We start from the raw sequence: 72,089 nt of genomic DNA, 5'->3' as shown, positions 1-72,089 counted from the left end.
TTCTCCCAAGTTTAAAAATGTATAGCCTAAACTAAAAACAAGAGGTGAAATGTTCCAGCGGCCACCAAGGGAATTTAGCCACAGTAATAAGCAGTAATCAAAACTGTCTGGCCTGGGAGCATAAATGGTACACTACTTTGGAAGACAGTTTGGCAGTTTCTTACAAAATTAAACATACTTTCACCATATGATCCAGCAATCACGCTCCTTGATATTTACCCAAAGGAGCTGAAAACTTATGTCCGCATGAAAATCTGCACATGGATGTTTATAGCAGCTTTATTCATAGTTGCCAAAACTTGGAAGCAAGCAAGATGTCCTTCAGTAGGTGAATGGATAAATAAACTGTGATCCATTCAGACAATGGAATAGTATTTGTGCTTAAAAGAAAAAAAAAAAAAAGCTATCAAGCCATGAAAAGATATGAAGGAAACTTAAACGCATATTACTAAGTGAAAGAAGCCAGTGTGAAGTGGCTACATACTGCATGATTCCAACTATATGACATTCTGGAAAAGGCAAAATTATGGAGGCAGTAAATAAATCAGTGGTTTCCAGGGGTTGGGGAGAGTGAGAGAGAAAGAAGAATAAATGGAGCACAGGGTATTTTTAGGGCAGTGAAAATACTCTGTACGATACTATAGTGATAGATACATGTCATTATACATTTGTCCAAACCCACAGAATGTATAAAACCAAGAGTGAACCCTAAGGTAAACTGTGGGCTTTGAGTGATTGTGATGTGTCAGTATGGGTCATCGGTTGTAACAAAGATACTACTGTGGTGTGGCATATTGATAGTTAGGGAGGCTATGCATATGTGGGTACAAAAGTTATATGGGAAATCTCTATACTTTTCCACAATTTTTCTGTGACTCTAAAACTGCTCTAAAAAATTGTCTTAAAAAAAACTGTGTGATTCGTGTGTGAATCTAGACAAGATAAATCCTTTGGGAGATAGATCTTGAACTCATATTTAAAAATGGAATTACACTTGATAATATTTCACTCGAATATAGAATTCTGTATTGAAACTTGTTTGCACAATCCAGATATCAAGAGCTATTATCCCTCCCTGGAAGAAGTACCAAAGAATGGACTTAGGAAAATTAAAGCAATGTGTGTCATGAGAGAAGTAATGAGGATGAGGACAGAAATCAGCAAAAATTGGTTGAAAAATATAAATGTACACTGATTGTAAATTGTGTAATTATTTAGAAATTTAAATATGCATTTATCATAGTCAATTTATCTAGTTTTAAAAATGATACAAGAAAAAATAACATGGAAGGTTGGAAGGGAGCATTTTGAGGGAAGTCAAATTGTGCTAAGGTCCTCATCTTATTCCAGAAGAGACTATAAATATAAATTTATATGGATATTATTTTGAAAAATATAATGTTAAGTGCACATGTTAAAATTTTGAGCAACATTAAAGGAATTGAAATAGAATGCAGTCAAGTTAAAGATAAAAAGTCAAAAAAAAACTGAACTCATCCAATAAGAGACAGAAAAAGAGAAGGGAAATAAACAAGAATCATATGTTGTTGGCATAGGATAGACAAACAGACATATGGGATAGAAGAGAGTCTAAAAATAGACCCATGTCTATATGGTCAGTCATTTTTTTTTTTACAAAGGTAATTCAGTGGGAAGATCAAGTCTTTTCAACAAATGGTCCAGGGACAACTGGATATCCATATGGAAAAATCCCTAATTCCACCAGTGTGGGCTACACAAGTATATATACATTTCTCAAAACTCATTGAGTCATATGCTTAAGGTGTGTGTATATTGTACATAAAATAATACTCAGTTTTTAAAATCTTTATTAGAAATGATTATGTCTAATTCCTCTACACCCTTTGTTTTCAGCCTAATTGTTACCTCTTAAGAAAGGTTCTCTATAACTACTTTAGACCATCAGCACCTTCAGCATTCCAGTAGTACTGACTTCAACTTGAATGAGGCAAAATGTTATCCAGACAAGATTCCTCATCCTTGATGCTCTACAACCTGCCTCCATTCCCATACTCTCTGGCTCTTCTTCCCTCATTGAGCCCCTTTGCCTATACATTTGCCCTATTCCCACCACCTCCAGCATCTTGCTCCACCCATTGTCTCCTTACCTTCTATTCCAATCTCCTCATCTTCCTACTGGAAATGCTTGCCAGGCAATATCCTGCAAGACTTTGAAGACGGCAAGGTAAGAGGTAATAGTAACCACTCCTGGTTGTTAGCTTGAAATTTAGGACCCCAAACTTGCCCTGCCTTCTGGGTGTCCTATAAGTCTGTGTGGTTATTCAGCACCTGATGAATTGGTGCTTAGGATCCATCCAAAGTCCTTTCTGGTGCCCCTAGAGCAAAAGGCCTTGCAGGGAGTTGGAATCAAAGCTGAATTACTACCGTTTTCTCTAACTGGTACTTGCTCATCCCCTTGAATCTGATGCTAACTCAGGTCTTACAGGATGCATTCTAAGGAGAGGATGACAGTCACTGTCCTTGAGAATCTTAAAAGCTTGACAAAGCTGACATGCCTGGTTGCACAGGTTGTACAAAGTATATCCTGCCAAGGCAGATAGAGGGGCCTAAAATCCAGCCTTCAGTCCTCTTACCAAGCCATTCATCCTTGGGACTGTGTCTATCTAGCAGAGATTAGTAAAATTGTTTACTAATTTGCAAAAGGTACCGTAGAGACTAGTATCTATGCTAAAATGTAGCCTGGGGGAGACAGGAAGGGACACTGGCATTGACTTGATTCAGAATTCCTGTAGCATTCAAGGCCCTAAGATCCTGGAAGGCAAGGGTAAAATGGCCTTTTTTTACAGATATCTCTGAGCAGGTCCAAAAGAAAGCAGCCTAAAGACATGAGCCGATTTTCAATGAGGCCTGTTATCTGATGTTCAATGAGCTAAATAACGTACTAAAATTATCCACAGCCCCTGCCTGGCAAGTTGCTTCCATGCACTCAGCTTTGGCCAGAGATGCCCTCACTCCCTCTTGGGCCTCTATCACCGGGCCTGTGCCCAGATGTTTCAAAACCAATTACCAGATCAAATAGATTCTGCCCCTTGTCACCTCAGACCAGAACACAGTCTCCTCCTTGTGGTCCAGGGCCTGCAGATCTGGGTGCTGAGCCCCTACTTTGGGGTACACTTTACAATCAGGCCAGGGCAGAACCATGAATCTCCCCCACAGGTGTTAGATGGGGATTGGAGTCACTTCTCAGGAGTCTAGGAGCAGCACATGTCTGAGTTAGAGTGAGATGAACACCCTGGCATATCAAGCTGTTATTCAGAGAACTGTTATCCTTTTTGTATCTCCTAGGGCTAGTTTTCAAGGGTTTCATCCTTTACTGGTTCTTTTTGGAAGAGCCAGTGGTGGTTGGCTTAGTGATTGGAGCCCTAATAAAACAACTAAAACCCTGATAAAACAACTAGGAACCCCTTGTGATAGGTGTACCAAGTTCTCTGGGCACTCAAACTTAATTGCACTGATCACATGTTTATGTCGAGCAATAATTTATTTGGTTGCTGCATGTTTGTCTTCCCTATTATACTGTCAATTCCCAGGAGAACAAGAATCCCTCTGTTTTGTCCCCAGATGTGTCTCAGGGCCTAGCACCATGCCTGACATAAGGAAGGAGCTCCAGAAAAACCTGCTGAGTGGGAGAAGGAGTTGGCAGGTGACAAATGAAAGAGAAAACCTAAAGTCCTGGATTGAAACAAGACTCCCTCCTTTGAACAATGGGCAAAATGAACAGCCATAATCTAGCTTGGCATTTGTACTCCCAGAGCAGATCAGAGAAGGCAGAATGGCCAGGATTCACAAAGCAGAGACATTTGGGCTCCAGTTGGGGTGGGCAGGCTGTATAATATATGAAATGCTTCTTTCCTTAAACTCTACTTTGTCTGGCATTGTATAGCTATACCAACTTACTTTTAACTAGTTTTTGCTTGGTATCTCTTTTTTTGTCTTCTTGCCTTCGATTTTAGGATGTTTCTCTTGTTGACATGCTCTCGTTTTCAATGTCTTTGTGGAGACTGACCCTCAGAAATCTGAGATAAGTCTCAGTATATTCCTGTCTACTACACAGTGAGTAATTTCACTCTTAAGTAACAATGAAGCAGAAGCCACAGGATGCCAATACATTGATGTGTCACATGCTCTGTTCCCCCTTTATCGTATGCAAATCACGATGCTAGGCATTATCCACTCAACTTCTAGCCTCTGCCTCCTCGTGCTTTTCTTCAACTGTCCATTCACAGTTGTCCCGAGAAGGAAAATGTCTGTCCCCTGTTATCATTTCACTCAGAACAGAAATTAAAAAACAATGATTACACTGAATTAGCGTTCTTTTACTTTATTTGAAAGTGATGAACCATCTAGTTCTCAACTTCGCATAGAAATAGAAATGTCGAGTGTAATTTTCGAGCAGGATATTTTGTTGACAATTTTAACACTGCATAATTACAAGAAATAACATTTCAGTAAAGGACATTGACGCAGTGTTAAGTCTTCTTTCTAAGTGCAGATGGACATGCCTTTATGGAAAGAGGCACATAGGCCTTAGCATAATAGCTTACTTAGGAAACTCATTCTAGAGTAATACTAGAAAGTCTCATGATCTTTCTAAGGCAGAGACTGTCCAACAGCTTCCAATGGCCTTCAATACAGCTTGGCGCATAATAGGTATCAATGGATGCCTTAGAATGAGTAAAGAATGATTGCTTCTCCTTTTGGGTTCTGATCTTCCTATTTCTTTTGATTACAACAGGTCCATGTACTGAATGGAGGGAACATATACTCTATAAAGTCACTAGCAGCACACAACACAACTAAGAACAAATCTCCCATTTCACTGCAAACTCCTCACTTATTTAACACACAAGTCTCTACACCTGATACAATCAAAACAACCCATTGGCATGAGATAAAAGCCTCTGAAGCCATGGAACTTGTCTGTGAAATCATGACTTGGGAAAAGCATCCTTTTCTAGAATAAAAAATATATAACTTTCTTTGAATTCCCATTTTTTTCACTTCTCACCTTCCTTCAGGGAGAGATGATATTTCGTCAGGTTTTTCTTCATGGCTGAGCCAGAGTTCTGACTGAGTCACTGGAATAGCATCAGCCAGCCATGGGATAAGCTGTCTGGAACTTCTAAAACAAGCCATGGTTGTCATGGAGGGCTGCATGTCAAGTCAATTTCCTTTTTCGCACCAGCTCTCATCATATGGTAATGGCTATGTGGATCACAGTGCAGAAAAGGCATCTGAGGCCTTATATAGGCTTGGTGGAAAAGAATTTCTGATTCTTTATCAATCCATACCTTGGTTAGTTAGATGGAAAAAAAAAATCATCTAGTACTTGGAAATAAGGAAAAAAGATATTTATGGTCTTTAGTATCATGCCAGAGCATTGTCTGAAAGTCTACCTCAGGGCCACCTGACTCTAAGGAAATGTGAATTTCCTTGATTTACAGCCTACGTATTATCTGGGGACCTAGCTCTATAAAAGTAGGTGTTAATTTGGAGAAAACTAATAGGGTGCAAATTATTTGTATCCAATAGAGACTATAGACCCAAAGATTATGAGTGTATTGCCCTATAGACTCTTAACCAGTTTGTATCTATTTTAGCAATTTAATTCTAGCATTCTTTTATTAGTTTAAGATCATTATATTATATATTAGCTTCTCATATTCTCTCTGAGGCCAGCTTTGCCATCCTGACGGCTCTGTCATTAATGAGTTAAATAAAACTTTAATGGAGGTTCATTGTATGTTGGTTTGAGATTTTAACATCTTCTGAAAATTATTCCTTGACGTGTGGAAGGAAGAGGGAGGTGGAGTGGAAGTCATGAGTTTTGTGTCCTGGCCTGGAGTCCAGAGGAGGGAGGGGTTTGAAGATGTTGCCTACACAGGCTTGCAGTCGCTAGCTCATCCCAGGCTCTCCATCTGCCAGCTCTGTCAGTAGGATGTTCATATGCGTTATCAGCGGACTGTTGCGCCATTTAGTTCTTTAGTTATGAGAGAGATCATGTTGTTTTTCAACATCAGAGGAGGTTTTAGTGACCTAATGAAATCACACCAATGTTATGTAAGAAAGTCATATATCATTCCAAGTCCCACTCAAAGAAATCAGCTTGAATAAAACTTATAGTTCTATTAACAGTATGAAGTAATAGTAACTAATGTTTACTATGTGCCTACTATTTACCAGGTAAGTTCTCAGCATTTAATACAGATTGAGTTATTGCGAGAGAGGCACCATTAATCATCATCCTCACCATTTACAGATGAAAGGACTGAGGCACTAGGCACGAATAAGTTCCCCGAGATCTCATAGCTCATCAATGGCAGAACTGAGATTTGAACGTTGGAAGAATTTATGCTCTTGACCACTATACAATTGTTCCTTTCACAAATTAGAAGTTAAACTCAGCTTAAAAAGCTCAGCTCTTCGGATGACGAAAAAGTTCTGGAAATGGAGAGTGGTGATGATTGTATAACATTGTGAATGTTCTAATACACTTAAAACTGGTTAAAATTGTAAATTTTATGGTATGTATATTTTACCTCAATTAAAAAGAAAAAACTTACTAAGCCTGGTTTCTCATCTAAAAATGGAAATAACAAAAGTAACTATATCATGAGGTTGCTATAAAGATAGAATTGGTTAATCCAAGTAAATTTCCCAGCAGAGTTTCAGGCACATAGGACACCATAAATGATTGTTAGCTTAAAATAAAAAAGCAATAGGGATTATTACCAAGATAAGCAGGAAACATGAACTTCATCATTAGTGTCTGAAAGACCCGCTTGTGCTCCCCTGAGTGGAAGGAGCATTAGCCAGTTGGCAGTGAAAGCTCTCATTTGCATCAGGGCGTTCCCTGCAAAGATTCAGAGCCGCACTGGCCTTTCCCTATCCAACCTCAATCTAGAGAGGACATATCAATATGATCTCATCTCCACAGCAAATGTGCTCAGCTACAATAACAAATTACCATAAACTGGGTGGCTTAAATCACAACATTTATTTCTCACAGTATTGGAGTTTAGGAATCCAAGAACGAGGTGCTGGCGGATATGGTGTCTGCTTCCTGGTTTGTAGATGGCCATCTTTTCATTGTATCCTCACATGGAAGAGAGAGAAAAACAAGCTCTCTTATTTCTCTTCTTATAGAGTTATAGGAGCACTAATCCCATCATGAGGGCTCCATCTTCATGACCTAATCACCTCCTAAAGTTCCCACCTCCTAATACCATCACACTGAGGGTTAGGATTTCAACACATGAGTTTGGGAGGAGGGCACATTCAGTGCATAATACTGTGTAACTCCAAAATGCCATATCATACCACCTTACTGCTCTGCCACAAAGAATGTGACACATTTGGAGCAATATTAACCAGAATTTGAAACACAAAAACAAAACACTGTACAAGGGGAGAGATCAGTCCTTTGATCTTAAAGCAGGGAGAGACTGATAGAGCCTCCCGTTCTATTTAGAAGTCTCCCTGGAAAAGTGTTCCCTTGAATAACCTTCTTTCTTTCATCTCACTCTACCAGCTCAGGTCAATTCTTAATCTTGCCCCTTACAGTATAGCCCATAGCCTTCTCTCTGGGGGAAGCCACTTCAGGATCTGGGGTTATGAAGATGTTTCTCAGTAGAAATCAGAAAGAAGAGATGGGAATCCAGAGCCTGCCTATGGTCCCATCCTACTTTATCCCTGCAGGTGGGGCAGAGTCCTAGACAGCAAAGAAGAGGAGAGAGTTACCGGAATGGTGCACAAGGGGAAATGCACATGCCATTCCTCTTTGTAGAGAGTGCATTCTTCTTAGAACCATTTACCATAAGGACTCACAAAAATGTAGGGCTGTGTATTGTGAGTGGGCCCGTGAAAACACTGTGGTGATGATTATGATATAAATTAGAATGCTTATGGTTGCAAGAAACAGAAACTGAGTACTGATAGTTGTTTAACAAAATATTTTTCACATCCCTCAATCAACATTCCATATTCTAGGTAGGTCATACATTTGTTCATGATGCCCAACTTCTAGAAGCTAAGATGCTTAAGGAGTCAGGATGTAGATCTCTGGCTTCTGCAGTTGGAGGAAAGGCATTTCTTTCCACCAAGATTTCACACCTGGAGAATGACTTACAAATAGAAAGGTAAGTTGAGGCTGAACAGTCCCCCCCACACACACACACACATACACACACACATATACCCCAAAATTCAGCATTAAAATGGCAATTACATGTATTGGTTTAGCCCTGTTACAATTTTTCAGTCCTGTTTTGCTTTCCACCATGAGTATTCAAGATAAAGTGTGTTTTTTGTGTTCATCAATGGCAATTTCTTGTGCAAATGTTTAAGTCTTACCTGAAAATCATACTCAAACTAAAGAATAGCATGTTTCAAGTTAGGCCTTTCTCTGTATAGAATCAGTTTATCTTGGATGGTCAGGAGAGAGAACAAAAGGCAATGACAAAAAGACAGTAAATCAGCAGTAAATCATTATCCAGCAGTAAATCATTTCCTATTGTCAAAATAGGAGGAAGAACAGAAAGTGGAACTAAACAAAAATAACTCTGTGGTAAAATTCACAGGACTATTACATGGTGGCCAGAACCTCCTCACAGAGATAAAATGACCTGAGAACAAATAATTCAGAACAAAAGCCTTCCATTTGTCTTTTGATCTCCCTGTTTCCCATGGCCAGGATTCTCACATTACTCATCTCCATATTTTGCAATATGGTAAATAAGTTTTGCATTGATCCAGGCCAAGATAGTGCATCATGCTGGATGCAGTGTACTTTACACTGTTATCCTAGTCAAGCATGATTCCAATAGTCTAGAATTGCCAGCAATTAGCTGAAATCTTTGATTTCTACCATGGGGCTCAGCAAGGATTTGTTTCACCTTGTTCCAGAGGGACCATGCTCACAGACTTTGGGGATAAAACCTCAAAAGAAATTTTAACTGAAAAATTGCTTTTCTATTGGAGAGGGCTACTGAATAATAATATTACCCACCCCAATCTTTTTTCTTTAATTTCATCTCTTTCTTTCTCTCCTAGGACATTACTGCCTTGCCTATTTTTTCTGTCAAACATTATTTTATTGCTCATTTTTTACCGAACTCTTCTCTAGAGTGTATATTTGTCAGGAATTAATTCTATTGTAAAATATATAAACCCAACTTGAAATAATTTAAAGGAAATGGTAGATCTGCAAGCATAGCATATTTTGAGGGGCTCAAAATATGTCATCAAACCTTGATTTTTCCTCATCATTCTACTCTACTTTCCTCTATCCTGGCTTCATTCTCTACCAGACTCTCCTCTTTATGGGCTCTAGAAGCTTTAGTTTAACATGGACATTAGAGCAGAAATGGATAGCCCTTTTTTCCCCAGTGCCCGTTACAATCCTCCCACCATTGGGAGTCATAATTGGCTCTTTTTGGGTCATATGCCCACACCTGAACCAATCAGTGGAGCCCAGGGTATAGATTGATTAGCTAGCCTGGGTCACATACCCACCCCTATGGTGGGGAGGTGGGGGGCTTTGGATGACAATCTCACCAAAATCCCTCCAAAAAAGCATTCTGGGCAGGCAAAAAAGTAAGCAACTTCAAACTATGAACTTATTGAGGTCTCCCTATCTCCAACCTTCAAAGCAGTTCCCAATCTCTTTTTCTTCCTGTTGTGTCTCATTTCTTGATATAGAATTCTGAGCTAGTATCGAGCTGGGACTCAGAAATATTCATCTAGTCCTGCCATGGCCACTCATACACCTAAGATCCCAGAATAAAATTTTGGCTTACAAGACAAATCAGTAGAGAAACACTTTATTGTGAGCCACTCCAGGGCAGGTGTCCAGGGGTTCTAAGCCCCTCAGTGGACCACTATGTGTGAGCTGGACTACAGACTATTACTGGGCAGGAGGTACCACCACCCCATCAGAGCTGTTTGTACGAAACTATTCTTCTTCAGAATTACACCATCCAGAATGGCACTCCAAAACATGGTATCTATCACCAGTATAATGAGCCTGATGAAATTTAATGTTCCATTCAAATAAAATAGTAAAGCGTATTTGTAGGCCTTTATCAGCTTTCTATGTAATAAAAGAAATCATGTTTTCGCTGGTTGCTTTTCCTAATTTTTTCTTCTTGTCTTGCCAACACTGGGAAAATACAAGAAGGGAAGAAATAAAGAGGATTGACTGGGTAGGGTTTTGCATGAGATTTGCATGTGATACTAAATGTACCTTTGCACCTTGTGCTTGAGTAGAAGAGCAGAACTGGGGAGAATGAAATACTTTTTGCCAGGAATCCTGCTGCTGAATCACCTGCTCATCATGACTTTCCTCAAGAGTTCAAGGAACTGTGAACATGTTGTGGGGCTTCCCTCTGTCTTTAGTTCTTGCTGGTTTCTAAACCAGAGATATCAATTACTGTGCAGACAAAGTCAGAGCATGGAGGTGTTTTGTATGTTATACTTGTCTCTTGTTTTCTGAAAATCTATAGGTATTGTGCTAAAAATGAAATATATTTGAATGCTTATTAATACATTCAGGTAACTTAGTGTCTACTGGTTTAAAACAGGGTCTTCCAGATGAATGTGCAGTTGAATTCGAGATCTCCGCCTACCTTCTCTTTTCCTTTCCCTTTGCCTCAGAATCTGAGTTCCTAGGGCCTGGTGTACTTCCCCAGCACCAGGGAAACATCACTGTTTCACCTTCACTGGCCTCCAGTTGGATTTCTCATCCCCCCAGCTAAAGGCTGCCCACCTGATGGTCTCTGCAAGAGCATTCTCTCGTCCACCCCACACGCGCCTGCATCTTTCACTCCCTGCACTTACGTATCCCTGCTCTTTTCAGGAGACTCACTGACTTTTCCATACCTCCCCACTCCCACCCAAACCCAAAGAGTCATGATAGTGACAGTGAGAGATCGTCAGTCTTTCTTGGGCTAAAATAGGCCACCTTGTGGTTTCTTTCCCTCTGATAGTGCGGAAGCACTCCTTCAGGAAACCATTCAGCCACTTTTCTGACATGAGATTCTAAGACCCATTCAGCACCTTCTCCCCATGCCTCACAGAGTTTTAAACCCCTACGAGCTGCAGGACAGAAAGTAGGCCCCACACTCAGGTCTCAACCTGATGTCTCCAGCTCTCTCTCACTGTCTTCAAAGAGCATCCCCACTCTTTCTGTGGCCTGACTATATACCCTGCAGCCTGCTTACTCTCTACCTTAGAGCAATGGTTCTCAAACTTGACTGTTCATTTTGACACAAGTTGCTGGACCCATCCCCAGAATTTCTGACTCATTAGGTAAAGTCGGTAGAATACTAGTCCCTAGTAATGATAATGGCACACGAGTCCCAAGAACCTGTGAATATGTAACCTCAGTTGGTAAAAGGGACTTTGTAGATGTGATTGAATTAATGATTTGAGCTGAGGAGATTATCCTGGATTATCTGGGTGGCCCAATGTCATCACAAGGGTTCTTATAAAAAGGAGGGAGGAGAATCAGAGTCAGAGAAGGCGATGAAATGATAGAAGCAGAAGTCAGAGTGATGCAGCCACAAGCAAAGGAATACAAGAGGACTTTGGAAACTGGAAAAGGCAAGAAATGAATTCTCCTCTAGAGCCTTCAGAAGGAACACAGTTCTGCTAACAACTTGATTTTAGCCAAGTGAGACCCATTTCAGAATTCCGAACTCCAGAGCTATAAAATAATAAGTGTATATTGTTTTAAGCTGCTGATTTGTTGATAATGTGTTAACAGCCATAGGAACCTGAAATGAAATTGGGTTGGCTCATGAGAGTCTGCATTTCAAATAGGTTCTCAGGTGATGCTGATGCTGCAGGTGTAGGAACCAAACTTTGAGCATCATTGGCTTAAAGTGAAACACAAAACATTTAGTCCTCTGCAAAGTTTGCCCTCTCAGTGTCTGAATTGTGCAAATAGAAGTGTTGGTTTTGACAACTTTTACCTCCAAAAAGTGTCATTTTGGAAATCAATGCTTAAGTTGATTTTCTCTTTCTTTTCTGCCCTAAAGCTATGGTAGAGATCCAATAGGCAGTTGGCATGACCAGCCATTAAAAATTTATTGTATTAATAACTTCCCAACTATTATCTCACTATATTCTGATTTATTATTCTCTTTTGGAGAAAGTTTCAGAGCATTGTCCCAAAATCTCCATGATGCTGGAAAATAAAATAAGAACCTGTACATTCCAGAAGGGAAATAAGGCCAAGGGAGGTTTGCAATGGGCAAGATGTCTAAACCTCTGCTTCCCTTATGTCAGCCTGATATTTTTCCTAATTTCTTTTAAACATTTCTGTTCACCAGCTCCTCCTTCCCTTTCGTGTTCCCCAGGTGAACTTGGCAACACCTCTTAGTATTTGACATTGCTCCCTTCAGCCATGTTTCTCCAGATAATAATGTTGGCTTTCCATCCTGGGATGCTCACGTGGAGGTGACAGTGATGGTTACTGTGGACACCAAACCAGCCAGTCACATGTCTTGGGCCTGCCAAAAGGCCTCTGGGCCTTGCATGAGATGGGAGATTTCATTCTACTATCTCCAGGGCTCCTGGTAGAGGAAGAGAGAGGAGGTGCACAGAGAACGGAATATGTACAATAAATCTAATACCTTGGATGCAGTAGTTACTGCGGGATGTCAGTGCACAGTGAGAAAGAGTCAATTTAACTGTGGTCCTTGCCATTTCCTCCTCCTCTTCTCTCTTCCCTTTCTCTTCTTTTTCTCTTCATCTCTCTTTTATTTCTTTTTATGCCAGCAAGCAATGGAGTCCCACCTCAATTCCAATTCCAGCTCTACCTTTGCTAGCTCTGTGGTAAAGAACTAGGAGGTTAACCTATCTGATCCTAAATTTCCTTACTCATTAAGTGGGAGTGAATATACCTATCTCGGTTCTCTGATGAGAACTAGATGAGAGAATATCTGAAATATATCCGGTGTAGAGCAGGCACTCAATCAATGCTCTCCACAGTGGTGATTTCTACTCTCCAGGCTTCCCACCACTAAGTCCCATTCAGCCAACAGAGTTCACAGGAAATGCAAGGTATGAAAACACAACTTTAATGGGAAGCTCAGGTTTCCCTTTCATTCCAAGACTAAAACATTTTCCACTTATTTGTCTACATGGCCTTATTCTTCCAGTTAGGCATTCTTAGTGCTCTAGGCATATCACTTACAGAGAAATTAAATTTTTTGTTAAAATAATCAAATATGATGGTTAGGCCAAAGGAAACAAAGTATAACCACGGGAAAGCACTTGACCCCGGTGAGTAAAAGGTAAAGGGTCTCTTAGCAGAGATAGCATGCTGGATGTTCAGGAGCACAGGGGTCAAGTCCGTATGGCCATACTCGTTGACTGAGCTGAAATAATTTCGTTGCTTAAGGATATAGTCCTGGCCATAGTCCTCCAGCACATCAGGGGTGAGGTGATCTAAGAGGTCCTTCTCCAGCTTGTCCCTCATTTCACTTGTGCCCAAGATATCTAGGAGGCAAGAGAAAAAAGGAGGTTCAGATGCTAGGAAAGCCCAGACAAGCACGGTCACTCCCTAACAGAGATGCAGGCCCTTGTGATTTGGCTTCTGTTGGGAAGAACGAGCATTCCCAAACACCTTTTAAAACGTGTGCTTTATAACAGTACTTACTATATTTTTTAACAGAAACATACACCAATGACTGGGTTTCCACAAACTGAGTAGTCCATGTAAGCAGTAACCAGATCAAGGACAAACCTGCCTCCAAGTCCCCAGTCTCAGCGCCCTTCCCGAGAGCCACTGTCCTGATGAACAGAATAGAGTAGTTTTGCCTGGCTTTGGACATTATTTGAATGGAATCATACACTATGTTGAGTCATCCATGTTACTATGTAGTCATTCTCATAGCTGCATAGTTTTCCCTCGTGTAAATATGCCACAAATTATTTATTCATTATACTGTCATGGGCATTGGGATTGTTTTCAATTTGAGACTCTTAGAAATCATGCTGTCACAAACATCACAGTACATATCTTTTCATGACTATTATATACAATATAAAATATAATGTATATACTATAATATATATTATATATAAAATATGTATAAACATCATGAATTTATTAGTAAATTTATCATAGTAAAGAGATGTATATGTTTTTTAAATTAATCTTCTTTGAGGTAACTTATAGTTTTGTGTGTCTTTTTACATTTTCTCCTTGTTCATACCACCAGGAACAAACAAAAAAACAAAAAGAATCATACTGTACACATTTTCCAGGAATTGGCTTTCTTGTTTGTTTGTTTGTTTGTTTGTTTGTTTTTGTTTAGTAACAAATCACAAACCAGCCACCTGGCCCATAGCTACAGATTTAAACCAGAGCAGCAGAATTTTCCACTGAACGGCTTTTAGTCAACCACTCATCTATCACAGGACTTCCCCAGAGTTATTAAGTTTCACCTTTTTAGGTGACTCTGCCATAAATCACCTTACACAACATATCCTTTTGTATTTCAGCATTTACTTATGCCCCCGAAGTGTGGCTACCTGGTCAAAGGCACACTCATTTTGAATTTTATTAGTTACTGCTACATTCCAGGAAGATTGCAGCAACCCACGCTCCCTCCTGCAAAGTATGTGATAGCTGGGAAATTGCTGTGAGGATTGCCTTTGTTTGCGAGCTTGGGTGATTCTCCTGAATCAGGACTGCAAGAGATCTTTGCTGTGAAATGTAAGCCGAAGAAATCCAATTATACTCATGGGAATGCAAATGGAGTTGCAATTGTTGATTTCTTTTCATGAAGGCACAAACCATATTTAAAGAAATGATTACCCTGGCCATTATTCTGGAGGCTTCTGGGTCATGAAAAACAGGTTTGTATGAATTATTGTTCCTCCAACTACCTCTCCCCCAGTCTCTGCTTTCACAGGCTGGAGTTTTCCTTTTCCTCTCCACCTCCTCTTTAAGCACCTCATGGACTTTCTAACCATTCTTGTTACCCTTTCTAGAGTCTCTAAAGCTCTTTATTGGTGACAAGCCATCAGCCCTTTGTCAATCTTCATATGCCACTTCTCACACACACACATGTGTGCATGCACACATGTACACACACACACACACACACACACACACACGCCATTCCCCTGTTGCTTTGGGGCTACACACAATAAAATTGTTAAGACTACCTGCATCCAAATCCCACCTCTGTCTCATGTTGCTTCATACCAGCTCTGTGGCTTGGGAAATTCTTTAACTTCTCTAAGCCTCAGTTTTCTCTCTACAAAATGGGATTGCAATGGGTCAAGTGAGATTGTGCATGTAAAGTGCTTGAAACCTGCTAAGGAAGCAATATATTTTAGCTATTCTTACTGCAAGACACTAAAAAATCTGGTATGACTCTTCGAATATCTTCAGAAGCTCTTTATGTCTCTCAAGTTTCCTTTTGTTCCCCATTCAAGCATCATTCTCCAAATTTGAGTCCTTAGCCCTCCATTGTCTATCCTCTTGCCTTCGGATTGGCCATCGAATATCAGCTTGAAACTTAGGGCAGTCTGGTATAAAAAAAAGAATCTGGACACTTAATCTAGGGATCAAGTTTCAAATTTCCCACCATTATAGTGTGCAAGACACCCTAACTGGGGTGCATGTTATCCACCACACTTCAATGTCTTCGCCTGGTAAATTATACCAATTAAGCTTACCCTTTGGGGCTGTGTTACAGATAAAGACATATATGGAAAGGTTTGGGAGCATAAGCTGGAACAATATTTTAGAAAATAGTTTAATATCATTCAGTAAAGTTGAAGATAGCTAACTCTATGAACCAGTCATTCCACTACTGGATATGTGTCGTAGGAAAAATTATGTACATATACATGTGCCAGAAAGTTCGTAGCTGAATTCTTCATAGTTGTCCAAAAGTGATCCAAATAACCCAAATAACTGTAGAAAAATTGTGGCATGTTCACAGAATACCATATAGCAATAAAAATGAATGAACCACAGCCATAAATAATATAGATAAATTGTGAAAACATAATGTTCAGGGAAAGAAGCCAGATGTAAAAGAATGCAAACATGTCAAAAATCAGTACAGCCAAACTCTATTGTTTGGGGATACATGTATGGATGTAACACGGTAAAGAATAGCAAATAAACAATTATTATAAAAAGTAAGAGAGTGGTCACCACATGTTGGAGATAAAAGAGAGCTTTGACTGGAGAGGACCATATGAAGGCTTCTGGGTGCTAGAAATGTTTTATTTTTTTTACTTGTATGTTAAATACATGAGTTTTTATGTTATTTTATTAAACTATGTGTATATATGATATATTTTTCAATTAAAAAAATAAATAAGATCAACAACATCACGAAAGAATATATGGAAAGTAGCTAGTGTCTGAGAAGAGCAGCTCCCCCCGCCCCCAAATGTTAGCTATAACAATTTTGGTGAATTCTTGAAACCGTAACTGCAGGGTTGCTCTCTGATCCCAATGGAGTCACATCTCTGTGTTGGAAGTTTTCTTTGGCTGTGTCACCAAACCCTCAATCCTGCCAAGTTCAAAATCAAATTCATCATTTCCCCCCTTACACTAGCGGTTAGTCAGCTTTCTTCTCTCTGCGTCTTCTATCCCAGTCTTTCAGTCTGTCTCATTTGGTCTTATCTTTGACCCACTCAATTCTCTTCCCCGCCCCAGGAGTCCCTAAGGTCGTAACTCTCTCAAGACTTCATCTTCCCTCTATCTATTCTTACTGCTGTAGTCTAGCCTCTCAACCCGAGTGGCCCAGGTCTTTTTCTCTCTATTACCCTCATAGAATAGGCCTTTCATCCAATCCCGTTCCTCCTGGTTAACATTCAAACCTCTAGGGTTTGTTCTTTAGTGTATTAGAAATCCCTCTTAATATGTGGCCTTTTATTAGACAGGCTCTTTTACATCTTCACCTAAATCACAATTAATTGATTGATGGTCTAGAACCAAGGCCTGAGCCATAGAGGTGGGTCTACATCTGCCCAGAGTTCAGAAATTCATGGAGGAGAGAGGAGGGGATGGCCATCTCTCTGAGGCAGAAGGGAGGTAGGTCATATTCTTCAAAGGGGAGGAGGTAGTGTTTGAAAATATATGACATTAAAACTTAAGTACTTTGTGGAAAGATGCAGGTGAGCAACCAACAATTGAAGAAGCCGGCCCTTGCCCCTCTATTCTTAAAAGAGACCCAATCATCCCAGCCCCTCCTTGGTTGACCTCTGAGAGGTTCAGTTTGAGCAGAACAAAGGACCTTTAACATTCCTTCTAGAACAAACATTCCAAGTCTCTTAGGCTTAGATACCTACTTGTTTTGAAGCCTCCAGGCTGGATGACAGAGACTTTAATTCCCCATATTGAAAGCTCTTGTCTCATGATTGCTGAAAACATGCTCAGAGCCGCCTTGGATGAGCCATAGGCTGCCAACTTTACCATTGGGACAACTCCTATTAAAATAATGGGAGAAAAAGAAAATCAGGTCTGATGTTTTTAGTTGCTCATCCACTAAGTAGTTAAAAAGCACCCACCGTATGCCAAGAATTGGTACGAGTGGCTACTAAGGCAGAGAGGGGCCCTCTGTGTATATTCTTGGTTACAACTATTTGTCTGGCTTCCTTTACGTCTGCCTTCGTGGCTGCTTTATCACAGATTGTCCAGTGACAAACCAAGTCTATGGTTCAATCCCTCCCAGCTTCTAAGCTAAATGTTGTTTAGGTGGCATAAAGAGCACCTGCCCCAGCCTCTGACTTTTCTGTTTGGCCAACTACATTCTGAGGTTCTGGGTAGACATATCTTTGGGCGAGGCAGGAGGAAGACACTGTTCAGCCCATTACACCATCTGTAGTTGAACAGATAGGTTTTAATGCTTGCTGGAACAAGGAGTTACACATCCCATGGGAACTAGGGGGCTTCTCTGTAAGAGGGTATGATAAAGGACTTATTCTAGGAGGGCTAGCTAAGTTTGGGTGGGGGAAGATGTTCTTTATTCTACCTAAATTACGTTTAGTTTAGAAGCTAAATGAGATCGAGCCTTAAACAGGACCTATCAATGGACCAGCTATGAGGGAGGAGCTGTGAAAGGCAGAAGCAAAGGAAGCCAATTAAGTGAAGTAACCTTATTTGGAATAAAGGCCTCTCTGCAGATGTAATTAAGGTACAGATCGTAAGACAAGAACATATTGGATTAGGATGTGCCCTAAACCCAGTGATGGGTGTCCTTGTAAGAGATGATAAAGCAGAAGAAACACAGGGAAAGACCATGTAGAGATGGAGGCAGAGAATGAAATGATGCTGCCACAAGCCAAGGAATGCCTGAAACCACCAGAGGCTGAAAGATCGAGAGGGTGTTCTCCCTTAGAGCCTTCAAACAGAAGATCTCTTCTACTCTTTCTTACAACTTTAGTCAATCTACAATGATCTTAATAAAATTTTCAATTTAAAAAAAGAGCAAAGTGTCTGCACTCCCACATTCGTTGTAACATTATTTACAATAGCCAAGACATGGAAACAACTGAAGTGTTTCTCAACAGATTAATGGAGAAAGAAAACGTAGTATAATATATACAAAGGAATATTATTTAGCCACAGAAAAAAGAAGAAAATCATACTATTTTCAACAACACGAATGGACTTTGAGGGTCTCAAGGGAATTACATAAAGTGAAATAAGTCAAACAGAGAAAGACAGATACTATATGATCTCACTTGTATGTGGAATCTAAAAAACCAAGCTCATAGATTCAGAGAATAGATTGGTGGTTACCAGAGGTGGTGGGTGGGTGGGTCAATGAAATGGATGAAGGTAGTCAAAGGGTATAAACTTCCAGTTATAATATAAATAAATTCTGGAGGTGTAATGTACAGTAACTCCTCACTTAAATCATTGATAGGTCCGCAACTTTAAGGAAACCACATATAACAAAACCAATTTTACCAGAGGCTAATTAATATAAAAATAGATAAGTTCCTATGGCATCTCATTAACATTTTAATGAAACTATATCGAACAAAACATTATTCCCAGGCCTACTGTATTGCACAGCGACTATAGTTAATACTATGTAGTATTTTCGAGAGTTGCTAGGAGAGCAAGTCTTAAAAATTCTCATCACAAGAAAAAAGAATTTGTAACTACATGAAGTAATGCATGTTAACTAACCTAAGGTTATAATCATTTCATAATATATATGTTGTACACCTTAAACTAATACAATGTTATATGTCAATTTCATCACAATAAAATGGGGGAGAATCAGGTGGGGAAGAGCATAGGAGTTGAAGTAGAGATATCTGAAATAGTTAATGTCAGTTATCATCATTTTTTTTTTTACATTATTATTAAATCTTTGGTCTGGCTCACATCATTTCCTTTTGAGAAATACAGGCATACCTCAGAGATATTATGGGTTTGGTTCCCATAATATCAGCAATAAAATGGGTTGTAATCTTTTTGCTGGAAAGGCTTTGCTTTCAACTCATGAAAAAGAAAAAAAAAAAAAACATCACATCTGTGAAGCACAATAAAGTAAAGCACTATAAAACTAGGTATGCCTGATTCTTACCTCTCTGTTTTTATAGGAAGGCTGTCAGTCAACGTTCTGTCCTTGTTAAGAAGCAGACTGGCCAATTACAATACCTCATCCCCAGGGGATGAAGATTGGGTTGGTGCTGTGCATGTGACCTGAATTGAGCCAGAGTCCTGATATAGCAGTGGGAAGGAGTCCTGACACAACCACCAGGGGCCACTTTTGCTACCACATAGGAGAAGGTCAGCAAAGGAAAACAGAGCAGCAAAGAGGGGAGAGCAGAGAGTTGGAGGTGCTGGTGGAGGAGGCACCTGGGAAGTGGAGGTGAGGGAGGGTTGCAATAATGTCTTAAATCTTGGTTCCAGGCAGTTGATAAACTAATACATTTCTTTTTCCTTTTTTCGTTTAAGCTAGTTGGAAGTTTACCTGTCACTTAAAAGGAACAGTCCTGAGGTTTAATTGGTGAAATATAAATATAGCATCTCACATCAAACTTTTAAGCTCTGCCACAGATGACCAGCTGATTCTTATTTAAGTGATTTTTGGTTTTACAAAATCTTAGAGTTCCAAATGCAGCTCTTTCTTTTTACTGGTGAGAAAGGCCAAAGACGTCATAGCAACTTATTCAAAACTGCAACCCAGTTTGTGGGGTTATATCGTTCTCACTTCACAGTTTTAACAGATGAGGTGAGCTGGCTAGCTAGGAGGCAGTTTAACAGGGGCCAGCTGTTAATAGCTAATTCGGAGGCCAGCAATGCCTGTGTATTCAAGTCTCAGCTCTGCAATTGATGAGTAAAATAAGTTAAAATTAGGAAAATCATTTCATGTTCGTGTGCCTCTGTTTTTAATCTTTAAATTAGGAATAATGATAGTATATGCATCATAAGTTGTTGTGAAATTTTAAAGGATTAATATAATAGAATAGTACCTGGTACAAAGTAAACTTCATATAAGAGCTTCCTATTATTAGTACTACTCAAAGTTTTTGCAATAATATCTCAATACCCCAAAGGGATCCACATGTTCCATGTTTCTTAAAATAATAAGTGCACCTGCTCAGGATCTCCCATAATAGTTGTTTATTATGTGAATTACTAGGACCCACCCTAGACCTACTGGATCAGAATCGACATTGAAAATCAATCCAATTCTTTCGAATACTAAACCTTAAACCATTACATTAGAGCAGTACTTGCTTAGGAGATATCAAAACTGAATTCTTGGTCTCCCCTAAATAAGTAGCCATAGTTGATAAACAGTTCAGAACTTTGGGTCACCTGTTGTTAGGAGGTGACTTAACAGAATACCCAGTCAACAGTAGGACTTGTTTTAACCAACCACGTACAGACCTCTAGACTCTTTCCACCTATCCTGACTACAAATTGTCTATCCTTACTTAGCGTAACTACCATGAATGTAGCATCTAGAAGATACCAGAGTCTCCCACCCAGCTTTTCTGTCTGGGGAGCTACTCAGTGACTGCGCTGGCAAGTGAATATGCTCAGTTCATGTTGTTGATCACTCTGGCGGTCACCGTCTTTCTTTTGATATTACGGTATACTGTTGGTCATGGCTTAAACTGAGGGAGACTTGAATTACAATTTTGGAGCTTACAGAAAAATCGTGGAGACCCTCTACCTCACCCCCACCCTTCTCTGTCTCTCCTCCTCACCCTGACCCCTGCAGTGAGCTCAGACCTGGTCTTTGCCTGACTCTCTTGGTGTGGCATAAGAAATAAGTTAGAAACATTTCCTAAGGTTCTACTAGCCAAATGTGCTTGATGTTCTTTAAGGTAACACAAGTCCTCAAAAACTTCTAGTCTCAAAGATCAACACGTACTTGGAAATCTTTCTTTTTCCTAATATAAAGCTAACATAGGAAGAGTGTTCTCTAAGTGAATACCCAGCAGGGGACAGATATAGTGCAACTTTTCATCCTGAGGCTGTATAGGTGTATAGGTAGGGTGTGATATTTTGATTTATAATAAATATATATTCTGTCTTTTTCCTGATTTTAGCACAGAGCTCCTAAAACTCTTGGAATTTCCTAAGTGCCGAGAGCAACAAAGGGGTCTTTTGTTATGTCAATGAGGTGATTTCAGATAGGGGCTGGTAACTAGGAAGCCAACCTTGAGATTAGAGGGTTGAAGCTTTCAATCCTTTCTCCCTCCAACCTCCTTGGAGGGGAACAGAGGCTGGTGATTTGAGATCTATTACCAATAATAAACAGGTGGTAGATAACCTGGGTTTGCAACTGGCAACTAGCATCTGAAATGGGGGTGATGGAATAGCCTTGTAGGACCGAGCCCTTAACCTGTGAGATCTGATGCTATATCCAAGTAGATAACAGAATTGAGATGAATTATAAGATGCCCTGCTAGTTTCTGAGCTTTGTTTGTTGGTATGAGGGAACCGCCCCCTCCCCACATTGGAATTAGATGCAAGACACTTTTATATAGGGGTATCAGGGTCCCATACCCACAGCAGCTTTCTCGTTCTCTAATACCTTCACAAGCCTTGTCCTGAATGAGCTTGTCTCAAGAGGATGTAATGAGGACTCCTAGCCAGTTTCTGCCTCCTCCAAGGTCATCTGGAGTCAACTTGTCTTGTTCAATTCTTTGTTCGAGACATCAATAACCTGGACAACGTACCAGGGGAAAACTCCACTCTCCGGTAACAAACTCCGGTAACGCAGTACATTCCTTTATTGCATGTTTCCAAGCTGAAGAACGCAGACCAACCACATGCCCAGAGAAGCAGTATAACAAAGTGAAATGCTCAGTCTCTCTGACTCCAACTTGTTCAAGACTGTGTTGTTCCATGGTCTTCAGGCTAATAGCACTTGCTTTGTCTTGCATATAGACATGCTAATCATTTGAGGAATTCTACTTGCAGCTTGAGCTTCACAAAAACGGCCCCTCCTCTTGACATAAAAAAAAAAAAAAAAAAAAAAAGCCTAAACTCTATACTTTCTTGAGATGGATTTAAGAATTAGTTCACCCATCTTCTTGGTTGGCTCCTTCTCAATTAATAAGCATTTCTTTTCTCCAAACTCTGACATTTCGAGTTTGGGCCTTTCAAAGAATCAGGCACTTAAAATTTGGACTGATAACAATTTGGCTAGCCAGCTAAGAGGTAGTGCCCATGGCAGACTGGCCCAGGCTAGGGTTGCCCTCTGAGTTGGAAGCAGCTGCCAACACTGTTTTGCCATGAAAGCTCTGGAGGGACTTTCCCTAGCAGGCACTGGCTGTCCTTGGTACAAGGATCATGTGGAAGAAGGAGAAATCTTTGACTTCGGTCTACTGTCTGTTTTGCTTGCGGGGTAAGTTGCTCTGTGTGAGCAGCTGGGAATCCTTCTCTAATGTGCGCTTTCTGTCTCTGGGGCAAAGCCATCTGCACTCTTGGGACTTCCAGCTGAGAATAGGCAGGGTTGTAGGACTGTGCCCATTTGTTTGTTGTGTTTCTCTGTGAGCCTACGAACTCAGTTTGGAAGAAGGGTGAGTCGCCCTCCCATGTACAACCAGAAACTCTCTTGCCCTCCATTTGGACTTTTTCCATGGGATAAGCCAATTTGTTTTGCATTTGTTAGGGTACTCTGTTGGAGAGGGGACTGGTTTTAGGACTTGTACCTGATTAGTGAACTGTTTCAATTGCACTTGTTTGGCTTTTTGAATTTGAAATTGTAACTTGCCTAGTGTATCTGAGTATTTTTTAGGAGAGTACTCCATGTATTGTCTTGTGCGTCATTTGTGTGTCAATCTGAGTTTTCTCCAACCCCCCCATCCTCCAGACACGTGGCAGCCGCCATCTTGTGCTCAGACTCCCTTCCTGGCACCATCTTCCTCTAGGAAAATTTGCCACTTTAAATTCAGGAGATCTGAAGCTGCTCTTTTTACTCTCTTAGCTTTTCAGTTTTATTTTGCACATTTCTGTTTTTTTGTGTTTGTCAAAAAATCCACCTTAAAGGGCACCTCGCTGGCTTCTCATAGACAATGGAATGTGCTCTTTGATTAAAAGTTAATTTTAAAGCTGCTCTAAAGGAATTCCTACCAAAGCATGCAAAGTTTTGGTCATCTGAATAAAATACCTCTGAATTTTGCCTTGTACCTGGGACATAAAAGCTAGCATTTTAAAATGAAAGCTATGAGATCTCTGTCAATGTTTATCTTGTATGTTTATGTATGTCTATGTATGTTTTATATATGGCATATTTTTATCACTAAATGGTATTGCTAATTTGTAATAATAAATTGGCTTAAACGAGTGATTATATAAGAAGTCTCACAAATATAACAGAAACTAACCCAAATGCTTTTTGGAATTGCGTGATCTAGGAAAATATTTACTATTAAAACTGGTTTTGAGTTTGGTTTGGTTAAATGCGTCATGTTATTTCCGTTGCAAAATTTCATCAGGAAAAATAACTTGGTATGATAAAACTTTCATGAGTAATCTAAACAACTGTTAGGAGCAAGTAAGTTAAATATAAGTAGAATAAAAAGTCATGTTTAGACTTAAATGGTTTTTAAAGTCTCTTTGATAACTTGGAACTTTAAAGTTTTGTTAGCTAAATTCAATGCGATATTCATTAAATGGCTACGTCATTACCAAATAAGAATCCTGAAGAAGAAAGTTTTATGTGCTGTCAAGCTTATTAAGATTAAAATAAATTTAATCAATTAAGTGGATTTAAATATTAAAAGTAAGCTGATGCAAAATTAGGGTTAGATTTTCTCTCTCTGCTAATAAGGAAACAGTTTCTTGGACTATTTGTCTGCTACAGATAGTATGAAAAAGTTTTCTGCCTAGAAAGCAAAGATTCTGTGCTTTATCAAAATGATTTTCTGTGTTTCATGTTGTCTTAATCAAGTTCTTGGCTTCTTAAGAAAACTAAGTGTCTTCAATAGTAGCAACTAAGTTTTTCTAAAAATTATATAAGCTTCAGCGTTTGAAATTTTCTTTTCTCACTTTGAGTAAATAAATAATTTGATATTGTTTCCTAATGATATATGATCTTTTTGGTCAAGTATGTTTGACAGCCTTCCCAGGCTTCAAATATTAAAAGGAGTTTTTTTCTCAACCTGGAAATGGCTTTGGGTTGTTCCAATGGGCCCCTGGAACACCTTGAAAGATTTGTTTTCTCTCCCTGCAAGAGAGAAATATTAAACTAATTTGGCTTATTTTGGTGGATTAAAATCACATGGGAAGCTTTTTCAAATAAAGATACAATTATGTTGCATTTATATGCATATATTCTCATTACTAAATGAATGTTCTAGAGATCATAACCACCAAGACTCTACAATGTTCTAATGTAATATTTTCATTTGGTATCTTAAAAGTTATGTTACAGAGAAAAGTAAATTCTTTTGTTAATTGATTTATAATTGGACCAATAACTATGTCATTTTAAGGGTTTTTTAAATTTGTTTGTTCGTTTTGACATTTATGAACAGTCATTGTTTTTATTCTGACACTTTTGCAAATATGTTTAATCTTAAAAAAGATTCATGGAGAAGACTCTGACTTATTCTAAAATACATGTTTCTGAGAATAAATTTTCAGATCATACCTTTAAACTGGATGAAAATTTATAGAACCCTAAGGAATAACTGGATTCATAAAATACTGGCAAATGATTAGGATAAACAAGAATTAATTATATGGGACTGAATAAACTAAGGATAATTACATTTTTTAATAACTTTTTATTTGAAATATTGCTGTTTTTAAAAAATTGTTGTTTTCCAGATATAAGAAAACTTGTTTCTCATAGATTACCTATGACTTAGAGGAATTTGGTAAATTATGCCTTTGTAAGCAATATTAAAACATTTATATTTTTCTCGCTACCTGATTCCTCCAAAATTGAAGACTCTGACTGAGTATTATTTTTTTCATGGCAATATGGTCATCTGCATAAATTCAGTAAGAATCTGTTCTCTTTATAACAGGATACAATAGGAAACTTCTTTTTATTGCTAAGTCATGGAAAACATGGAATGTCATGTTTGAGAGAGACGTGCATAGACTCGGATATGACCAGAAATCTTTCAGGACTTAAGACTGACTTCGGAAGCTCCTTGAAAAACAGCTTGGTACCCTGCTTACATGGTTCACAGCAGTCTTTCCTGGCTTTGCTTTTCTGGGCGATACAAAAACAGAACCTCAAGACATTTTGAGGGACCTCAGAACCTAAGGAATTCATTCAAATCTATAAGTATTGGAGGCAAAGTCTGATGGCAAGGATGTGGCTTGGCTTTTTAGCCTTGAGAGGCTAATTAAGTTCAATCTGGATATGATCAATTGCTATTCTTATTGTATTTATACAAATAATCAGACAAAAGTGATTGGAACTGGACTTATGCAGTAGATAAAACAGTCTTAATTTGGCCATCTTTGATAAAAACAAGTGTGATTTAGAGAAAAAAATTGTGTTTCTATGGAAACTAAAATACACAGTTGTGGATGTTAGATTCTGCTTCAGTTGATTGTCTTTAAAGTTTTATTTTTCACCAGTAAATGACTGGATCCTGAATTCTTATAGTTTTCTATAACCCTACAATCTAATATTTCATTTTCTCCCATCTTTTGCCTTGGAATTATTGAGAACTGAAACGTTTTCCCTGAGCCTTGCAATTACAAACTGCAGCTAGATGATATGATATAAACTTGAGATAGCTTTCCAGACTCAGCAACTTGTTTATAATTTGCTCTGATCATTAACCTCCTTTTTTTTTTGTTTTCATAAATCTTATCAAATACCGATGTTACGGAATTTAACCATATAGTTGGCCATTTAGCCAATTCTGCTCAAGCTCTAGGACTTCAACACTTAGAGTCCTTGGCACGTGTGTCCTTAGACAAAAGTATTGCTTTAGATTACTGATTAGCTGAACAAAGAAATGTTTGTGCAGTAGCCAAACTCATCATGATTTTGGGCCCTGGGGGACATAATAACAAAAGTTACTCTTTTATCTTTGTCTCATATTAGGATACAGGTGTCCTGGCCTGCTGCTACATCTACCATTGCTATCTCTGCTTATAAATTGAACACCCAGAATGCCCCCTCGTAATTGCATCTGAACCCAATTGCCCTATGTCCCTCAAGAATAAGGAATGAAAAAAAAAGGCAAGAATCGTAACAGTGAAATGCTTTGTCTCTCTGACTCCATCTTGTTCAAGCCTGTGTTGTTCCATGGTCTTCAGGCTAATAGCGCTTGCTTTGTCTTGCAATGTAGACCTGCTGATCATTAGAGGAATTCTTGCAGCTTGAGTTTTACAAAAACAGCCCCTCTTCTTGACATAAAAGAAGACTGAACTCTATACTTTATTAAGATGGATTTAAGAATTAGGTCACCCATCTTCTTGGTTGGCTCCTTCTCAATCAATAAACTTTTCCTTCCTCCAAACTCTGACATTTTGGGTTTGGGCCTTTCAAAGCATTGAGCATACAGACTTTGGATGGCAGGTTTGTTAATCTTTATACATGACCAGCAGAAAATTGAGACTAATTGCATCTGATGATTCTTTTGTAATCCAAGAATCTCTGGGAATGGGACAAAGTATTGAGTATCAAAATATGGGACGTTACTCGAAGTGTGATTGAGAACGATAGCAGCAGCTGGGGATCCATTGGACGTATGAATCGGGTTCCACTCCAGACCCGAATGAATCAGAAATTTTGCGGGTGGGTGCAGAATTTTTTTCTTATTGAAGTAGAATACATATAACATAAAATCCACCATTTAACCATTTTAAGATATAAAATTCAGTGGCATTTAGTACATTCACAATGTCGTGCAACTATCACCACTGTCTAACTCCATAATAACTTCAGTGCCCCAGAAGGAAACCTCATACCCATTAAGCAATCACTTCTCATACCGTCTCCCTTCAACCCCTAATATGCTTTCTATCTCTATGAGTATGCCTAATTTAGACATTTCATATAAATGGGATCACCTAATATGTGGCCTTTTGTGTTTGGCTTCCATCACTTACCATAATCTTTTCAAGGTCCATCTGCTCTATACCATGTATCAGTGCTTCACTCCTATTTGTGGATTAATACTATTCCAGTATGGATAGACCACATTTTTATCAATTCACCAGTTGATGGATGTTTGAGTCATTGCCACCTCTGGCTATTATAAATAAAAATACTATAAACATCCATGTACATGTTGTTTGAACACCGGTTCTCTGCTCTCTTGTATATATACTTAGGGGTAGGATTGCTGGGCTACAATTAACTTCTTAACTTATTGAGAAACCACCAAATGTTTTCCTCAGAGGCTACACCATTTTACATTCTTACCAGTAATTCAGGAGAGTTCCAGTTTCTCCACACCTTTGCCATCAAGTGTTGTTTTCAGGTTTTTTGATTAAGCCGTGTTAGTGGGCATGAAATGTTATCTCATTGTAGTTTTGACTTCCTGTAGTTGTTTTTAAGTGGCCTTCCTGGTAATTCTAAAACATCTGAAGTTTGATAAAGCTGTCCAGAGATGAGTAGTATCTACTTAACTAGTTATAAAAATGCAGACTCTTCACTTCCCCCTCACACCAACTCAGTTAAAATCTTCATTTTAACAGAGATCCTAGGTGATCATACAGTGTTTGAGAAGCATTGGTATAAGGGACAGGCTTAAATTGTTAACACTTCCCCACTCATTTAAACACACTAGAGTAGAGTCTGTTTTTTGTCCCCTGTTTTCCTCATATGTCCTTGTTTGATAGTGTGGAAAAGTGAGAAAAACACAGAATTTAGAGTAAAACAGACAGACCAGTTTACCAACTTTGACTCCAGTGCTTACTAGCTGGTTTTATCTGGACTTGAGGGTCCTTGACATAGAAAAGGAATCAATACCCACATCCTGCAGACCTTCGAATTAAGTGGCTTCAGGCGTCTAACACAACCTAGCACAAAGAAGTTCCCTCGGTCTTGTTCTACTCTCTTCCCTTTTCCTTAATACTAGCCTTGCTATTGTGTGAGAGTTTCAGGGAAACAACTCTCAGCTTTGGCTTCCTTATATCGCGGAATAGCTGAGGCGCTGGCCGAATGATTAGTCAGATGATTCCCTTCTGGCAGCCAGCTCAGCAAGAAAATGTCCAGAAATGATCTCCTAGTCAACTTATTTAAACTAAGACCAGGCACAAACCTGAACCATGAACTCTGCTGGATACCTATATTTTGTAGACTTGTAACAATCTCCAAGGCTACTTACTTCAGTGTAATGTAATTTTAATTTGTTTTAACTAGTACCTGTGCTAAGCCCTCAGAATGCATAACGCATTTATATTTAAAACCAAGACCAGAGGTTCTCAACTAGAGATGATTTTGCATGAAACTCCCTAGCCAAAGTGAACATGTAGCAATGTCTGAAGATTCATCACCCCTGGTTCTTGGCACTACTTATATTTAGTGGGTTAAGAACACCGATGCTGCTAAACATCTTACAATGCATCGGACAGCTGCTCCATAGAAAAAATTAGCCTTCCCCAAAATATCTATAATGCTGAGATTGTGAAACACTGCCTAGACCCAGTTGTTGGGCCACTCAACCATTAACATGATAAAGTGGACACATAAACAAGTAAGGTGATAAAATAGACATGTAGATTGCCTAGCTAGTAATAGAAGAGCAAGATTCAAACCACAACTGGCTCAAAATCCCTGAGGCCTGAGTTGTTTTATAAAGTTTGTTTTCAACCATTCTTGTTCATGCCAAGCTTGCAACTGTACACAGGTTTTACTCTCTGATTTCTTAAGATGAAAACTGTCCAGAAAAGGCTTTTAGATCGCTCAAACATTTTTCAGTTGCCCTTTCTACAATCAAAAAGTTGCTTCCCAATTCCTCTAATCCTTAGTTAAATATTTACCTAACTTCCATGCCAGGATTTCAGTTAAAGTGCTATTCTATTTATGTGGGAGGGATGATAAACATGATTACAGGGTAGAAAATTGTACTAGAGAAGGTATGGTCAAATCTAAAAGTGGTTACCTGTTAGGGGCTGGTGTGTGACAAGGAGCAGCAGGAGTGGTCACAATTGGGTGGTGATGTCAACAGCTGGTAGGATAAAAAAACCACAAGTGGACAATACAGCCAGCCTCTTCCCCAGATATCCTGGTGGATGGCTTTTAGGTCTCTAACTCACTACACAGCAGGTGTGGCTGATGCTGAACATGTGTCATTTCACATCATTTCACCACATCCCTAAGAAGAAGCAATTATCCCCCTAGTTAATGAGGACACTGCAACCCAGGGGTTCAGGACTTTGTCCTAGGTCACTCAATCGTCGGTGGTAAAGACAGGATCAAAACCTAGGCAATTTGTCTCCACTCTGCTTAGCTGGCCTCCTCTCCTATTTGAAACCTGATTCTAACTGTATAGCTACATGATGTCTCTCTCACTCTTTCTGTTTCTTGTTCCTTTCTTTAGGAATGAGAAATGTGGGAGGGAAGGATGTATAAATAATTTGAGTGATTCTTTCATGCATCCCCTAGAGAATAATTTAAAGAAATAATGTTTCTCCCTTACCCCAGTCCTTATAAGAGTGAGGCAGGAGGATAAGAGTCGAGGAAAGATTGGAAGATGGAAGAAGGGGCCATGAGCCAAGGACTGTAGGTGGCTAGAAAAGTCAAGGAACTGATTTTTAGAGACTCCAGAAAGAATTCAGCTCTTCTAATACCTTAATTCTAGCCGAGTGAGACCTATGAGAACTGTAAGATAAATTTTCATTGTTTAGGCACTAAATTTATGGTTATTTGCCAAAGCAGCAATAGCAAAGTAATACACCTGGGTTGATGGTGCCTCTACCCATCCCCTTTGGCTGCCATCCTCCCCCCAACCCTCACTTTCACACACATTGAAAATACCTACTGTGCGGGCTGGCCTTAATAACCAGGACTGGCTGTTTATACCAAGGCTAACTCTGCCCAAGGTATTCCAAGCACTCCTAAAGGATTTCCTTTATCACACGTATGCAATGTCATATATGTGGTCATTGCTTATGAAAGGAAGATTGTTAAACCCTTGATTTAAGTTGTTGACTCTGTTCTTTCAAGTGGAGAGAGATGAATCATCAAATGTCACGCCCTGACCCAGTTGCCTTAGATTGCAAAATGATAAGAATGATCTTATGAAGAACACATGGAGTTCCGACAGTGTCAACAGTGTGAAGACATTTACCTACTCATTTCACAGTGAACAAAAGATTACCTATAATGCTGACATTAACCATATGTGAGGAAGCTTGTACATTAGTAGTCATGTTGTGAAGATTTGCCGCAACCCTAAATTCCCAATAATGAATAGATGAGTTACAAGAGTTTGTACATGAAAAGATTTGAAAAGGAAAGAAATGTTTTATTGTATTAAGATCAACAGTAAACATGCAATTTGACTAACCTTGACCCAGCCCTACATGAGCAAGTCCTGCTTTCTTGTTCAGCCCACAAAGAACTCAGCAAGCCTCCTCTTGCACAATGGGCTGCCACATAACCTTCCGGAGAAGGGCCATCTCACCTGCCATGCTGCTGATGTTCACCAGCCTCCCCTTGGATTTCCTAAGAAGAGGCAAAAATGCCTTCGTGACTTCCACAGCCCCAAAGAAGTTCACAGCCATGCAGTTTTTGTAGTCAGTCATGGGAATGAGCTCCCCATCAATGGGATATCCAAGGATCCCAGCATTGTTGACCACAGCCCACAGTCCTGAGAATAGAAAGGAAAGGGTGAGACTGGAGAGAAGGACAATTTTTAACACTTCAAGTTCTGGAGTCAAAGGGGCCCCTTTGATATCTAGGATCTAGGAAGATCACTCAAACTCTCAAATCTCAAGTCTTCTTGATTATCTACAACCACCTACACTGAGGGATTGTGTGGGAAGTAAATTTGTGAAATATCAAACGACTTTGTTTTGGAGGTGTTTTTACCTCAAAGCCCTTTCCTACATCCAGGCAGCTAGATATTTGTTACATCGGGGAAGGAATGGCACAGCAAGGTGAAGAATGTAAGTCTAATTCACATTTCTCCCTCCAATGAGTGTGTAGAGACAGTATAACAGCTTTAGGACAATGCAGGGTGATGTAAGAGCCTCTCTTCTCTTTTCCTTAGGCTAGAAGATTTCCTAGTCCCGAGAAACAGGAAAACTAGAGTGCAGGTGCCAAGAACTAAGAAGGTTGCAAAGTCCTAGACCCCTATTATTTTCTCTAACCAGCCTGATCCCCTTGATCAGAATCACCAGGAGGGCTTATTCAAACACAGATTGCTAGTCCCTCCTTCAGAGAGTCTGATTTGGGATGTCTAGAGTGGGGCCTGACAATATGCATTTCTAATAAGTTCCCAGGCCTGCACCACACTTGAAGAACCACTGTCCACAAATAGTGGTTTTCAACCTTGAGTGTACATTAGGATCACTGGGTGGGGTTGGGGGAGCTTTTTTAAATCCTAATGCCCAGACTATTTCCAATTAGATCAGGAACTCTGGGTGCGGGTCCCAGGATTGGCAGGTCCCAGGTCTGGTTATGATTCAGGCTTACAGCTAGGAATAAGATCCCAGATTTAAAATGTTACATTAGTGTAGTGGAGTGCCTGTGCCTAAAATATGCAAACATAATTCAGCTTACTGTATCACGCATGTGTGGCTAAATGCCACTATTGTACTCTGCTATGTGTGGAGCCATGCGGTCCCCTGGAGAGCAGAAGGAGAGCACAAGAAGAGGAGCAGGAGAAGTGCACGAAAAACTGTACTTCCCCCAACAGAAATGCGTTCAGCACAAAAAAAGCTGGTGCCTTTCATTCTCATGTCAACTTTTTGTGCATTCTTCCAACTGGGCATTTCATCATCGAATCTTCCGTTCTCGATCAGCTCAGTGCCGACACTGCAGTAGGGTAGAAAGGGGACCAGTAGTTTTTAAAATTCTCCAGGTGATTGCAATGTACAAGCAAGCTTGGAAACCATTGCCTTAAATAGTAGAAAGATGTAACAAAACTCCAGATGTTTCAGGGGGTGAGGGATCTGGAGCTGAGGTGAATGACCTGGGTCTTCTTTATCTGGGAGGAACAGAGGTGACAGGACCTGGGGTGTATTTAGCTAGACGGGCCTGAAGCAGTTTCTCTGAGTTCCCCCAACCTCAGCATGATTTAGAACAATGGTTCTCAAGGCATAGTCTAGAACCAGCAGAATCCTCATTGACCGGGAACTTCTTAGAAATGCCAATTCCGGAACCCCACCTTCGACCTGCTAGATCAGAAATTGGTGATCAGAAATTGTTAAAGCTCAGCATCTGATACAACCTGCCATCCAGGCAATCCTGATGCACCCTCAAGTGTGAGAATTTGTGGTATATACAGGAGAGGAATGAGCCTTGGTGCTGGCAGAGGCACAGAAGTGGCAGGAGGCACCAGCCCTAATGGCGCCTTTCTGATGGCATCAAGGAGGTACGTAGCAGCTAACTTACATGAGTACTGGACAGTGCTGGACATATCCACAGGAGCCAAAATGATGTGTTGACTAAATGTCCTATCCTGAGGAATTCAGATGCTACCCCAGGGAAATGAGATGAAGCTCAAAATGACAGAAACGGATCTTGCCACATGGCAGAAAGATGGCTCAAAACAGAAACTGAATTCGAATATAGAAAGTAAAGTTACATTTCTTTCACACCCAAGGTGGTGGTCTGACATTTATACACAATAATTATTGGGAGCATCCGAGGACAGGATGCCTGGTATGTAGTAAGAGCTCAACGGCTATTATTGAGGATGGTGATGGGTGAAGAAATGCCTCCACTAGCATTTCCAAGTAAGGGTTATAATTCGCTCAGCCCGATCCACACATTTGACCAGTCAGCACGCAGACAGTAGCTTAAGAATGCCCTAGAACAGGGGTTGGCAACCTTTCTCTACAAAAGGTCAAATAAACATATTAGCATTAGCGCTGCAGGTCCTACTAACTCAACTCTGCCATTACCGTGTGAGGGAAGCAGGATTATCTGTAAATAAATGGGCCTGGTTGTGCACTAATGAAACTTGATGTATGGACATTGACGTTTGAATTCCATATAATTTTACATGTGTCGAAAAAAATTCTGATTTTTTTGAAAAACATTTAAAAATGTAAAAAGCATCCTTAGTTCACAGGCTGTATACAAAAACAGGTGGCAGGGCTACATAACAGTCTTTAAATGACAAAGAGGTAGAGAACCGATTAGTGATTGCCAGGGGTTAGGGATGAGAATATGGCTCTAAAAAGGTAGAATGAGAAAGATTGATGGTGATGGAACAGTTTCATAACTTACTTGATCGTGGTGATTTTTGCACAAAGCTACACATTACCAAATTGCAGAGCTATACATACATGCACACACACACTTGGCATGTATAGCTGGCGAAATATGAGTAAACTCTGTATTGTATCAATGCCAGCCTCCTGGTTTTGCTATTGTGCTATAGTTATGCAAAATGTTAATACTAGGGGAGGCTTGGCAAAAGGTGCACATGATCTCCCTGTACATTTCTTTGCAACTTGATCTACAATTATTTCAAAATGAAATGATAAAATGCAAGGCCATAGTTTGCCAACTCCTGCCATAGAATTCTAAGCCAATCAGCTCATTATACCTAGAAGACTTAATAACATTTTTAAATAATATTAATTAATAATTAATGATATATTAATACTAATTTAGAGATATGCTGTAACACAGCACAGTTGATGGCCCTCTTCCAGGAGCTGAGTTTTTCTGGTTTATCTACAGGTACCAGACAGTCTTTTAGCAAACACCCTTCTTTGTGATCATAAAGCCCTCTGTTTCACTGTTCTACATTCTCTTTGATTTGGGAGGCTGGAGTTGAGAGATTTCAAGGACAGCAGGCAGAACGTGTAATGGCAATCATGTCTCAGAAGAGGATTGCTCGCCACAATGCTGACTCCAAAACAGCATGGGCTCACACCTTTGAAAGTGTACTCACCACACCTCTTCATTCCTGGGCTCTGGCATGGTATTTTTATATCTAGAACTCCCTGCCTTATTGTTTAACATGGTCAATACCACCCCTCTGGGTCTCACTAGAGGGGTATGTTTGAATATCTCCTTGAATAAGATACCATGAAATCAAACTCATCAGAGGGACAAGTTCAATCCAATCGGATAGCAAAAGACCACACTAGGAAAACTACCTTTCTAGAAAATGATTATACATTACGAAACTTGCTGAAAGTTGATTCCTAATAACAATCAATTTTTTTCTCCTTTCATTTCTTAGGTATTTATTGACTATTTACTATGTCAGGGACTGTGCTCAATGTTGAATCAATGGAAAACAGGAGCCCTTACTGGAGGCTTGCCTCATGCCAGAAACTCTTCTGATTGCTCTCTGTGTAATAACTGCTTTTTCAACTACCAAATGAAGCCAAATAACATTACTCTTTTTTTGTAAAAGAACAAAAAAGTCATTGGAAGTGCCTGAGGCTACCATCAAAATCCCCCATAATGAAACCAGCACAAGAGAAAGCAGAGCTAAGAAACAGAGACTGGGTCTTAATGACATTGTTTAAGTGCCCGGATCCAGACATACCTGAAGCTGACTGGTCTTTTCAATTCCATGAGCAAATACATTCCCTTTATGCTTTAGCAACTTTGAATTGGGTCATGTCACTTGTGTCTAAAAGAATCCTAATGGAAACATGGTTCTGGTTCTCAAGGAACCTAGTGCTGAGGAGTGGGAGATGAACAGATATTTATAATAGTGCAGTAATTCAGGTGTGTGCAAGGTACAAATGAGGGTCCAGAAGAGGAAGTGAATGAAAGAAGATCCTGCAAGAGATGCTATGTTTGAACCAGGTCTCCTGTGGGAGTAGTGTCTGCAAGCAAGAGTCTTAGAGAAAGGGAGTGAGGCAATGAGGCAAGAAGGAAATTTTGGCAAGAAGAAGCTGGATATGCAAAGATATGAACTAGCACATTCCATCCTGGAAATCATTCAGAATTTACTGAGTGGACTGGCAGGTATTGCAGATTAAGTGTTTGGCAGGGGCCATTGTCCTGAAAGCCCTTCAAATCCTCATTAAAGAGTTTAGATTTTATTTGATGGTGGGTAGAGAATCACTGAACCATTTAAGGAGACAAAGCAAAACACCTACACAGGCCTGGCCCATGGGAGGAACCAACCGAACACATGGAGGCTCTGCATGTCAGAGGGTTGTTAGGAGATGGATGACATTGTAAGATGTGCACATTCATTGTAAAGATTACTCTCCATTTGGAAAGTAATGGAGAAGGTAAAACCCAGATGCAAGGAGATCATTGCAGGAGCCCAAATGGGAGATGAGGAACTGGACTGAGCCATGGCTGCCCGGAGATGGTAGGAAGGGGCTGGGTTGATAAAGATCTAGGAGGTAGAATTGACAGGACTTGGGACCAAAATGATGCAAGGACCAAGGGTAGCTGCAGGTCTCAGTGACCCCCAGGTTGCCTACTTGAATGACTGATGAGGTGGCAGTATTAGCATCTGCACCATGAGGTGCCAGAGGGTAAACTGATTTGCAGACTGGCAGCAAAGGAAAATAAAATGAGGTCATTTTTTGACAAATCAAGATGGGGTATCTGATAGACAGTTTTATATACATATAATTCAGGATGTTAGGGAGAGGGCTAGGTTTGGTAATACAGATTTGGAAGCTACTTAAATCCCAGTGGCTTAAATCTCACTGTTTCTCAACTTTTGTGGAACATTAGCATTGTCTGGAGAGCTTTAAAACATACTGATACCTGGGACCCCCAAATAGGATCTTCTTTACAGCTGACATTCCCAGCAAAAGGAGAGAAACAGTACCAGCCTCACTGCTGAAGGCTTAACTGAGTTACTGTAGGTAGATTCTGATGTAGTTGGTTAAGAAAGGGGTGCCCAGGATGGGTGGGCATCAGGGTTTGGAGTTTCAGAATGGCCTCATGTTTGGTTGAATTCTCTGACCCATGTTGGCATTTGCAAGGAGGTGGAAGATCATCACGGGCACAGGTGACTGAAGGCAGTACCTCTGTTCTGCACCTTTTCCACCACTTTGCTGTAGGCGTCTTTTATCTGCTGCGGGTTGGTGACATCCAGCTGGACCACAGAGAGGCGCTTAGAGCAGGTTCTTCGCAATTCCTCTGCTCCTGATCCCTTTTCATTATGAACTCCGACAAACACTGTGAAGCCCAGCTGGTCCAGATACTTGGACAAAGCATGACCAATCCCGGAATCACCACCTGCGAGGAGTCAAGGCAAGACAAAAGTGGGCTCAAACGAGGGGGGCAAGAGAAATTATTTAATAAGGAAACACAGAATGTTATTTTGGATGGTCCACATTCTCAGGAGAAAGTGAGTCTTGAGGAAACTTCGTTATTTGCTAAGTGGGAAATGGACAGAGAAGTCAAAACAGACAAATTTCTCTGTCTAAAAAGAAGGGTAATGAGGGAAAAATTGGGACGAGGCCACACGTGGAAGGAGGAACACTGACAGGGGATTATCCAGCAGCGCCTGGTGGCCAAGAAACTTTGGAGGGAATAAATCTGGATTTTTTTTTTTTAATTTGACAATGAATTAATAAAGCCAAAGTTCACAGGAGGCCATCTGCTTGTACTTACCTGTGAAGAAAGGCAGCCTAAAGGCCTGGGGATAAGCCTGGCCCCACCATACCTATCTGTGCAACCCTGATCAGTGTTGAGGGTAACTGACTCAAAATAAGTGCTCAGCAAACATTTGTTAAGTTGGATGCCTACCCCCATACCGCAGTGGGGGAAATGCTGGGATTGGTTTTAAGCTATGCCCTTTGAGATCATTCTGTCTGTAGTCTGGAAATCCATCCACTTGGAGTAAGCAAGGACTAGAGGACTTGCCAAGATTGGAGTGAATTTTAAATTCTAAAAGTATTAATAAAGTCTCAAATTATGTGAAAAATGGAAAAAGAATTAAGAATTGCGGTTTCGAAACTAATTGTAAGTGGATTTACGCTGTTGGCACATGGTGGCACTGTGTTAGCCGATGAACAGAAATCTATCCCAGAGTATGTTGGGTGGAGTCTTGAATTAGGCAAATTGTGGATAATTTGAGTTCAGGATTGATTTGGGGCCAGCTCTTTAAATGAAACACACCCGTCCTATAAAGATAAGATTGCATGTGTTCTTAGACACAAGCTGGAAGCTAGAAGGATGAAGAGAAAAAAAAATTGCATGCCTGTAAATGGTGTCATTATCAGTCATTATTAAAACATAAAAGGAAAAAAAAAGTTTTAAGATCAACAATGAATAAAAGAAATTATTTATAACTTCACCAGTCTAGTATAGCTTTAATAATTTTCTTGTTTTTTTCTTAGTCTTTTTTCTATAATTTTTAAATAATTATAGTTATAGCACACATATTTCGACAATTAAATTTTAAATTAGTAATATATAAACCAGTTTTACATGTTCTACATAATCTTTGAAACCATAAACCATAATTTTTCATTACTAGATAAAATTCTCCCTATTAAAACACAGCAGAGAAAAATGGTGAGAGCCTGGATCTGGAGCCAGGATGCCTGGGTTGAAATCCTGACTCTTCCATTTAGCTGTGTGACTTTGGGTAATCACTTAACCTCTCTGTGTCCGTCTCCTCATCTATAAAGTGGAGTGATACTAAAACCTGCTTCATAGGGTTGTTAGAGGATTAAATGATTTGATACATTAAAGTAATTGGAACAGGGCATGGCAGTGGCAGTTGCTATACAGGTGTTTGTTAAATGGCAACTTTTAAAGAATTCTTTCATTGGCTACTTTTAGTTCCCGGAACCAAAAGAATTTTCAGTTCATTTTTTATCTCACAAGGTCCTACTATGTATCACTAAGAGTACATGGTCTAAATGTGTGTTTGGCTTGGCCCGCACAGTGTATTTTGTAAAAATTTAACTAATGTTTCAAATTGGGCGATTTCACCTGGAAATTCTGGTCACTGTTTTCTCTCGATTAACCAGGAAAAAGACCAACTCCAGGCCTGCATTTCTGCAAAGAACCCACAAGCTGAAGCTGGCTACCAGTGGCCAATCCCTTATACGGGCCATTTTCTCAGTTAAAATAGGCTCCGTGCTCAGTCATGTGCATGTACATCATCTCCACTGCCAGCATTCTTTGTTGATGTAACCTGACCCACTTCTGCAAACTTTGAGTCCAAGGCCCTTGACATACTTAGTCCCATTTACACATGTCCTCTAGGTCAAAAGTTGTTTATCTGGAAACCTAAGGAGAGGGACTTTTCCCTCCCTGTTTAAGATTTAATCAGTCCATCAGATTGCCACTCTTGTGTTGACACTGCCTGTTCCCTATAAAATAGATTAAAGTATTATAAAATGGTAGGTATTCAAAACTCTAGTGCATTTAAGACTTCTCTGAGGGCCCTGCAAAGCTCAGCTCCTAATCCAGGAAGAGCAAATACTTGGCAATTGTACCACCAACACCTCATTCCTCTTGCCCATGGCACTCTAAAAGGATGATAACTGTTAGGTGGTGAAGGAAATAGCTAGAGCTTTCATATTTATTTTTTAATGGAAATAAATTCATTTTTCCTGGAATATAACCTTTACAAATAATCCTTCCATGACATTGTTATTCCTATATGAAGATAGGCAACTGAGATGCTGAGATATTAAATATTTCTTCAAGGCTACACAGCTAAGATGTGCTAGGATCAGCTCTTAAACCCAGATTTGTTCTTTCTAAAGTATGTTCTTTTACTGATTCACTGTCTCTTTGAGCATAGGGTAGGGGGAAAGGGGATGCACAAAGTAGAAACACCGGTGACGGGAGATATCTGCCAGAGCGGGGTCCCCATAACTGGTGCCAGCTCCATTCACAAAGGATGGACTCCCATCACCAGCGCAACAGCACAAACTACTTACAGCTGCTCTTCCAGAAGGGGAAATGTAATAGACATTTTTCTCCTTGGTGCATGAGGAAACAACTCCTAGCCTCGCTGCAAAATAAGCAACCAATCAATGTAGCCCTGTTGGGTTTTGATCAAGTGGCTGGATTGCCAGACCATGGTCCAGTCTTGATGGCTTTCTTGAACTCTACCTGCCACACACCCCCCACCAACTCAAGTGGAATTCATCACCAATTGCCCCCAATTGCTTCACCTTCTGGAACTGCTTATTCTCCTGAATGGCACTACCCTCCTTCCAGTTAACCAGGACCAGTGCCTTCTCTCCCAATCCCCACTTCCATTCAGTACCCATGCTTTTCATCCCAAGATTCTGACATCTATCTCCATATTTCCTTCTCTGCAACTAATGGCAGAGAAGCTAGCTCAACTCAGCTCAGCCTGGCATCAGATTGCCACCAAGTTGAGGATATACATTCTCAGGGGAAGCAGAAAATGATATCGTAATTGTCCCAACTTTCATACTGCATCTATTAAGAATAGTACAGTTAAGAAACACTGGATATGACTCTCAATACTGACATCCTGAAATTGATGCTAATAGGAAAGCTGTGCAGTCAACCTAAATGGCCAGAATTTCAGAAATCCTCAGCCAAAACCAGAGGCCATTAGAAGGAGTTAAATATCCAAACAAGCGTGGAAAATCTTTCTTTTGGCAGAACTTAGGGGACTCAGCAAAAGCTTCCCAGCCTCATTTTCTCTATAGGTGTCTTTGTAGAGACTCAGAGAAAACTTTTTTTTATTTTTCATCTATTAAATGCCCACCAACTCAAACAGAAAATAAGAAGAACCTATCCAATAGTTGGTAACCATGACAATAACAAAAAGTGGTGCTCTGGCTTCCCCTCAATGTCGCTTTTAACTTCTAATGCTTCTTTCTGCCTCTCTTCACATTCATTCACTCATTATTCATTCTTCAGAGATCACTGTATTAAGGCCTAGAAATATCACCATAAAAGAGAGACATCTCCCCACCTTCATGAAGCTTACTGCCTACGATAACGGGTTCTCAATCTTGAGTCCCACTAGAATCCTTGAGACACTGAAAAAATATCTGCCCAGGCTCCAACCCTGGAGAGTCTTATTTAGTTGGTCCGGATGGAGCCAAGTACTGGCAACAGTTTCTAAAGCTCTCCAGTGTGTTTTGGGGGATGATTCCAATGTGTAACCAAGGTTGAGAAACTCCGACCTAATGCAAGGATCTCAACCAGGGGTGACTGCCCCCCAGAATATTTGGCAATGTTTGGAGACATTTTGAGTTGTCACAACACTGAGAGTGTTATTGGCATCCAGGGGCTAGATACTAGGGGTGTTCTTCAACATCTTATAGTACACAAGGCAGCTCCCACCACAAAGAGTTATTTGGCCTTAAATGGCTGTAGTTGGAGCAACCCTGAGATTGAGCAAATCTGGTGTAGGGAAATGACACATATTAGGCAAAGCGTTATGACAGAAAGTGAGGAGTGTTATAAATAGAAAAGTTCTACAAACTATGGGTCGTTTTTTGCTTACAAAGAACTCAAGGTCACTCTTTTAGTGAGCACTCCATGGGGAAGAATATAGGCAGGAAAGAGAAGGAACTAAGCTACCTTCATCAGGGTAAGGATTCTATTGCGTTATCTAGTTTACTGTTCTATCCCCTGTGCCTAAAACAGTTCTGGGCACATTGTAGTTGCTCAGTAAATACTTGCCGAATGACAAAATGATCAGCTGATTAAATGGAAGTATCGTAGTCCAGGCACCATGATCTTTCCTATTATCTTGCACCGTACAGGTTTCCTGGACTCACTGTTGCCCTCCTCAAGCCCACCTGCCCTGCCCTGCCATCTGTCTGGCCCACAGTTCCTGATTCTGCATCTCAAGGGCATCTCAAAGTCTACTTTTTCTCTGCTCCATGGCCTCAGAGGTTTTCACTGACTGTAGAATAAAATTCAAGTTCTTAAGTCTGGCATCAAAGGTGTACGATCTGATTCTAATCTACATTTCCAGGTGTTTCCTCCACTGTCCTTCTACTTGTATCCTAAATGCCAAACATCACCAAAGCCAAAATTCCCTTTGTGATTTATTACCCGGATCTTTGATCACCTCAGACTTTCTGCCTAGAACCCTCACTCATGTCCCTTTCGCCATCGTGCAATACCTTGCACGCTCAACTCTGCCAGAATTCGTTTCCCACCAGACTCAACCTACACCGCTCCCCATCCCAAATCTTATACCTCATTTGCCTTTATCTCAGACTTTTGGTTGTTTCAAGTCAAGAAATGTTGTATTTGTTGATCAAATTGCTTTTTTTTCTTATTCCCCTAGTAGAATATAAAGTAATGATTTATGCACAGAGACTGTTTGTTCTTATATCCCTATGCTATCACAATGTTTGACTTGTAATTGGTATTCAATACATTTTGTAAATAAATAAAAATTTTAAGTATAGTCAATGATGCACCGATGGGCCACAAACAGGTAAAATTCAGATCTTTTTTTAATGACCACATTCATCCATTCATTTTTTTCTATGTTCCTAATTTATTAAAGGTTCCTCAAGTTTTATATTCACAAACGAAACTAGAGTACCTAGATGACTCTAATTCATTCAGCATTCTGCTCAGAGCCAGCTCCCATAAAAATCTGCATTGCCCTTAGGGTACATGGCAACCAACACAAAGCCCCTGCAGGAATGGGTGGAGTAGCTAGGCTTTAATGAATATTGTCCCACATAAGGGAACTAGGTCCCTACAGTTTCAGAATGTAATATTCTCATCTGTTACTTCATTTCACATCAGAGATCTCAAGGTAAAGTGTGTGGTTTTTTAAAAATAGATTTTTAATTTTTAGAGCAGTTTTAGATTTATAAAAAAATTAAGGCAGTAAGTATAGCAAGTTTTCATATGCCCCAGAGTTTCCCCTTTTATTAACATCTTACATTGGGATGCTGCATTTGCTACAATTAATGAACCTATATTGACACATTATCATTAACTAAATTCTATACTCCTTTACTTTTTAATTAACGTGCTTTTTCTGTTCCAGGATTCCTTCCAGGATACCACGCTATGTTTAGTTGTCATGTCTCCTTAGGTTCCTCTGGGTTGTGACAGTTTCTCAGACTTTTCCTTGTTTTTGATATCTTTGCTGACTTTCAAGAGTATTGTTCAGCTGTATTATAGGATACTCCCCTATTGGAATTTGTCTAATATTGTTCTTATGATTAGACTGAGGTTATGTGTTTGGGGAAGGAGCTCACAGAGGTATACCAGTGCCATTTTCATCACATCATATTAAAAGTACATACTGTCAACATGATTTATGATTTTTGGTGTTGCCCTTGATCACCTGGATGAAGTAATGTTGTTAAGTTTCTCCACAATAAACTTCTCACCCCATGCCCCCTAACATACTGTACTCTTCAGAAAAAATGTCTATATGCATAACTCATACTTAAGGAGTAAGGAGTTAAAGTGTCCTTTAGAACGAATTATTTAGAATTCTTCTGCATGAGAGCATTGTCTCTTCTCCCTCATATATTAATTTATACAATCATTTATGTCATTACAGACTCATGGATATTAATTTTAATTTTGGAGTTATAATTTGATACTACTTTATTTTATTGCTCAAATTGTTGCAGCGTTGGCCATTTGAAGCTCTTCCAGTTGGCTCCTAGTGCACCTTTTTATTCCTGTTTACAGATGCGGAAACCAAGCTTCAAAAAAATATAAAAGCTTCTACCATCATTCAACTAACAAGAGGAGAGGTGCGATTAGAAGTATAGGATTCTAAAGCACACCTTTGGGTTTGTTGGGTTTTTTTCCTATTCACCATATTGCATCTGAATATAGTCAATCTTTGTACATCAACAGCTGCTATATATTTCACCTGGTGGTTTTTTAAGGCAACAACAGTTTTGAGATTAATTAATCTGCTATGTACATTATAGGAAAATTAGGCTTTTTAAAATTTATTATAGTGTACATTTTAATGAATTTTCACAGCAAAGCCATGCATCCAACCAGCACCCAGATCAAGACACAACATTACCAACTTACCAAAAATCTTCCTCGTGCTTTCTTCCAGTCATCCCTACCCCAAAGATGACTTCTATCTTGACTTCTAACACCATAAATCAGTTGTGCCTGATTTTTATTTTAAATAAATGAAATGATATATTAGTCCTTTTTGAGGCTGGATTCTTTTGATCACTCTCTTATGTTTTCATGGGATTTGATTAGTGTAATATTTTTAAAGCTTCCAACCACGTATTTCACAAGAAATTATACAAGCAAAGTAACGCTTGTAAAAACATGTTAAGCCACTGCATAAAAAAGAGCACATTACTCTATAAAAAGTATATTTACTTAAGATTATCATAACACAAAGAAAGGAGAACCACCCCGAGATGTAACTAAATTTCTTTTTATCCCAAGGTGCCTTGGTTCCTCCTCCTCCTCAATATCTATAGTTTCATCAACAAAGAGCTGCCTTAAAATGTCTCTGTGGGTCTTTTTCACAGGAAAGGTGGTTCCTGACTGACAGGATGTCATTCTTGCCAACGCATAGCCAAAACCTCATTCGGCTGCTTCTAACATATAATGGTTCAAGATATTTCCTGTCAAATTTGACTAAAATATTGCCCAGAAATCCAAGAGATCTCTGATTTACAGAAGTTTTTTATTTTTCTATTTCATTAACAGTCACTGCCTAGTGATTATTAATCTGTCCTAGTCCTTTCAACAGGGATGTCAAACCCTTGACACTCCTGCCATCACACCCTTTCAATGCCACCGCCATGGACATTGTTCAATCAGAGCACTCTTTCCCTTAGAACCTACTTGCCCCAACATTCCTAACAGCCAGAGGTGGCACAAGCGAGGAAACTTATTTGCTGTCCTGCTCACACACAAAACATTGTGTTATTTCCTGGTTGAATCTGGGCTTTTATCACGTTGTTTTCTAGTTAGATTCAGGCTTCTAATTTCTACCCAGTCCTTGCAATGTCTCTTCCCCACTCATGAACATACTCTAGCTTTCATTTTTCTGATGGGTAATGGATGGGGTACCCTTCACAGGCTTCTGCACAAGCCACACAGCCAAAGCTGTGTCCCCCATTGGCTAAGGTCAGCTTTTAGAAGAGAGAGCAGAGTGAGGAAGATGGATGGAGAAAGGTGGATACAGGGTTGATGTATCTATAGCCAACACATCTGCTCAACATTCATTTCTTCTTCTGGTAATGGGACCTTGGTTAGGTTTGGGGAAATATTATGAGTTGAATTGTGTTTCCCCCACTAAAAAAAGATATGTTGAAGTCCTAACCCCAGTGCCTCAGAATGTGACCTTATGGGGTTGCTGCAGATGGAATTAGTTAAAATGAGTTCAAACTGAAGTAGGGTCCTTCATCCAAATGACAGGTATCCTTATAAGAAGAGGAAAATTAGAACTCAGACAGGTTGGGAAGACAGCCATATGAAGGTAGAGGCAGAGATTAGAGCTATGCTTCCACAAGCCAAGGATCACCTGGGGCTACCAGAAGCTGAAAGAGGAAGAATTCTCCCCTAGAAGCTTCGGAGGGAGTGAGTCCCAGCTGACAACTTGATTTTGGACTTCTGGCTTCAGAACTATAAAACAACTTAAAATAATTGTTCTATTGTTTTAAGCCACCAACTTTTGGTGCTTTATTACAGCAGTGTTAGGACACCAGAGAAGGGCCCATCCCTTTCCTGGCCCTTGTGGTCTTGGTTGGACTGCCAAACCTGTCCAGGCTATGGGGAAAAGACTCTTTTCCCCTGGAATGTGGGTTTTGAGCATGAAAATGCAGAGATGGACAAGACCTGGAGTCAGATCCCAGCTTTGCCACTTACTGACCTACTGGGATGGGGGCTAGCCTCCTCTTAAGGGTTTCTGAGCAGGTAAGACAGGTACCTCCTGAGGGAACTGGTGCTGTGAGCAAACTGGAGCCTATTTGCAACCCTGCTCATTAGAATTCTTTGCTAGAACCATTTTAGAGACATTATGGTTCCCTTTTCTGGTAAAGAGGAAGAGGAGAGCATCACTGCCTGTATTCAACTCCCAGAGGGGACGTTTGGACAATATCATCCTCAAATTTATTATTTTCCAAGCCCAGGGAAGAAGGATAAAACAGAGAGGTAAGAGGACCTTGGCCTAGCTTTCCCATTCTTTGCAAGAAGCCAGAACACCCACCTGAACATTAGCCCACCACAGAAAGGGACACAGCCTCCCCAGTCCCATAACTCACTAAGGAGGGACCTGAGATTGGTCATTTTTCCCAGGGACAAACCCCACAAGAACAATCTTAGCCAACTAGCCATGGCACTATCATTAAAGTGAGCTGCCCTAGATGCAAGGGCACAAGAAGGAGTCTCACAATCACCTAGGAAGAGAGCAGGAAAGACTACATAGCTAATCATACGCTCAAGGATAGAATCTCTATTTTTCAGATGACTAAACTGATGCTCTGAAATGTTAAGCTGTCCCAGACTACAGAGAGCTAGGAAGCCAGAACTCACTGACTCCAAAGTCCATGCTCTTTCTGCTGTGCTAAATCATCTCTCACCCTCTGGGATGACACTGCATGCCCCACAGTCCCAGTTTGCTTATGCATTTATTCATGCATGCACGTGATTGTTCATCGCATGTTCATTGAGTACCTACTGCATGCTAATAGCTGTGTTAGATGCTGGTAATACAGAACTGAGTGAAATAGACAAGGTATTCTATTGGGGGTTGGAGGGAGGTACAGATGCTTACCAGATAAATAAATGTATACTTAATTTCAAGGTGAAGAAAGTGCTATGAAAGTAATAAATAAGATAAGGAGATTAAGAATAATAGCTGGAGATTTAAAACCTGGACACCAGGGAACACCTACTCAAGAAAGTAATATTTAAACCAGTAGTGTTTCAACTGGCCGATGATGTTGTCACCATAGGCCATTTGGCAATTCCTGTACATTTTTCGGTTGTCACAGCTGAGGAGTGGCATGCTGTATGTATCTAGTGAGTAGAGGTCATGTTTGCTGTTAAACATCCTATGAACAGCCCCAACAACAAAGGATTTTCTGTCCTAAATGTTAATGGTGCCAAGACTGAGAACTCCTGATTTAGACCAAGATATAAAGGTGAAAAAGAAACCTGTCCTGTAAAGGGGTTCCACCCGCCTCCAAGCAGTCCAGGTGAAAAGAATGGCATATGCTGCTAAGGCTACCATGGCAAAAAAAAAAAAAAAAAAAAACAAAAAACCAAGCTGTAAGTTGAGAGGAACAAGATCTTGCAGGGCAGAAATCTGGGTTTCTGTTCTCTACAGTAGAAAGCCTTTGAAGGCTCTCACACCAAAGAGGAGTTCACTGGCTACCATACAGAGAATGGGTGAGAGTGTCAAGAGCGAAATCCCAGAGGCCAAGAGCAGCCCTGGAAGAAAGGACAGTAGCTTTGACTAGAGCAGAGGCAGTAGAGGAGAGCAGTGGTTGTGTCAAGATGCATTCTGAAAGTAGAAGTCACAACACATGTGGGAGAAGGAGAAATGAAGGGATTAAGGCAACTCAGGATTTTGGTCTCCACAGAGTGCCAGGTAGGAGGAGGGGGTCCCATGTTAAGAGTGCAGATTCACACATGTGAAGTCTGAGACAGCTAGTGGAACTGGGTGCATAGCGTTTGGAGAGAAGAATTGCTGACGAAAGGCCTTGAGCTGTGGTGCATTCACAATGCGCCGCTATGCATTAGCTTCACCTGAGAATGGAGATCTCTAAAGAAACACCAACACCCAAGTCACATGGCTTTGGTCAGATAAACCCAAACTCTGGAAGTGGGCACCCAAGCATCAGTATGTTTTAAAAGCTCCATAGGTGATTCTAATGCATGGCAATTGTTGATTTGTTGACATCCACCAGACTCGAGGTGCTGCCCCAAAAGACCTTCTCTGTGTTCATGGCAGCCCACAGTGGGCTGAGAAGCCTCACCTTCATGCATTCCAAAGAAATTCTCTCTAGTTCAGGTCTATTTAAAACTCTCTCTGCTTTTTCAGTGGTTGGCTGAGTTCTACCTGTCAAAACAATGAACTGCTCATAGTCTTGGGTGCTCTTGTGTTACTCACAGTTCCAGACGTTTTGTTCCGAAACACCCTTGTTTAGCGCAATATCAGTCTCCTGTTGAAGCCCCAGGGCTGCTCCATCTCCTCCCTCCCTTTGGGGATAGAATATTTGCAACCAACCTTTGTGAACTTTCTTTCCGGATGATTCCCAGCACTGCCCTCTGCCTCTGTGTACTCAAAGCAGAAGAGAATAAATACATTCAGACCTGGTCTGTTCTTTAAGATCCAGTTCAATCCTCATTTCCTTTTATTATTATTGGGCACCCACCATGTGACCTGTTTTGTACCTGGCACTTGGGGGTACTATGATCAATAAGGGCAATACAGCCCCTGATCTAGGGAGCTCATACCCTGGGACAGGGTATCTCAACCTCAGCACTACTGACATTTGAGATAAGGCTGTTCTGTGTACTGCAGGATGTTTAGCAGCACCCCTTGCTTCTGCCCACTAGATACCAGTAGCATGTTCTATGCTTCCCACTTAAACAACCAAAAATGTCTTTAGACATGGCTAAAAAGTCCCCTGAGAAGCAGAATTCCCCTTGGTCAAGAACTGCCACTTTAGGAGGAAAAAAAAAAAAACAAAAACATTAAACAAATACTCATAAAGGTTGATAAAGTTGATGAAAGGGGCATAAAAAAAGAGATCTAATATAACTTGGCAGGAACAAAGAAATAACAGCTCTTAATGGAGACTACCTGTTCCAGCCCAGAAAATAGCTGGAATTATTTCCAGCATGATATTCCCTCTGATTACTTTAATGTCTTTAGTCCTCCCAATTTCCACCAGTACCATTCACCAATTATATGCTATGCAGCCAGGCACAATGTTAAGCATTTGGCATGCCTTATTTATTTCATTTTATTCTTATAACTACCCTATAACCAACTATAACTAGCACTACAAACCACTGAAGATTTGCTACATAAGTAAACTGCCTTTTTAACCAATAGCTTTGCGTATTAGTATTGTACACTAACTAGAATAAAAGCTGAGGCACCCCTGGCTTCTACCTTTTCTTTAGTCCTTAGACGAGTGGTCCCCAACCTTTTGGGCACTAGGGACCGGTGCTCCTATGAGCATCTAATGCCTAATGATCAAAGATGGAGCTGAGGCGGTGATGCCAGCTCTGGGGAGAGGCTCCAAATACAGATGAAGCTTCACTGGCTCATCCATCCACTGCTCACCTCTTGCTGTGTGGCCCACTTCCTAACAGGCCACGAACCAGTTCTGGTCTCTGTCCCCAGGAGTTGGGGACCCCTGCTTTAGAAAACAGCCGTTTACTTCATCAGTTACCACAATCCTTTGGTACTGTTAATGTCTTCTGATTTAATTTCACTTTATTAGTTCCAGTCAGGTTTGTATTGCTCATACCAAGAAGGAACACAATGTTAAATCTGAGTCAGTATCTCAAAGGAATGTCAAGAAACTAAAAATGGTCCAGAGGACACTGAGTAGAGTGGTGAAAGTTCCGGAAACCAGGCCATGGGAGGAATAGTAAAAGGAATGAGAAGATTTAGTGAGAAGCAGATTTGGCTATCATATGATGCAGTCTTCACATTTTTCCACTGGCTATCATGCAAAAGAGTGCTGTAATTCGATTATGTGACTTCTAAGGGCACAATTAATACACTGATGGATATTCCAGGAGCACATATTTTGGTTCATCGTAGGGAAAATATTTACAACTATTAGCATTATATAAAAGTAAGATGTTTTCCCTGAAGAGGTAGTGAGCTTTCCATCACCGGGGTTATTCAAACAACCACAGTAGAGGAAACAGATGATCCCAAAAAGGACGTTCAGGCATTGAGAGATGATTGGTTGAAAAAAAAGTTATATAAAGTGGCAGAATGAGATGTTCTTCCCTCTTCACCACTTTTTCCCTCCAATATGTACACATGTAATTAAATTTGGTTATTTTCTCGTGTAAATCTGTCTCACATAGATTTGATTATTAGACCAGCCGAAAGAACAATAAGGGTAGAGGAAAGTTTCTTCCTCTCCCGCAAACACAAATTTTCATTTCAAGTCCTGCCTCTGGAGAACCCAGCCTAAGGCAAGGTAAATGAAGGATTCAAACCCAAGCCTGTCAGACTTCAAAGTTTTTTCCACCTTGTCCTGCTTAAGATTCTACTGCAGTCATACAGGCCTGTTCTTCATTAATTTTAGTCATTTCAAAAACCCCGGAAGCTTCGGGTAACTTGAAGACAAATAGGTGTTCAAATGCTCTGTGCTTGCTTATTTCTTCTTACTATAATTATATGTCTCTGAGACAAAAGGCCTTTGTATATCTTAGCAAAATGAAATAAACGACTCAAAGAAAATAAGTTACTTTTTTGAACTTGTCCTCATAATTGTCCTACACCTGGGTCCATAATTAAATAGACACTAAAATGAACTTTACCCTTTTAATGTGATCCCTTTTAAAAATATTTTTATCATGTAAGTAATGTGACTCCATTAGAGAAATTCTAGGGGAAACGTCTAGGGGGGAAACATTCAAGGGCCCCATTTTTTTTTTAATCATATGACATGGTTACATCTCGCTCACACACCTGGATCTCCTGCATATTTTCCTTTAGAGCAGTTTTGCATGGTGTAACAAGATCCTGTGGTTTTCATTCTTAATGGTTGCTCCTTGTTCCACTTAGAGGATGTGCTGTAATTTGTCACAATTTTGACTGCGTTTGGTATTTCATTATTTTAAATAAGAGTGCGCTGAACAACTTTGTGAATATGCCATTTTGTTTGACATGAACCCTTTGACCTTATTTCAGATTATTTCTTTAAGAGAAATTTCCAAATCCTGAATTATTGATAAAGGAATAATATTTTTGGCTTTTAATGTACATCGTCAAATTTCTCCCAGTGCTCCTCCCGCCTCCATACACTAAAATGTGTAACAATTTATAATACAAGTCCGCCTGACAAAAAGATTATTCCAAGTCATGGCACCTTATTATTTTTTAATGAGTTTTGATCTAACTAAATGAATTCATTTAAAAATTTTCCATTTAGTACAAAGGCCTTGAAACCTTCTCCAGAGTCATACTGAACTTATGGCATTCCTCATTAAAATTACAAAGAACCTGAAAAGTACGTTTTAGTCACTCAAAACTGTATGTAGTTCCTTTCTTAATTCTCAGCTTTCTAATTGCTAAGCATTTCATTGAAAGATTAGTCAACGGGTTTGAGTTGCCTAATTTAATCAGTTATTTCACATACCTCTAACATAAATCAAGACATTTCGATGGCTGATGGGGGCTAACCAATGGAGGTGTGTGTTTTGTAAGCATTTCTGCTTGTCTACAGCTGCAAAAATAGAGGATAAAGAACACTGACAAGATAAACAAGCAATAGAGGATTCCTGTTTTCTCAGTTACCTTGAAGTTTGCCTTAGTGCATCCTAAGGGTTAGTACTCTTTTAGCCTTAGAAGTACTGCTCCCTGAAATTGATTTCCAGGAATACTTGAACCTCCAGGAGATCATATCTTCTTAGTGTCAACCATAGCATTGCTATTTTTTAAAAAAAACATGCTTAATTGTCTTGTCTTTTTTCACACAAGTGGAAAAGTACAAATAATAAATTCAACCTGGAATTATTCTGAAGGCCATGGGTACTTACTAGTATACAGAGAACAGAAAGATTTAGACTGCTGTTACTTTTTTCACCCGCCTGCCCAGAGAATTCTAGCGAATCAGCAGAAAACCCATTCAGTCTTATAGCTGCATAGGTCCAGGTGATACCAGACATTCATGTAGGTAAACATTCCATTGATCAACTAGGTTTTCTACCTTTGAACTGTTTGTTTTTGTGGTTTTGTGTACGTGCGTGTGTGTAAGAGAAAGAGCTTGTTTTCCACAGCTTTTCTGAACTCCAACAAGTGCCAACTTGCATTTTATTTTGAGAGAAGAATTTCATCGTTGAATTAAAGAGGCAAAATAGACTACTCACTTTATATTCCATTTCTCTGTGAATTGGGAAAACTCATTTGTTTCAATCCATACCCCATATTTGCCTTCACCCTCAGCAGGTTTGGGGTGATGGGGTGGCTGTGGGGTGACGACATGCTGGCAAATGATTCTGGAGCTGATATCCTTAACTTTGGCAGGATCTTCTAGGTTAGGATAATACTAGGCAATCCTAATTAAAGCCCTTTCCAAGCTCAAACCTCACAACCAAACAAACCAGTTTTAGAATCTGTGGAATTAAATTTGACCTCACACTTGCAGTGGAAAAAGAAACACAAAAGAAGGAAAAAAGTGGCAGCTTAGGACACACCGCCGGTTTGATCCGAATAAGAAACATTGCCAGTCTAATTACAGATACGAAGACAAAGGTTCAGAGGAGACACATGGTTTTGACAACAACCAGGCAAACTGCAAAGTTTTCAGCCCTGGCGAGCCCTTTGAATATGTTCACACAGCGGAGTACAAAAATAACCTGGCTTTGTCAGCTTCTCTGCGCATCTAGGGAATAAGACCCAAAGTCTAGAAAACAACCAAACATTAAACTCAACAAAATTTCGTTTAAGCCTAAAGAAACCTACAATGAAACACATGAAGTACTGCAGGTTTGCTTATTAATATTTATCCTGGGAAATTAACAAAACCATGGTTTAGGTGCACTTCATCTTCCTTGTCCCTCTCACGTGCACCTCCTGAAGAAAGCAAACCAAAGGAATGCAGCGAAACCCACTTGGGGATGTGGTTTCATGCCAAGTGTTTGATTTTTAAACCAAATTTGAAAAAGTCCCACTAAGACAAAGCAGGTACCAGATCATGCCCTGAGTGAGAGTCGCAGTGCCGTCCGCTTACCTGTGATTAGCACCACCTTTGCATCCACAGGTAATAACTCTTGATAAGATAAATAAATATACATGAGGAAACATGACAGAGAAAAGAGGATCAAGCTCCAGAAGAGAGACAGGCTGAGCAGGCAAAGTCCTCCCAAGACGCCTACCAAGCAGATCACCTTTCTTCCCACCTGCCCTGGGCTCTTCTTGAGTTTGCAAAGGACTAGTCCTCCCAGCACTGTGGTGACAGCCAGGCAGAGACACATCATCTCAGAAAAGAAAGTGCTCATTCTCAGAGACTCCACTGCACTTTTTCGTCCTCAGAGCAAGTGGGCAAATGCTGGCTGGAGGCAGCCTTGTATATGTGAACAGAGAGGCAAGAAGGGGCGGAGGGGAGGGGGGTCAGGGGGGAGGGGAAGGAAGGCAGCCCCAGCACACTTTGAATGAGGCTGGATTAATCATACACATACAGGCACATATTTCCTAGTGGGTAATTCAAACCAGTGTACCGTTTGATATGAATACCACAGCTCTTCCTATTTGATTGCTCCCCCACAACCACACATGACACACATGCATTCTCACCCACAACAAATATTCATTAGTCTTTTAATGATCTCTGAAAAAGCTAACTAATTGGATAACTATTGACAGAATTCAATCTGAACTGTGAATTCCAAAACCTCTAACTTACAGGAAAACACGCTTCTCCTTAGGCACCTGTGGCATGTCCGTCTGTCTGGTCTTTTTTCTGACGTGTGTGTGTGTGTGTGTGTGTGTGTGTGTGTGTGTGTGTGTGTGTCTGCATGTGTGTCTGTCTGTGTGTTTGTAAATTCAGGCAACAAGTGAGGTTTAGAAGATTGATTCTAGAAGGGGAAGGCATCGCTGATTTTGTCCATATCTGCAGGACTCCCATCATCTCCCACCTGAGTCAGACTGAAGGGTGGATGGAGAGGGAAAAAAGAACTAGAGGAAGAGACTCACGTCAGATGAAAAGTGCTTTGGTTTTGCCAGAGGGGAGATATGCCAGGATGAGATAGCAACAATGATCATACAATTAATGATGGCCCACATCTATTTGTGCTTATTTGTGCCATATATAGCTACTTATCCATTCATGCTCTCTATTGAGACCCCCTTCTCTGCCAATCTCTAAACTAATTGACACTCATCAGTCAATATGCTCAGTCTCTTTGAGTACAATATCCTTATGATGGTAGCTTCTATTATTATAGTAATTTTATAGGTTGAGAACACGAGTCACAGAGAGGTTAAAAGACTTGCCCGAGATCACATAACAGTGCAGTCAAGCAGCCTTGTTTCACAGTTTTATGCTCTTAACCACTTTAATGCCTGTCTTAGGCAAAAAATAAAAGACAATCAGTATGTTATGTACTAGTGCACACCTTACCTTCATTTAAACCCTAGGAAACATTTCAAGGTAGGTATTACTACACTCTCTTTAGAAAGAGGAAAACAGAGGCTGAGAGATGGTAAGTAGTGGATTTGGACCCACACCCATGACTTACTGGGTCAAAGCCAGCACTCAGAGCTGTGATAACTTATATCATTTCTTTGACCACCAGCGACAATGCTGATTGCCCCAAGAGGGCACCGAGCCACTGGGACTTACAGTGTGCCCTGTGTGTTGCGGGCATCTGGCAAGAAGGGATGCAGAATTGATAAGGAAAGCTCTCACTTTGAGGTCAGACTATTCATATTCAAATCCAATCTAAGCTCTGCCATTTACTAACTAGGTCGTTTTAGGCGAGTGACTTCACCTCCCTAGGCAGCTGTCAAATAATAAAAATACCAAGGTAGAGCACTTAACACACCCGGCCTGGAACACCAGAAGAAACTTCATAAATGCCAGCAATTTGTATTTTTTTAAACAGGGCAGTTTGGAGGGAGGAAAAATGAAATTTCCACCTTTCTAAGGTGTTCTGCCTGGACTAATAACCAAATTAACATGAGACAGATTAACAGGAGAAAATAACCAAATTTATTATGTATATACAAGTGGGAGTTCTATAAAAACATGAGACTTCAGGACATATCAGGTAGTTAAGGCTTATATGTCATCTTGAGCTAAGGAGAAAAGGGGGATTGTGATTTGAAACTTCAAAGGAGAGGAAAGCAAATCACATGGAGATGGAAGAGCAAATGTTAGGTAAATAAATGTTTGCTGGACCATCTTTAACAATGGCACACCGAAAGGACTTTGGGTTTCTCCTTGTCTGTCACACACTAGTTCATATTTAACTATAGTTATCTATGATAAGACTGCCCTACCTTGAGCAAGTCCTCTAAATTTTTTTAACTGCTTAGGGCAGAGGTCTTTTGTTTCTCAAAAATGACAAACTTAAAATAATCAATATCTCAGAAAGCGCATTTTGGCATGGCAAACTTCGCTTCCCCTCACAGGAAGAACAAGAGGAGTACAATTAAGTGCCCAATGGAATACTGACTTGTCCTAAAACATGGCTGAAGTTAGCATGAGTTGAGGAGCAGGGAGGAGGAGCGGGGAGGACACCAATTACAGACGATCTTGGGGAGGCAGGGCTGTGGAGGGAATGTACCCACCATGTAAGTTTAATGGTGCTTTGGGGGAAGCTGGCTCTCGCTTCAGGTGAGCCTTTGGTGAGTCACTGTCCCTGGCCAGCTCAGCTATAAAGGGAGCCCACCTGGGTTCAGGGCTATCTCTAGACCCAAGGAAAACCAGGTGTGAACCATCTTGTTCTGTGGGACTGCAAGGAGTGATGACAAAGTCATTTAGGGGTTTTCTCATGGGACCATGGCACCTCTTGTCTGCCCTCAGAGCCCCATGGACATCTGAGGTGAAGAGAGGCTGACAGCTCCAGGCCAGGAAACTTAGGGGAAAGAATCTGGAATTCCCTTTGGCTAGCCCTGAGATCTTCCTCCCTCCACACACCCTGTTTACTTGTATTAGCTGTGGACACACACATCCCAGATGCAGGTACCTCTCACAGGCCTCTTGGTCTCACCAGCCAGGAGGATTCAGACAAACTAGCCCTGGTGTCAGATTGCTTTCCAGGTGAAGCTACCGGGTGGTTACAGCTCTTTTCTGGGGGCCTCAATACTTTGTCAGTGACACCTACACTGGGGTTGGGGCCAAACATCTACATGGGTTTCTTGATGGTCCCATGCACTGGAGATGAAGCAAATCTCCTGGTGACACCCCATGTGGCTTCCTAGATGCTCAGTTCTGGGGCTCCAAAGGACGGGGTGACTGCTGTTGTGAAGTGGAAGTCTAGGTGAGGATGGTTCTTGCCCTCTGATGGGGAAGGAGGTGCACAGTTAAGAATGTGAGCTTTAAAGCCTCACAAAACCAAGTTCGAATCTTGACTTTGCCATTTTACTAGCTGTAAGGTATTGGGCAAGTTACCATCCCTTCCTGAGAGTCAGTTTTCCTCCTCTCCATAAAGGAAGCCCCTAGTGTTGTTTTTAAAGGCGAACCACATAATTCTTGCATTGTTTCTGGCACTGACAGGACAATAGCCACTTTTCTCATTGTTGGAAGCACTCACTGCCTTACGAGGACTAAGGTCTTTATATCCTGGGCAGAGGTAGAGGTTCTTGCCAGCTTCCTCCTCACTCATTTATTTCTTCATTCCATTCATCACACACTTCTTCCCCTTATCATTTTTCAGATTCTGCTTAAATATCACCTCTTCACCACCCAACTTGAATAACTTTCATCACCACACCCTATTTCCTTTGCTGCACTTAGGTCAATTCATAATTCTGTACTTTGCCCAGGCACATAACTTTTTAGTGAAAGGTTTATCTTTGTCTTAAGCAAGCCCCATTCATTGTTTCTGTGCATCTAGCTTAAGATACCTTTGAAATAAGCCTAACCACCCTCAAGAGAACACATAATCTTGTTAAGTATCCTGTAATTCAGTCCATCCCTTGCTCTCCCCTGCCTTCATCTAATCTTATGTCCCTCCTTAATTCCAAATGCCTAAAAGAAACTGCAAACTGTCATTCTCAGGAGCATTCAGAATCTTGCTTCCCAGCAATTGTCATCAGTTTGAGTTCGAATAAACTTTTATAAAGATTTTCTATAGGTTTGGATGTTTTAATGTCAACATTAGCAGCCTGGCCTTTCTTAGAATGGGATCCAATTATTTATATCTCCCCAGGAAGGTTGGACCCAGAATGGGGCATAATAGTTCAGTACAGTATTAAATATATATATTTATATAATTTACCATAATATATAATTTATAATATAATGTATTATATTGTCTTAATATATAATTCATTATATATAATATATAACATTATATATTATATATAATTTATTAAAATATGTAATTTTAATATAATATAATCTATAATATAATATGTGTATATTTATGTATATTTCATCCCCTTCTGTACTCAGCACTGACCACAGCAAGGAGCAACAACTACACCTAAGAGGAAAAAGTCATACACACATGCACGCACACGCACGTACACACATACACACCTTTCTTTAAATTTAATAATTTTGTTTAAGCACAGATTATGAGGTAGTTCTTGTCTTATCGAGGAGGTTTGTAATATCAGTAAAAAAGATTTAGAAATGTCTTTACAACTCTGATGGCTTTATGTACAACAGAAATAAATGGCCCAAATATTCCCAAGTCTCTGGCTTTCTGGGGCTTTTCTTCTCTTATAAGACTGGAGTCTTAATGCCTCACAGAGAACTCCCTACATTATCTCTAAATATATGGGGGGATTTACATTTCTCATAAAGCTTTTCTTGCTACCAGCAGGTCCAGAGAAGTCTGGTTCCTACCAGCAATTCATTTCCCCTGGGCCCAGGTGTTCCTTTCGGGCTGCTGCCCAGTGCTGAGCTCTGAACCTTTTCTTCACCCAACAGAGCCACCACCACACTGGCTTCAGCAGAGGAATGAATTGGGACAGGCTGCACTTCCCTTAACTTCCCTGTCCCACAGTTTCTCACAACACCAGTGAGACAAGGCTCTTGTGTATAACAGACTTTCGCTGGAAGCCGAGGGGCTGGGCAATAAAGTGAGCTGTACGAGGAATGCCAAGAGCATTGCTTGCTCACCATCACTGCTCATGAGACTCCTGGACCCTGCCTGTCCCTGGAGAGCTTTCTCTGGCTGACTCTCTCTCCAGGACTCTGCAGTCTGCTTGTTTGCAAATTTTTTAAGCCATAGACCCTTTTGTGCAAATGAAATAATTAAGTGGAATAGCAACTGGTGAAACAAAGCAAAGTTTAACTGTCTTGGTGGAAGCCAAGGTGAGCCTAGGCAACCATCATGCTGGGCTTTTCTATCATTGCTGAGCCATCCCCAAGGCACCTGAACACAAAATCAGATGATCGTTGATTTATCTAAATTTACAGTGAGGAACCTGTGGAACAGAGAGGGAACAATACTTGACCAGAGTCAAAGGACAACGTACATCAGAATTTGGTGTAAAACCTGGGCTCTTGCTCTGTGTGTGTGTGTGTGTGTGTGAGTATGTGTCTATGGGGGTGTATGTGTGTATAAGTGCACATGTGTATACACATGTAGGTGTGTATGCATATGACTGTGTCATGTGTGTGGGGGTGTTAGTGTCTGTGGTGTGTGTGCATATGCATGTGGATATATGTGATTACATGTATGCACACATGTGTATAGGCGTGAGTATATATGAGATTGCACATGTGTACATAGGAGGTGTCTATGTGTATGTGTGTGAGTATTTATACATGTGTGTGCATTGTGTATGTGAAAGGCTGATGTGTGTTCCATCTTTGCTCTATTACAGCTCTTGAGTCCCCCTGATAAGAATTTCCTTGGGCTCTGTAGTCTGTAAACTGGAGATAATATTTCCCTTATTGTGTTCTTAGGGGGATTATGTGTGTTCAGTGCTGGTCAAGTATTTGGTGCAATGTCAGGTCCAGAGTTCTCTTGGAATAATGATTGACTTCAGGAACCTTAATCTTATTTGCAGCTCTAAGATCATCCTAATCTGTTTTTCATTACCTTTCCTACAACCTATCCATGGAGACCATATACAAACCACCTTTGCCTTTATGAGTACTTAGGACCATAAGTCCAAGAATGAAGCAAAGGGGATGAGGTGGGGTGATCTACTGAAATTAAGCAGTAGCAGATTGACGTAGTAATTGGCTTTTAGTCCATTTCCTGGTTCATCAATTATTTATTGTGTCCATTCAGTGCCAGTAATTAGAGGTATAGACCCTTCCTTGTCCTTGAGGGATTTAAGTGTCACTAAGGAAGTAAAGTGTACTCATGAACTTATCGTTTTGCCTCCCTTACATTGTGTATCGGAACAATAGTATTAGTAAAGGGCCAGCTTAAAGATCCCTCAGTTCTATTTTGATTTATCCATTTGTATATTTACAAGGGTTCTCCATCTATATAGCTCTACTTCTCATGAAGACATTAAGGAATCAACATGTATAAAAATATTTCTGCCTATGTGTAGAGGAAAAACTATTCCATTGCAGGACCACTGCCAGATATTCTAGCTAGATCCAGGTAGAACAGAGGTTCCTTCCCCTAAATCCTCTCAGAGACTGTCTGATTGGCCCCTCCCCTGGTTCATGCTGTTTCCTGCTCCAGGAAAGCATGATAGCCATTTTCCCCTTATCGGGGGCAGATTATACCCCACTATCCTGCCTTGCCCCACCCCTTAGTCCCTGCTTCATGATGCAGAGGATACCCTTGGCTTCTCAATGCCACCAAGGATGTGCCTCATATGTAAGTTCTCTTAACTCTAAATGTAATAATAGAGTTCTTAGCCTCTTCATTTGGTCTTTTGGCCCGAGGAAATTTTTCCCAACAATTAGCAAGCCAACTAGGAAAGTGGACAATGGGCTTTAAAAAAGAAGTGTCCAAAGGGGAAATCCAAGCTGGCTATCTACATACATGTGGGGAGGGGTGGCCTGTGTGCTAAATTATTTGTACCACCATGTAAGTATGTGGAGGCCCCAAAAATGCTGGCTGATCTTATGCACTTGTTTGAGGTAATGCACATCATGTACCGTGGCAGGGAAGGAAAAGCCCGTGGCCCCTCTTAATGGTGGTTCGGCCAGCCACTAACATTCAGTTAGATGCAGATGTCAGGGTTATAAAGCTAGAGGAAGAGCTGAAATGAAGAAAGATAATAGAATGTCTACAACTCGACACTGGGACTGGCTAATAAAGGGGAAAGGAGGAGGAAAGGTCTTATATGGAAGCCATAAGGTTTCCGTTTCATCTGTTTAAGTGGTACCTGAAGCTTTTTAAGTATTCAAGACTTTAAATTAACCCCAAGGCACATGAAAAACAGAAAGAAGTGAAATGGCATCTGAGGCTCCTTCTTCCCCTTCCCCAACTTCTTTATCTCCTGAGGCGTGGCAGCCATCACCTTGTGCTTAAGCTCCGCCTCCAGCACCATTTTCCTCTATGAAAATCTACCCCTTTTAAATTCAGGCTTTCTGAAGCTGCTCTGTTTACTTTTCAAGCTTTCCAACTTAATTATGAACACTTGCTTTCCATTTTCTTTTGTTTGCATATGTCAACAAGTCCACCAGAAAGGGAATCCTTAAAAGAGGGGATCTCAAACCTCCCAAAAAGAATAGAATGCACTCTTTGATTGATTATAATTTTTCTAATTGTTTCAGTTACAGTTGACATTCAATATTATATTAGTTCCAGGTGTACAACATAGTGGTTAGACACTTATGTAACTTATGAGGTGATCCCCTGATAAGTCCAATATATACCTGGAACCATACATAGTTATAATATTATTGGCTTATATTCCCTATGCTGTACTTTACATCCTCATAACTATTTTGTAACTGCCAATTTGTACTTCTTAATCCCTTCACCCTTTTCACCAAGCCCTCCAACCATAAACTGATTTTTAAAACAACATTAAAGGAATTCATACAGCATGCAAAGCTTTTGAACAAAACTTCATATGCCAGAAGCATATTTTGGATCCAGTTTTTCTCTTGAGTGTTGTATTATTTTGCCTAAAAAATAAAAGCTAGTATTTTAAAATAAAATCTATTTGATCTCTGTCTGTGTTTGTCTGTATGTTTATGCATGTATATTATACACGTAGTATATGTACTTAAAAATAGTTTTCCCAAAATCTTTTGGTAACTTTAAACCTGAAAATTTTGCAAGTCAAGTTAAATAATAAGTCAAGTTAAATTAATCAAACAATAATGAGAACAACTTTAAGTTCAATCAAAGAATATGTTTTAATAAAAACGATATAAAGGATGAAGATGGTATTTTTATTTTGTTTTGTTTTGTTTTTCAAGGGGAAGGAAAGTAGTTTTTTCCTAAAGTGAAGTTGATTGTTTCAGAATGGGAAAGAGGGAAAAATAGGATAAAACCTGAATGTAGAAAGTAAATTGTAAATGTTTTGTGAAAAGGTATCTTGAGAAAGGAAATTTTGTGTGGTCAAGCTAAATAAGACTGGAATGAATTTAATTAAGTACATGAATTTAAATGTCAAAAGTGTGCTGATGCAAAATTATAGTCTTTTTCTTGATATGAAAATGGCTTTAGGCTGTTCCAGAGGGCCCTGGAATTTCTCAGAAGATTTATTTCCTTTCCTTCTAAAAGAGAAGTATTACACTAACTAGACTTGTCTCATGTGTTGAAATTACATGGGAGAACATTGTCAGATAAAATAACATTGAGTCTTCATTATGTTATATTTATATATATTATGTGTTCCAAAAATAATGTGAAATTCCTGGAATTCTGAGATGTCTGACATAAGATTTCCACCATTAAAATGATGCCATAGGTGGATAAAGTTCATTCTCTTTCTGCAGAAACAACCCCTCACTGCCAGACTTTTACCATCTTAGTGTCCTTATAACATAACGACAGTCTGCTCCTGAATCAGAGGAATTAAGATGTGTAAACAACGGTTGTAAGTAAGTAATTGGGGCTATGGGAAACCCAATGTGGTTCTTTTAGACTCCCTAACAAACCCCATTTTCCCATTTTTGCTTTCCTTCATTTACCATCGTGTGTTTAATTGAGCTTCATTCAACTGCTCCTTAGTATGGGTTATCAAAACATTCTTGTTGTTGTATGTATATTTTCTGGATAGGTTGAAACATTTATTTGTCTCAAGGCTGATGCACTCAGAGTGACAATGAACGCATTAGAAAATGTGTTTCCCACTTGGAGTATACCTTCCAAGAGCTCCCTTAAGGCTATATACCTAGCCTCATCATATACCATATGATAGTGGCTCAGGACCTGTCACTGTTTTCCTTCCCAACCTCTGTGAAATGGGCTCATTATATTGATGACGTAATGCTAACCTGTGAAGATTTGCAGATTTGCCTCTGCTACAGAAAACCTTGCAGGCTTTACTGGACCACATATGGCAGAGAAAATGGGCAGTGAAGCTACAAAAAATCCAAGGTCCAGTCACTGTAGTAAGGTTTTTGGGAGTCATATAACCATCACAGACAAAGTCATAAACTGTCACATTACCAAGTAATGTAAAAAAAGTACAGGCTTTTCTGGGAATCCTGGGGTATTGGTGAACTTTAATGCCCATTTAACATAATGCCTAGTTAAGATACCCATTATATCACCTAGTTAAGAAGGGATATATATGGGATGGGGAACCAAACAATAGCCTGCCTTTGAAAATGCTGCTCAAGAAAATTAATTTAAAAATAATGCTATTCAAACAGATTAGAGCTCTTGGGATCTCCCAGGTGGGAAAGCCATTTAAATTAGATGTTTCAGTAACCCCAGAAGGTATGGGCTGGGCATTATGGAATTTAAAAAAAAAAAAAAAAAGGACTAAGTGCCCATTGGCTTTTGCTCCCAACTATCAAAGGGGGCAGATCAGATACACTCCAATAGAAGAGCAATTATTGGCAGTGTGCACAGCACTCCTGCAGGTGGAGACTCTTACTAAAAAAAAAGTCAGTTACAGTAAGAACTTCCTTTCCCATCAAGGGGCAGATAGACAACACGCTCTACACATTGGCCTCTGCTGCAGCTTAGACTCCTATATTGACTAAATGGCATGCCTATTTACAAGAGAGGAATACCTTCCAAATGCGCCTGTGCCTATTGCTGTATTGGCTCCTTCAACCTCCAGAAAAGAAATAGGTGAAACTCTGGCTGGAGCCTGATGGCTCTAGCCATCTAGAGCCACTAGTGGCTCTAGCCATGGACATCCACCTACCTGAATAAGAGTTACCATTCGACCATCCACTGATACTATCTTAGTGAAAACAAGAATAAATCACAGTATCCATAGGCTGAATTAAGAGTGTTCTGATTGGTAATCACACGTAAACCTTGGCCTCTGACCCAGTTCTGACAGTTGGGCCACTCTAATAAAAGTATTGACTATGTAGCTTGGACAATGGGATGTCGAGGGTGGATCATCATGAGCAAACCTTTGTGGGGATAAGAGATGTGACAAGATAACTGGGCTCACTTGCAAGAGCCTGAGGCATATCTTGTTGTATACCAGTTCCTGACCGTAAGGTGTTTATACCTCCAAGTAATCTGAAAGCAGATGCCTTGGCAAAAAATACCTGCTTAACAACTGATACCTCAATAGACACTGCAGGTTAGGTACATGAAAAAAAGTGAGCACCTGAGTAGGAAAGCACAAAGGAGAGCCAAAGAGGAGATGCTGAATTTTAAGCTAAGGGCAGCAGCTCTGGAGTCAACGAAGGCCCTAGTTTGAGTCTCTCTATTCACCAAAGCTCCTGACTAGTAAGGGACTTGACAAGCTAAATAATATGTCTGGGTACCTCCATCAAATAGATAGTGGTTGGGGTCCCATTTCAAAAGACATGATATATAAGAGTGGACAAAAAAATATGATATTGAATGGGGGTTCTGCCTCCCTTATAACTCACAAGCAGCTGGGCTGGCGAGACTTAGAAATGGTATCCTTAAGCCATAAATAAAATTACTAACTGGAAAACCTACATTGGCCAGCTGGACAAAGGTATTTCCCAAGCATTAATACATTTAAATGACCAATCTGTGGGGCCTGTTATTCCATCTGCCAACTTAGGAACTCAGACTTAGGCATCCAATACAGCAAAGTTGTAGAAAACAGAAGACACAGCAATAGCTCTGATGTTTCAAGGACCAATGGGTTATAATAACTAGGGCACCAAGCTCTATGTCTCTGGAACAGGGGCCATTTACTGGGATCCACAATGGGACATTCCACTAGGATGGGTCAGTTAACTCACACCCACGTGTGGGGAGAAATTAGTTGCTCAGTCTCACATGGGACCCTATCGCCCTAATGCCTTAGGGCCCCATGGAGATGCTCTGCATACATAAACCGGTACATACACTGTTGAAAGAGGGGAGAAAGTATGGGTCCCGTTGTGGCACATCCCTGCCCCTATGCTCTTCATGCCAAAAACACCACCTCCCCTGCCCAACATGTCTAGTTTACGCACCTTGGCCAGATTCCCAAGGCAATGGCTCCATTAACATCTGACGATAAGAGAATGAGTGTCCTACTCATAGATGAAGACTTCCCGATTCAAGTAACACACATGAAAACTCAAGTAAATGCCCTCGGTGATCCAACTCCAAGCCTAGGCATTCTATTAACACACTGGTTCAAATCCTGGGGGACGTGGTAAAAAAAAATGTTACTCATACTTGGATTGCTTCTATTAATTTGTCTTTTTTCCTACATGTGTCTGTATTGTTGCTATGTCTGCATTGTCAGCCAAGCCAGAGCAACCATTCCATCAAGGCAGGAAAAATGACTTTGGGAGAAATTGTTAAATGTAGTCTAGAGATAGTGCCCACTTTATACTGGTCCATGCGAGATGCTGGTCATCAAGAAGGACAATGTATAGCATTTTCAGACTGAATTAATTTAATTTAAAGGATTGTCTTTGAAGATTATAACCTTTCTCTCTTTTTGGCATTAAAATATCTTCATGTATGAAATAATAGTGATAGAATATCACAGTTTAGTTGTTGTTTCTGTTTTGATGCCCTTACCTTGCAAAATTAAAAGTTGACAAGCTACATATCTCCTCAAATCTTACCAGTGTTTAAAATTCAAAAACATGGGAGCCCCACTAACAGACAACGTGGTGGATTTGAATAGACAAACCATGGGTAAAAAATCCAACTTTGCTACTTACTTGACTGTGAACTTCCATCTCTGCTTGAAGCCACAGTCTTCTTACCAATAGTGAGATAATAATTCATACCTCATATTGGTTATACAGATAATCTATGTAAATAGCTAGCATATTAGAGTTTTCAATGGCTGTCATTATCACAGAATCTTTTGGGTCTCAAAAATTCCTGCAATGTAATTCTTTCAGTTTTGCCCTGATTTCTTGGAACTTACAAATTGAGAAATAGGAGCTGAAGGCAACCAATGCACAATTTGGCATGGCTTCTCTCCTGTAGTCGTGGCTCCTGCCCCAAAGGTTCACAGAAAGAAACACAATTGCATCTGTATCTCCAGAAGGGAGATTAAAGCTAGAATGAGTTTATTAGAAAGAAGACATTTCAAAATTTGGAAGCACAGCTGAATACCAAAAGTAAATTACACCATAAGCCAGATGTTCCAGGAACTTTTCCACTTTTTATTTTGCCTGAAGGAAAATTTTTAGTTGGTAAAGAAAACAATGAGCAGAAATTGCTATCATAAAATTGTTCATCGTTATTTAAAATGAGCCCATTTGAAAATAATCAAAGATGTACACCATGATTTATAGAGAAAGTTGTTCATTTTGGTGTTATTTATCATACGTAAAACATGGAAACATTCTAAATGGCTAACCATAAAGGATTTGCTATATAAATTACAGTACTTTCATTTGATGGACTACCGTACAACCATTAAAAATCATGTTGTTGAAGAATATTTAATGACTTGAAAAAGTGTTTGCAATATTTTTTGAGCAAGAAGAACATGCTATAAAATAGAACACATTTTATGTCATTATAACCCAGATATGAGCTGGAACTTTCTAAACTTTGGGATTCAGATAAGATTGGCTCAAATTCCCAATCCCATGGCCTAGGGACATCAAAGCCTTGCCAAGTTTTCTTCAAGGTCCTAGAGACCTAGCATCTTAGATTCTTCTACCTCTTGTTCATCACCACTTCTGTCACTCATTTTGAACTCGGTGTAAAACTCAACCTCTCTTTTCTGTTTAAAAAAATGAATATTATAGCAGTAAAGTCAACTTTATCAAAGTTCCTCTTACCTTTTGGTTTGGGTGTTGGGGTGGAAGAAATGGAGCAGAGGGAAAACGCATTTACATCAGTGTGGTGGGTGAAAGTGTTGTAGCTGCCAGCCCCCGAAAGACACACAGACCACCAGAACTCAGTGAGTTATAGGAAACACACTCTTTATTCAGCCAGTTGCATCTGCCAGGGGTATGCAGACCCCAAATTAAGCAGCCCTGAAATGTAGAGGTACAGAGTTTTTAAGCCCCAAATCCCATTCTTTATTCTGTCTAAACACAAAAGTCTATTTTTCTTCTATTCATTGCCAACCCACAGGTCGGGTGTGCAAGTGGGAGTACAGAAGCAGAAAGATTATGGTTTAGAATGTTATGTTCCTATGGGCGATAGCCTACGTTCCCTGGTGATAGCCAAGCAGTAATTTTCCAGCCAGCACATTCTCCACTGGCCTTAGCAGAAAATCAAATTCTTGATTCTTCATGTGGAATTTGTTCATAGCCTCCATTTTTTTTAATACTAAAAGTTTAATAGAATTAATTCTCTTCTTTATATATGTAAACAAGAAATCAAGAAAACATGGGCCAAAAGTTAGCAAGAGGAGGAGGAGGATTAAAGATTCAGCTACAGCAGAAAGAAGGGTTGTTAGCCATGGTGACCAATTGAACATCCTATGAAACCAGATATTTGATTCTAGTCTCTGTCTTTCACCTGGCATCTAAATTTCTCTGTACTAGTCGCAAACTTTCTCTAATTACTCCAGAGGTATTGGCATAGAAGCAACAGTTTACACCTAGAGCCATACATAATCTGTCTTGTTTTAAGAATAATAAATCTAAACCTCTTCTATTTTGGAGGACTACTTCTGCTAGAGAATCGACTTGAAGTTCTAGCCTGCCAAGCTTAGTTAAATTTAGGGGAGTTCCTACCCCGACATAGTAAGGGGGTTTTAGGCACAACCAGCAATTTTGTCCTATGTCCGGGGTGGCCTTATTTAAGACCTTGTGTATTGTCATGAGCAAAGTTATTAATACTTCTGGTTCTAGTTGTGGCTGGTCAAATGCCTGGGCTAAAGAGGAAAAAAGGAAGAGACAGAGGTTTAGACTTATGTATGCTTGAGTCTTAGTCTTAAGGGCCCGTCTTCCTGAGCTGTCCACTCTCATGCTGCCTTCACGTGGGACTGATGAATCCATGATGAGATACCGTCTACTCTAACTGCAGTGGGTGTCATCAGGTAGACAGTGAAGGATCCTTTCCATTTGGGTTCTAGTCCCTTGGAAGTGAACTTCCAGATCCACACAGAGTCCCTAGGCTGAAACTGGTGGGGATGTCCATCCTCCGGGGCTGAGTGGACAGCATGAACCCGGGACCAAATCTCCTTCTGTACACTTTGAAGGGCCTGTAAAGACTTAAGTAAGACAAGATTATGCATTTCTGCCTTTTTCTCATCTTCTATTCTAGGTACTAAAGGCGGAGGTTTTCCAAAGAAAATTTCAAATGGGGTGAATCCATTAATATACAGAGTACACCTGACTTAGAGAAGAGCAAAGGGGAGAAGTTCTACCCAGGTCCCATCAGTTTCTAATCCTAACCTGACTAATGTTTCTTTTAAGGCCCGATTCATTTGCTCTACTCGGCTCAAACTTTGAGGCCAGTAGGCGCAGTGGAGTGTCTATTGTAAATTTAAGTAGCTGGCTAATTGCCGTGATACCTTTGCTATGAAGGCTGGCCTGTTATCCGACCCTAAAGTACTAGGGAGACCAAATCGAGGGACGATTTCTTGTAGTAGTTTCTTAGTAACTACTAAGGCAGTCTCTTTCCTGGTAGGAAGGCCTCTACCCATCCTGAAAAGGTGTCTATAAAAACAAGTAAATATTTGTAGTCCCCCACAGTCGGGGTTACCTCAGTGAAATTGACTTCCCAGTAGTCCTCTAGATTAGTTCTTCTTTCCCTATGCCTTGGTTCTTCATTTTCCCCCTCTTTGGGCACAAGCCGGGCATCGTGAGGCAATCTCCTCTGCAGTTCTTCTCCCTTCTGGAGCATCTTAGTTCGCCCTAGGTGTGTGGTCTGGTGTGGTTGGTAGAGAAGAGTCCTTCCAAGGGCCCATGAGAGCCCAATATTTCCATCTGTGGTAGTCAACCACCCCTGTTGGTTCCTAGTGGCTCCCTTGTCTTGAAAATATATGTTCTCTTCCACTGTATAGGTCGGCGATGGAGGCAATTCTGGGTAAGGGACAAGAGTCAGTAGATGTGATGGGGGCCCCACTTGGCTTTGCGGCTACTGTTGTTGCCTCCGCATCAGCTTGTTGGTTTCCCTCAGCCTCAGGACTATTCCCTTTTTGATGCCCTTTATAATGAACAATAGCCAGAGCCTTAGGCATCCATATGGCTTTCAGTAAGGCTAAGATTTCCTCCTTGTTTTTGATGTCCTTCCCAGCAGAAGTCAGAAGCCCTCTTTCCTTGTAGATGGCTCCGTGTACATGTGCAGCAGCAAAGGCGTATTGGCTGTCAGTGTATATTGTGACTGCCTTATCCTTTCCCCATCTTAGTGTCTCTGTGAGGGTGATGAGTTCTGCCTTTTGAGCAGAAGTCCTATGAGGAAGAGCCTGTGACCAGATGGTGCCAGTTGGAGTTATGACTGCTGCCCCAGAATACCTTCTTCCTTCCTGCATGAAACTGCTCCTGTCCGTAAACAGAACTTTATCGGCCTCAGGCAGGTGTGTAAGCAGGGGTACAGAAGCAGAAAGCTTATTGTTAGAATGTTATGTTCACACAGATAATAGCCTATGTTTTTAAGTTGATAGCCAAGTAATAATTTTCTAGCCAGCACAGTTTAGGCCACTGAGTTTTTGGTAATTTTGTTATGGCAGCACTAGAAAGCTAATGCAATCACCAAAGTGCATATAACAGTAAAAAAAAAAAAAAAAAAAAAGAAAGAAAGAAATCTCTACTTACAAGGTCCTTGGTCTCCTCACCACCACCACTGTGGAGTTTTACCAATCTTTTAGATGCTTCCTTGAGCTTTTCTCACTCTCTCTATAACACCCCCCCCCCACACACACACACACCTTCTCCTTCCCTTATTGTTCCATAGACTCTAACCTTCCTTCCCTCTATTTTACAGAGTTACCAGCTCACAGCTCGCTCTAACTCCTATTTCCCAACTTACATGGTCCAAACTTATTTCACCTGCGGCCTGTCCATCTCAGTGAGAGCAACTTCATCCTTCTAATAGCACAGAATACAGACATTGAACTCCCCTTGACTCTGTTCTTTAGCTCAACACACATCCAATCCATTAAGAATTCTTGCTGGCTCAACCTTCAAAATATATTCATGACTCGACCACTCTACTACTATTAATCTGGTCTAAGCTATCAACTCTTACCTGGGTGGCAACAACAATCTCCTACTAGATCTCTTTGATTCTGCCCTTGTTGCCTTATAGTCCAGAGAAATCCCTTTATAAACTTAGTCTTATTATATCATTCATTTGCTGAAAACCTGGCAAAGGCTCCTTATCTCAGAGTAAAAGTCAAAGCCTTTAATGGCTCCAAGGCCAGATCATCTAGCCTTGGACCACATCTCAGACTTTCATCACCTCATTCACTCTCTTCTAGTTACAAAGGTCTTCTAGCTGCTCCTCAGACACATGGGGCACACATCTGCCCTGCTCTTCTCTTGGGACACTCTATCCACTTGCTCAATTGCCTGGCCTCCTACGAGTCCTTGCTCAAAGGTTTCCTGCTCAATGCACACTGCCCCCATTTCCTTCCCCTTTAACATGCTCTAACTTTTCCCATAAAAATAATCTAAGTAACAAATCCAAAGCAACACCAAACTCCACAATTAATCAATCAATATACCTACCAAAAATGGAATAGTTACTGTAAAAGTCTGTTACATTTATGTAAACTGAAACATGAAATCATATTTTTTTCTAACAGCTGACTATTAAATATAATTTAAAACATATAACTCAAAAAGAAGTCAAATACTTTGAGCTAGCGAATTGGTTTGACAGTGTGGAATAGCTTGGTCAATAATGTGAATATTTTCCAAACTTGAATGAGGTAAACCTTCATTTATGAAGTTGTTTTAAAATAGTTAAGACACATGATAATATTAAAAGCTTTTAGAAAAAATATTGCATTCGCAATACTGTATTTGTGTTGAAATTAACACTATTTTGATTTACCCAACTCTGTGTTTGCCCAATTAAATAAGATATCTCTGAGTGAAACAATAACAGCCACTCCACAGAGCCACCCCACTGATAGAAAGGAAACCTTTGCTCTCTTTCTCTCTCTCTTCTTCCACATTCCCAAGATCCCCATGGGCCATGTTGTGCCTTTTACCCCAACACCCTCCTCTGCATTGCCCCATTTCATGTCCTCTTACGGAAGGCTCTCTCTCAGCTTCATCTCATTCCACAGGACTTAGGGGAATGGTGCAGGGGCAACGCCTCTTTGACCCTTGGAGTGGAAGAAGGGAGTAAGAAGGCAGTCCTGCCGTCTGGCCTCAGGGTAATCTAAGAGATGATCAAAACTTGCAGACTTTCAAGATTAATTTGCTGATCCTCTGGGGTGTTACTCTAGTTACTCTAGTCAGGAAAATAGAGTGAAAGCAGAAGAAACAGAAAAAGAAATAATGAGTCAGAGACTTTGCCAGGCAAAATGAAACTAATATGAGAATGAAGGAAAAGAAAGAAGGTATCAAAATTATATAGCTAATGCCAGGTACTGCTGGAGGTAAGGAATCCACTTCTGGAAGTTAGGTTAAGATAAATGGACCATCCCCATAAATAAATCCCAGTGGCAAGTTTTGGAGTGATTAGCTCAGGGTTCAGAGTTGAAACCAAGAGAACTAGAGTTCTTTTAGGTGAAGAATGTAGATAATAGAAGAAAAGAAGACTGAAGGTAGACTCATGGGTTTTACCCAGTTAGGAGCTGGGAATGAAAGAAAAAGGAGCCAAAGGAAAAAAATGGAGAGGAGAAATGAAGTGAAAAAAGAAAGAGAAGGAGGAGGCGGCAGAGCATAAGTTGGTGAGTGCTAGTTAAAGAAACAGCCGTCCTATCAGCGACAGAGAAATTCAAATACCCTACAACTAGAGAGAAAAGGTTCTTTGCCAAAGGGAAAATGAAATAATTACCATAAAGGTACTGTTACATTTATGTAAACCGAAACATGAAGTCATATTTTTTCTCACCATAAACAAATGGTAAGTTTTAATTTGTCTTACATAACCGATTCCCCAATGCAACATCTGTGCAAGAATTGCACTTAGTACCATATAACGAACTCGTTGCATTCCCAGAAATGCTTTTAGTTTAGTAGAAGCATCTGAATAGTAGACACAATGCTTTTCAAGAACCACCACCTGAATGTTTCTTACTAACAAGGATGGAGAAATAAAAGGAGCTTCGTGTCTGCACCGTACACTACCTATTCATATTATATGCACTTCCATGGTCTCTGAGGGAGGAAGATACGGACACACTGCGGGGCTAGGCAAACACCCACTAAATACTGATGCATGCATAATTAGAATGACTAAAATAATCCTGGCATAAAATCACTGTCTCAGTTAGAGGGGAAACAAAGTGAAGTAATTTGATCATGAAAATTAATACAAGTCAACTCTCAATTTCCAATGCAGCTAATTGAAAACGACTTATTATCCAAAAGCACTTTCTCTCCTGGTTTGTACCTTTTTCTCCTTTTGCTGATAAAAAGAGGAAGGTGAGAGGCAAACCTATCACACTGAGATGGTGGAGCAAGAGAGTTGCGCTTGTGTGTTTAATGCAAGGGCTCCTAAACGTTTATTCGTATTGATTTGGCCACGTATGCTGCATTTTTGTGGGCATGTCTGGAGTGATAGAACATCTCGTCTTCTCTCACTCAGACAACATTGAAATTACAAAGACATTGTGGGTAGGTGTAATCTTTTTTTAATAACAGTTTTATTGAGATATAATTCACATATCATACAATTCACCCATTTAAAATACACAAATCAATGGTTTTTAGTATTCACGGAGTTGTGCAACCATCACCGCATTTTGTCACCCCAAAGAGAAATGCTATATTCATTAGCAGCCACTCCTCATTTCACCATAAACCTCCCAGCCACTGGCAACAACCAGTCTGCTTTCTATTTCCATGGATTTGCCTATACTTGATATTTCAAATAAATGAAATCATGTTGATATGTGGTTTTTTGGTGACTGGCTTCTGAAACTGGCTAATAAAATATGAGCATATTGTTTTCTAGGCTCATTCATTATTGTAGCATGTATCGGTACCTCTTTGCTTTTTATGCCTAAATAACACCCCACTTGTATGGATTTACCACATTTTACCTGTTCATTCATTGATGGACTTTTGGGTTGTTTCTTCTTTGGAGCTATTATGAATAATG

General features: G+C 40.2%; 1 protein-coding gene across 1 annotated transcript; it reads right to left on the bottom strand.

Moving 5' to 3' along the window:
* Positions 1-13,178: 13,178 nt before the first annotated feature.
* Positions 13,179-52,774, bottom strand: HSD17B2 (hydroxysteroid 17-beta dehydrogenase 2). The gene is made up of 5 exons (XM_016165973.2): positions 52,460-52,774; positions 36,621-36,833; positions 31,114-31,299; positions 17,371-17,508; positions 13,179-13,545 (listed from the first exon to the last, which is right to left on the bottom strand). Exons 1-5 carry the CDS (start codon positions 52,725-52,727, stop codon positions 13,184-13,186), a joined length of 1,167 nt encoding a protein of 388 aa, XP_016021459.2. The 5' UTR covers positions 52,728-52,774; the 3' UTR covers positions 13,179-13,183.
* Positions 52,775-72,089: the final 19,315 nt, after the last annotated feature.

This window comes from Rousettus aegyptiacus, unplaced genomic scaffold (assembly GCF_014176215.1).
Source record: "Rousettus aegyptiacus isolate mRouAeg1 unplaced genomic scaffold, mRouAeg1.p scaffold_m13_p_14, whole genome shotgun sequence".
Taxonomy (NCBI): Eukaryota; Metazoa; Chordata; class Mammalia; order Chiroptera; family Pteropodidae; genus Rousettus; species Rousettus aegyptiacus.
This window is presented reverse-complemented; position numbering and strand designations above follow the sequence as displayed.

Coding starts and splice junctions, on each gene's coding strand:
- HSD17B2 (XM_016165973.2), bottom strand. CDS start 52,727: ATGAGCACTTTCTTTTCTGAGATGATGTGTCTCTGCCTGGCTGTCACC. Junction 36,834..52,459: donor AAAGGTGGTGCTAATCACAG/GTAAGCGGACGG, acceptor GACTCCTCGCAG/GTGGTGATTCCGGGATTGGT. Junction 13,546..17,370: donor GCCTGGAGGCTTCAAAACAA/GTAGGTATCTAA, acceptor CTTGCCTCCTAG/ATATCTTGGGCACAAGTGAA.